The sequence below is a fragment of the Meriones unguiculatus genome, chromosome 4, assembly GCF_030254825.1.
Source record: "Meriones unguiculatus strain TT.TT164.6M chromosome 4, Bangor_MerUng_6.1, whole genome shotgun sequence".
NCBI classification, from domain to species: Eukaryota; Metazoa; Chordata; class Mammalia; order Rodentia; family Muridae; genus Meriones; species Meriones unguiculatus.
Window position 1 is genome coordinate 91,465,532 of NC_083352.1, and position 71,292 is coordinate 91,536,823.

Sequence of the window (71,292 nt, forward strand, 5' to 3'; positions counted from 1 at the left end):
GACCCCCACAGGTAACTGTCTTCATATGCACATACCCAAATAAAAACACATTCATATCTAAATAAAAATAAATCTTAAATGAAAGAGATTGTGGATTAAATAAACTAGTTCATCCTATAAATAATAATAATAATAATGATGATGATGATGATGATGATGATGATGATAATGAAGCTTCCATTGTTAAAAAGGAGTTGAGGGTGTGTGCTGTACCCTCAGCACCTCGCTAATCTCCTGGGTGTGACCCCTGTGGGAGCTGCTTTCTGCTGAGCCCCTGGCACTGGAGCAGGGTGCAAGTCTCTGCACCCAATACCACAGTCAAGGCAGCGGTGGAACACACTAGGAAAACTCTGGGAAAGTGTGGCAGACTTACAGAGGGTTGGAGGCCTCTGGGCAAATGCACGGTCACCAGAGAACAAGTGGGATGCACTGGCAGGTGTAAATCACCGGCTTTCCCACACCTCAAGCTGTGGGCTTTTCTGTTTTTCTTCAGAGATGTGGTACCCCTTTACAACTCAGGCTGACCTTGAACTCAAGTCCTCCCCAGTGCTAGGATTAACACACCTGTTTTTTTTTTTTCTTTCTTTTTTTTTTTTTTTTGTGAGCAACATCAGATTCTTTAGGCAGAAGGTAGGCATCCAAACACATGGCACCCAATGCCACGCTGGGCTGAGATCTCTTCACGGGCAAGACTGTGAGCTTTGGCTCCATAGCTTATCACACCAAAAGTGTTCCACATCAAGAATGAAGAAACTGGAGCTGAGAACGTGACTCAGTTGGTCAACCACCTGCCTAGCATGTGTGAAGCCTGGGGTTTAAAGCACTGTTGCATAAACCAGGCATGGTGGCAGACATAACTCCAGCTACTCTGGAGGCCGAGGCAAGAAAATCACAAGCTTGAGGCTGGCTTTGGCTATGTGGGAAGCCTCTTTCTCCAAATAAAAAAGCAGAAAGAGGTTTGGGGATGTAACACAATGGTGGAACACTTTCCTAGCATGTGCAAAACCCTGGGTTCAATTCCCAGTGTACACACACACACACACACACACACACACACACACACACACCTCCCTTAAAAAAGTTATTTTTGCCAACCTTTGATCCACCAAGCCAAGGTCTTTTGGCCAAATGTTGGAGTTGGCAGATCTAATGAAATGTAGTCCATGGAGCTCAGAGGCTGAAACCCTGGAAGGCACCCCTCATGAATGGGTGCTGGGTGAAGGTGGCAGTAGGGAATGGAGGCCTGATGGACGTCTATCTCTCTTGGTCCATTTGGTGCCAACTTCCGGCTCTCTTTTTGATGTAGGATGTGGGTTACTCCAGAAGACAAAGAGTCTTGTTATCCACTCTTTCACTGCTCTTGGAAATACTCAGAATGCTTGGCCCTCCACTCAAGCCCCAGCTCAGAGCCCAAAAGCTAAATCCAGATATGTCATATATTTATCCAAGGCAGCCATTGGCCAGGAAATGACTATAAAACACACATTTTGAATAAAACGGGAGATTTATGGTGCTTTCGTGAATCTGAGCCATATCTCTCTGCCTCCCCCAGGCCAAGATCCCCTTAATCACTAACATACCCCCAGCTTGGACGCTCAGTGGGCACAGAATTGCTTCCTTCTGGTCCTGTCCCAGCAAAGGATGTGATGGGGATGGCCCTAGTTTAGCTGACAATCCGCAAATGTATCGCTGGTTCATTTGGAGCTCTGGTGGGGGCTGTTTTTTCTTTTTCTTTTTCTTTCTTTCTTTAGAGGACACAAAAAAGAGAGGGGAGCTTTTATATAGATCTTTGATCAGGCAAGACTTGAAAAATTATTTTCCTAGGAGTTTCTCTATCCTTAATGTCACAGGGGTGGGTGCGGAATAGAGTGGGAGTAGGGGTTACTTGTTACTTGTCAAGAACAGCCTCTATGTGTCAGAAATTAGAACATGGCAGGAGCTGCTCCCTTGCCTTCAGCACTGTCCCCCACACCAATCTGCCTCATCTCCCTCTTTCTTATTCAAGAAAAAGAGAAAGTTGGAGAAAGTTAGTATTCACAGCTAGACTTCCAGATGTTTATTTCAAATGAAACAACAATGCTGGGGAAAAAAAAAAAGACCATCCTATGAGTCTCCAAACCCTACCTATATCTGCCTCCAGCACTGGGACTGCAGGCATGCATCACCATGCGAGGCTGTTATGTGTGCTGGGAATCTGAACTCAGGTCCTCACTTGTGTGTGGCAGGCTTTGGTTTTGTAGCTTGTCATAATAGGCAGTCAATGACTAGAGCCATCCATGTTTCTATAGGTAATTTCAGCAAACTCAGTGGTTTACTAAGCTAGACTTGGAAAGAATCACTGATATTGATGGTGACCAGTCTGGGGTGAGTAGATATGTCACACACACACACACACACACACACACACACACACACACACATGCTCACATGCATACATGCAGGTCATATGACAAAAGATAAATACTATGACAGACTGAACCTTTCCCAAGTGGTAAAATGTATCCTCTAAGGAGCTCACTGATGTGTGAACAAGCAGCTGGGATGCTCCTGCCCCTACAGAGGCCTCCTGGCCTTAGACATCAGCAGTGCTAGAAATGGACCAGCAAAGGGGGTTCTCCAGACTGCCTTGGGGAGGCATGATGGCGGCTGTGATGATCCTAGTGAGGATAGAGATGGAGATGATGATGGTCATGATGATAGGAATGGTGGTGGCGATGGAGGTGATGATGATGGTGACGACAGCAACGGTGATGGTAGCAGAGATGGTGATAATGGTGACAGTGGTGATAGTAACGGTGGTGGTGATTATTATGGTGGTGATGGTGATGGTGGTGGTGGTGACAGTATCAATAATGACAGCGGTGATAGTGGTAACAGTAGCAAGTATGGCATCTTCCTCACCCCCTCCCCCAGCTTAAATCTGCTATGAAACTAATAGAAAAATGTGGGGCAAGTTTCTGAAGAGAAGAAAGACAAGGAAGATAAGAAGGAAAGTAAGAAGCAATAATAGTGGATACCAATTGCTCTTTTCATCAGCTGAGGGTTCCCTGGCACTTCCTCTTTGCCAGGCTTTAGCACTGAGCAGTGCACATTCCTGGTCTCACAGACTCCTCACTACAACCAACGATCTCTTTGATAAATGCCTGGAATATCCATCCCAAGGATGATTAAACAGAAGGTCAAAGAGGTTAAGTGACTTACCCAAAGAACAGCAAGGAGTGGAGTGAATTCAATAGGCCAGGCGGAAAAACAAAGGAAAGTGTGCCCAACACTGCGTGAGGGACTGAGTACGGGAGGGGGTGTGAGTTTGAGTGAGTGTGTGGCTGTGTGTATGAGGGGTGTATGTGTGAGAAAGTGTGGGTATGCTGTTTGTTAACAAGGAAAATATAGCTCAGCCCAGGACAACAGCTTCCCTGCACCAAGAGGACCAAGCCACCGAACCATGAGGTAGAGGTGTGGACATCCTCAGCGACTCATCTCTGAAATAGAGAATTCTGTGATTAACAACTGGCCAGCTGGCACGGGTGCCAGCTCTGTCGCTGATCAGGCAAACGTTGCCACAAGTAAGGATCTCTACCATGCACCATGGTCTTAACGTGTGTCTGTTGATGGAGTAGAGAATGCATCCCGTTGGCATCTACCTTTCCGCCTGAAGTGCTGGTCCTGCCAATTGTTTAACATGGTTCTGGAAAGGTAGCGGAAAGTTCTAATCCAGATCCAAGGGCAGCAAAAGAAGAGAGTGCTTCTGAACCTGGCTTGAGCTTCTGAAACCCCTGAAGCCCACCCCTAGTGACACACTTCCTCCAACAAGGCCACACCTCCTAATCTTTCTCAAGTGGCACCACTCCCTGTAAGCCTATGGAGACCATTTTCATTCAAACCACCACAATACTAAAGACCTTTTTTTTTTTCACTAAGTTATAAGCATTGGGAGTACTGAGTTCCTATCACCTTGTTTGTCCCAATATTCCCAGTACTTCCAGTGAGTCCAGGTCAGAGTGAGCACTCACTAGGTGAGGAATGTAGCAGCATCTGTTGTACCTTTGGTAGCCATGCAGTGAAAAGATGTGAGCATTTGGGGATTACACCCCAGTCCTACTGGTTCAATGAAGAGCTCCATGGTAGCCATGGTTGAAATTCAAAGACAGATTGAGGATCATTGTTTTTCCCAGGTTAACAAAGCTTGTGAATATGCTCTTCACTAAAACTCTTAATGGTTTTAGGATGGTAGTAAGTGTTTGAGGGGTAGAGATAGGGATCAAATCTCTCTGTGTGGGCATCCCTAACCCAAACATCCATCACCCAAAATGTTCCAAAATCCAAAAACATCATGAGAACCAACCTTTGAACCTGAGTAGAAAAGTCTACGCCCGACTTCATGCACTCAGGCATTGGTTAAGGTCCAAGCCAAGTGTGCTGAAAACAGCATACAAAATTACCTACAGGCTGTACCGAAAGTATACATAAAGCATGAATGAATTTCATGTTTGCACCTGGGTTCCCCACACCAAGATACCTCATTATACAAGGCAACTGTTCCCAAAAAACAAATTTACAAATTCTGGTCCCAAGCATTTCCAATAAAGGATAGTCTGCCTGTGTTTGGATGGTCCAGTTGGTTAAATGAGTGAAGAGCTTATCTCTTCAAAGGCAAGCTTTTTCTCAAATTAACTCGTAAGATTAAATACGTATCGCCAGTCAATATTTATTCTGTGTGACCTTCTTAATTCAGACCCTTGGGGAGAGAAAAGCCATTGACCTAGTTTCTCTATTGTATGTAGAAGCAGTAGGATTTTGTGCGTTGTGTCTTCATGATTAATTCACACTTCTTAGGAACTCTGAGCCCAGGAAAGGTCCCCGGTGGACCTGATTAAATGAGTAACGTGTAAACAGACAAGCCAACTGCTCCTTTTTCTGGGTGGGTGAGACAGAAAACACGTGCCTAATATTCATGAGGTCCTGGGTTCCAGCCCCAGCATCAAAAACAAATTATAAAAACAAGGAAATAAAAAAGAAACACTCATTAAAAAAAAAATCATTGTGTGTGCTCATGTTCACGTGTGCCCCTATGCTTGTGGGTGCCTATGGAGGCCAGAGGTCAGCATCAGACATCTTCGTCCATCACTTTCCACCATACTTTTTTGAGGCAGAGGTCCTCACTGAACTTAGAGCTCACTGCTTCCATGGGGAGTAGCCAGCAATCTCCCAGGATCCTCTTGCCTCCACTTCCCACCACTGGGATTACAGGTTTGCACCTCAGACTTGACTTTCACTCTGGATGCTGGCTGGGTGTGGAAGGCAGCTTCTCACATTGTGTAGCAGCCACTCTCTCTGCTGAGACAGCCCCGGGCCCACCTGCCAGCACTTCTGTGGTAGTCTGAATGAAACAATCCCCACAAGCCCATAAGGAGGGGCACTATTAGGAGGTATGGCCTTGTTGGAGGAAGTATGCCACGGGGAGCAGGCTTTAAGGTCTCAGACACTCAAGCCAAGCCCCGTGTCTCTCTTCCTGCTGTCTGCTGATCCCCATGTAGAACTCTCAGTACCTCTCCAGTACCATGTCTGCCTTCCTGCCACCATGCTTCCTGTCATGCAGGCAATGGACCAAACCTCTGAACTAAAGGCCAGCCCTAAGTAAATGCTTTCCTTCGAAAGAGCTGCCACAGGTATGGTGTCTCTTCACAGCAATAAAATCCTAATTAAGACAGCTTCCTAGACAATCTGGTGCTTCATCTGTCTTGTGTGGGTGACAGACGCACAAATCGGAAATTCCTGGTTTTGTTGTTGTTGTTTAAATACTGGTCCACCATGTGGTTGTGGACACCTTTAATCCTAGCAGTCAGGAGGCAGAGGCAAGAGGATCCCTGTGAGTTCAAGGCCAGCATTGTCTACATCACCAGTTCCTGGACAGTCAGAGCTACACAATAAAGAGACCCTGGCTCAAACAAAAAAATACCAGTCCATAAGATATCTGCATGGGGGCTGGAGAGATGGCTCAGAGGTTAAGAGCACTGGCTGTTCTTCCAAAGGTCCTGAGTTCAATTCCCAGCAACTGCATGGTGGCTCACAATCATCTATAATGAGATCTGGTGGCCTCTTCTGGTGTGCTGGTATACGTGCAGGCAGAATACATATACATAATAAATAAATCTTAAAAAAAAAAAATCTGCATGGAGAACCCCTCAACGCATCTGATCTAAAAATAGTTCAGGAAAAAACGTCTCAGAAAAACTAGGCCTACGGTACGATAGAACCCACTTTTAGACTACTGTTTATGAAACACTAGCCACAGGCTTGTTTTGAGACCTGGGTTTCTGGTGGGTTTCCTATCCTGATGGGCTGTAGGAAAGGATGGGGCGGGACTAGCTGGAGGAAGTAGACCACGAGGGGGCGGGCCTTGAGTTATACAGGGTGCCCAGGCCTCTCCCCTCTCTGCCTTCCTGTGTGCCTCTCCATCCAAGACTCCCATACCCGTGACATTCTGCTCCACACACGCATGGACAGAGCCTTCCAGAACCCTGGGCGGAAACCAACCCCTTCCTCCCTTAATAAGTTTCCGTCAGGCAACCAGGAAGACAGGCAGGATTCCTGATGGACTTTGATATTAATGCCCACATAAATTCAGTTTAAAGACTTTGCAACCCAAGGTTCTAATCCTAGGGATAATCTCTTCCTGCTCCACCCTGCTCTAGAGAGGTGGGTCTGAAATACCACTGAGGGTCAGCAGGACAGAACGGACAGCAGGCAAAAGTCAGCCAGCCACAGGCCTCCCTGTTCCCTCTTCCCATAGCCATCCTCTCTCTTCAATCAGCAAAAAAAGAGAAACAAACAAACAAGCAAGGGTATCCGTGTCTCATGTACTCTTTTAAACACATGGTATTTATTAGGCATTAATGGGCACACAAATGTAATAAACGAGTACTTGATTCTCACCCACCCCCCCTTTAGCGACATAAAAAGACAAAACCGCATAGGACACTCGCATGCAAACACTCACTCGCTCACAGGCTCCCATATTCTCAGCCACACAGATTACCCTGTTCTGCTTATTAGGGTCAGTTAAAAAAAAAAAAAAAAAAAAAAAAAAGGAAGGAAGGAAGGAAAGGAAGGAGAAAGAAAAACACAAAAACCTCTTTAAAAAAAAATCAAGAAAAGTAAGCACATTCAAGAGAGAGCGAGGACACAAACGCAGTTTTGAGTACCAATAAAATTAAAAGGTCTTGGTCAGCTCCCAGGCTGGGTTTCATGTTACTACTTAATTAGAATTCCTATTTATAAATAAATAGTACCAGTAAAATATTACATCTGAGAAACCCTACAACAATGTAGTACTTACACACTATTTTTTTTTTTTTAACACTGTCTTTCTGCTTTCGATGCGTGTGGTTTTGTGTCCCAAGTAATCGGCGCTGGGGGGATTTCTTCGCAGCGGAGGAGGACGCTCTGGTAACGTGGCTTCCTCTCCTTGAGGCACCTGGAGCTGTTTTGCTGTGGATCCCGATTTGGGATCACAGAGGAGGTCTGAGCCAGCCTGGCGCTGACGTCATTGTTCTTTTCTAAGGTGAAGTATATTTATTTTCACTTTCTTTTTCTCCCCTACAACTTGCAAGCCGGGGAGCTCGGGCCCCTCCTCCGCATCACAGTTCTGTTCCCCTGTGTCTCCCTGGGCTCTTTCAGTTTGTCGAGGCAAGAGTTCTGGCTGAGGAGTTAACAGGCCACAGACGGCTGGAGAGACCGGGAGCTGGGGTGAAATGGTGCTGAGGATGCCACACAGAGCCCGACATCCTAACTCTATCCGCTCAGTAGAAGGCAACTCTGAATGCCATGGTGCTGAGGAAGGCAAAACGAAGCAAAAGGAAAAAAGCAAAACCCAATCCGAAAACTAGCAGGTGCTCTGGGACTTTCGTAGACATCTCACATGACGGAGGTAGGTATTTTTGTTAGAGGAGGGTGGCAGATGTACATCTTAACTCATTTATTGGAGGGAAGGCCCGGAAGTACATGTTTTGAGACGTATTTGTCTCTGCTCTCCCTCCATTTAAGGGACTGGGTCCCCAGTAAGAAAATTCAAAGGAAAAAAAATATATTATTATTTATTATATAACAAAGTCAGCTTTCACACCGAGACACAGAATGCCTCTCACCGTGCACCAGGGCCAAACACTCATGGAGGAAGTATGTTCTAGAACCCAAAAGAAACAATCGGGGAACATGTCCGGGGCACTGTGAGCGTGCCCGGTTGATGACAGCGGAGTGATCACGCAGGGTGGGACTCCTTTTTTCCGTTTGTTTTGTAGGTTTTGAGACAAAACGAGAGTCACGGCTTTGGAATGGCGGCTTCAGGCCCCTGATCTGATCAGTGGCCCTGGGAGCCCCGGGTAGAGGTGAGGACAGATGATATGAGTGTCTCATCTACGGAGTTCTCATTGCTACTGTCCCTCATCTTTCTCTCCTCTCCTCTCTCTCCCACCTCTCTTTCTCTGGCAAGGGTTTTTGCCTTTAGCTATTCTCGCTCCACTCTGGCACCATGCTGACCCCGTGTACTGAGTGATACTGGTGTGGGGACAGGGTCCTGGGCACGCCGTGAGAGTACAGGAACTCTGGGGGCTGGAGACCACCTGGAGACTGAAGGCCAGTCTGAGGCCCACATTGCCTGACCACAGGCTGATGGGCCACTGAGGTCTGGTGCTGGAACATCCCTTCGCCAAGCTGAGGAGAGCTGTGGTTGGCCATGCCAGCCAGCCGAGGGACCAGGGGCCCCGAGGTGAAGTGAGCAGAGAAGTGCTGGTAGGGTAGGCGGTCCATGGGCTGCACGGTGGTGACTGTGCAGCTGCTGTAGGAGGGCATGCTGGCCCACGTGTTACAGCTGATGTCCTCCAGGCTGGGCACAGGCTCGCTGGGTGGCACGGAGCTGGCGTACATGCAGGCCTGCCGCTGGGCCGACTCTGTCCTGTACGAGGTACTCAGGCCTTGCTGCTGGGGGTAGCCTGCGCGGTAGAAGGCGTCCTCCTCACTGGGGGAGGTCTCCATGTACGGCTTCTTGTAGGGGTGCTCGGTGCTGGAACATTCTTCATCTGCAAAGACAGGAAAGAGATTAGTCACCCCACGCCACAGCCAGGATCAGAGAAAGGCACTGGGCCTGACAAAATGGAGGTTCCAACCTCCATTCTGATAAAACAAAGGAAAACAAAACAGTGTCATGGTCACACCCTTGGGCTATGAGCCAAAATCTCGACCTTTAACTTTCTCCATCTATAAAATGTGACAAAGCCCTCTATTAGGAGCATTGAGAACTGAATGAGAAAATGTGCCCACTAACCAATTAATCCAGAGCCTGGTACAAAAAAAAAAAAAAAAGCATGCCATAAAACATTATCATCATCATTGTCACCATCATTACCATCATCACCACCACTACCATCAAAACCGTCATGACCATTATCATTCCCATCATCACCATCACTGCCACTACCACCACAACCATCATCACGGTCCTCATCACCATCATTCCCATCACCACAACCACCACCACCATCATCATGGTCATCATCATCATCATTACCATCATCACCATCATCACCATCACCACCACACCACCACCACCACCACCAAGTTTTTGTGTAGCCCAGGGTAGCTTTAAAGTTCCTATATAGCTGAGGAGGACCTTGAACGTCTCACCTCATGCTTCCCCTTCTCCTGAGCCAGGATTAGAATCACTCACCACCATACCTGGTTTTATATAGTTCTGAGATTCGAATCCAGGACTTTTGTATAAACTAGGCAAGCGCTCTACCAACTGCACTACTTTCCAGCCTTAGTACTCATGATAGTAATTAGTAGTGGTATCACTGTTTCGCCCATTGTGTATGACATCTCATCCATCCATCTATCATCTCAAACCTGGCATAGATGCAGCAGTGATATAAATGGAGCTGATGGCGCCTGGCTGTGTTCTTACTACCTCCCACAAAGTGACCCATTCAGTCCTCATGGCAACTGTATGAAGCGGGTTAGTCCCGTTTTATACACGAGGGAAAAGGAACACAGAGGTTAAGAAGCTTGTCCACAGACTCACACGGTGGCTGGAAATGGTGGATCTGTGACTAGCGACCCTCCTGTCTCACTGTGAAGTTTCTGCTCATCAGTGTCATAACACATGAAGCAAGCATTAAGTTTGCATGCAATGGAATGGTGGGCTGAAAGGTGGGCTGGTGGGTGGATGGGTAGATGGATGATGGATAGGTGAATGGGCGGTTGGGTGAACAGCTAGGTAGATGGTGGGTGGGTGGAGAAATGTAGGGTAGTTGGATAAGTGAGTGGGTGGATGATGGACGGATGGGTGGGTGAATAGCTGCATGCATGGAGGGATGCAGGAATGCTGCCTGGGAATTGGATGCTGCCTGGGTAATGTATAGATGGGAGACGAATGGATGGATAGCTAAATGGATGCATGGATGAATGGTTGTTGACTGGATGGATGATAGGTGGCAGGATAATGGATGGATAGATGAATGGGTGCAACTTGGAGCAAATCCTCTTTTATTCGTTGTTGAGTCAATGCCATTCCGTGTGTTCCTTGTGAACTGGAGCATGCCCCTCCTCCGCACTAGTCTGAGTACAGGGTAATAGAGATAACGTCATCCCCAGAAGAGTCTCCTTTAGGTACTCTGGGGCTATTGTCCCTCTTGGGGGCTAGCCAGTGTGCTGGGGTGAGTCATTTCCTGGATGAATTTCCTGAAATAGGATGCTTTGAAAACCGTAGGCACACACAGTTTCCTACAACTTTCAGGTAGGGAGGGGGCAAAAACTTCCTAAGACCCAGCACGCAGGCTAAGAGCCCTGGACACACTTGGACAGAAACCTGATTCTTCCGCTAGTGTGTTGCAAGTGGGGAATCCACCCCACAAAGATCAAATCATCACTTCTGATGCAGGTTAGTGATGTGGACCTCACTCTGTGATAAGATTAAATTAAGAAGAGATTTGGTCATTAAAATCGAGGAGTGTATTTGGTCAAAACGCATCACGTGTATGCACTCTAAAACTCAGCAGAAAAAGAAGAAAGATTGATGTCGAAAGTCCCCTGATAATCTAAAGAGCGTCCCTCGCTGCTGGGACAACACTCAGCACATCATCCTCATGGAAGACCTGGTCTCTAACTGCTTCCTTCAGGGAGGCCATACTTAGATGTGTCTGCCAAAGCGTTATCTCTAACACACCCATTTCTCAGGAGGGATTTGATCTTCCTGAGCAACTGGAGACTATTTTTTCTCATATTCTGATCTCTTTCTAGTCAACACATGTTGACAAATTACGTATGGATCTGGGATACAGCCCGATGGCAGAGTTCTTGCTCTGATTTGATCCTGTGTGTGTGTGTGTGTGTGTGTGTGTGTAAGAAATAAGGGGGGAGGTGGTAAGAAAGGTGAGGAGTCAAAGGGCCTGTGTCAAGAAAAGAAACTCCTGGTATCCCCTTCTGGGAGCCAGAACAACCAAAGTTAACATGTGGTTGAGTTTAGTTTATCTGAAAATGGGTTTGTTTCTGTGTGTTTTGACACAGGTCTCACTCTGCAGCCCAGGCTGGCCCAGAACTTGCAATCCTCCTGCCTCAGCCTCCTGAGAGAGTAACCTCCCTGGGTTTCTCACTTTGTAATGGGGACAGGTGTCCCAGAGCACTTGATGCACCTAGCAGGCTGCAGCTATCCCAGAGAGGCAGCACGTTATCAGTGTGGATACTGATCCCCTAGAGGATGTGAAGAGACAGCTGCTTTGAGGCACACACAGGGTGTAGAGAGCTCTCACCCCACCTTCTTCAGCGTCAGACACCAGGGGTGCGGCTCACCTTTGCGAGTTGGGAGTGTTTTGTCAACATGGGCTAGTTACTCAGCTCTATCTCCCCTCTCTCACACACACTTTTAAAGTGAGACTGTGCTTCAGGCTAACAGTGGGAGTGTTTGGGGGTCTTGGTGTGAAGGCGCAGTCTCATGCTTTTGCTGTTGCTTGCCCAGGGCGGGCTCAGTCAGTGGCAATTGTTTTGTTCCAGAAGATCTAAAAAGGAGGAAGGAGGGGGGAGAGAAGAAAGGATGGAAGGAAGGAGGAGAAAGGGAAGGAAAAGGGTGAGAAAGGTGAGGAGGGGAGGGAATAATGGCTATCTTTGAGAAGGATAAATTAAAAATGAAGCGTAGTCTCTTCCATGCATCTTGCTTGCATGGTCAATAGTCATGAAGTTGGATGTTAGACTAAACATGAGGAATAAACTACTTACTGAACACCTCTGATTTAACCCCACTCCATCTTACAGTAACCCCTCGAAGTGTCTGTCCTTGCTTCCCATTTCTCAGAAGCAGGAAGTGAATCTCAGAGATGTGACAAGATCTAACTGCCTGGGCCCCTGATGCCAGCTTTCCAGTGTCTAGTGGCACTCACCTGGCTACCCAATTGCTATTTCCTGAGTTCTGTCGAGGGCCGGGCAGCGTGCCGCGTGCTTTGGATGGAGCTGTGAGCCAGACAGACATATGCACCCCCCGCCCCCAGCCCCATTCTATCCAAGCCGGGGAAATGAGTGAAGAAAACTGTCTTGTCACTCAGGGAAGGTAATGGAACATAAAGCTTTGGGTAAGCATCCACAAGGCCAGTGAAGCCTTTGGGTTGGTTTATAAAACAGCCCCTCAACTGCACAGATAGGTGTAGATCTGGCTTCTGCCACACAGCGCCACAGGTGACAGCAGTGGGCAGCTCAGAAGGTTCCCCACACAGTGGGGGGGGGTGCTTGTCTAAGAGCATGCAAGCAAATTTTTAGCTAGGCATTCTGCAATACATCTGGGAACCATAAGGTGCCCAAACATTTACACCGAAAAAAGAAAAAAAAATCAAAACACATTCTCACAAGAAAACTGCAGTCACTCTTGCAGGTGTCCTGTGTACACAATGCCAACCACACAGATGTTTGAAGATGTCCAGATGTTTTTTTCAGTGTTTACTATTTTTTTTTTTACCTTTCAACTTGCTAGGGTTTTCGGACTCTTAACATCGCCACCCTCAGCTCATTTCTATGCCTGCCACCTCATCTCTTGATTCCTTCCTTCTAATCTTCTGCCCACCAAACCTTAAACCCAAAGAGCTCACTGTTGCTGGGCTCGCAGCTTTGAATTTTATTATTATTATTATTATTATTAACGAGGGCGTTCCCCTTTTCAATAACAGAAAGTACAGCTGCAGGGTACCCTTGGCAAGAGAAAAAAAAAAGGCAAAAAGAAACTTTTTTCTTTTTTTAGTTTCTGATCCCTTCCAGATTCATTACAAGTTTAAACGGGGAGTCAGGAGGAAGAATAATAAGAAAAAGGTCGGGACACAGTTTGGAAATTTGTAAAATTATACATTCCAGTCTGTAATACCCAGAGAGATCTGGTGCAGAAGGCGCAGAAAAACTCCGAGCTGGCTTCCTGATGAAAGCAGGCCTGAGGGTTCTCAAATTCCTCTCGGGTTTCATCACACTGTAGGGGAATTCTACCACAGGGTCTTCGGCTTCGGTCAGGCATGATCAGTGCCTCGCATATAGTCTCTGAGTTTGTCTGGGGGAGGACCTAATTTTATTCTTTTAATTGTCCAGGTCAAGTTTAGCTTCCCTGTTTGTTCAGAGAACCATAACCAGGTGTTAAATGTTCTGATGGGTCTAGCCAGAGATGTGAGGATTCTGCGTGTGTAGGAAAAGTGGTCAGTGGCACTTGCAATTCTGGAGCAACAGGGAAGTTCTTCCTGCATCTGACCGTCTAATCACAGAATAGAAACACTGCTCCCTTGGAGTTTTCTATAAGTTTGGTTTTTTACTTGTTTGTTTGTTTGTTTGTTTGTTTAATTCTGGATAAAATCATTTTAATGATGAACTCAGAATATTGACTTCAAGGCACAGCATCATGGTTCCAATGCTTGTGTTCCCAGTAGCCATGGATGAAGGCCTGAACTGCTCACACAGCCCTGACGGCACATGGGGACAATCTCCAAACTCCTCATTGGGTTTAATTAAGGAAATACCAAGTTCAGTCTTCTGTCTGTCTGCCTTGCCCAGTGAGTCTGCTCAGCGCTTTGAAATCTCTTCAAATCTTATCTTTCCGCATAAACCCCGTCTACTCCCAGTTTTCTCTCTTAGCAGACTAGGCAGATGGCTCTCTGAAGGTCAGCCAGTGCTCAGAGGTATTTGGGTGGATTCCAGAGCTGGAAGTTTCCCAAAGCCACTTTTCATGTCACTGATCCCACTGAGCAAATATGGTCACATTTCCCAAGTGGGTCATACCCCTTGACGGCTGAGTTCATGCAGGGAAATGTTAAGGCATCTTCACAGACAGAGACTTTGGAACCTAGAGTATGGAACTCTCAGCTAAGGGTGCTGCAGGCAGTCATGAGATGGCTGTAATTCAGACCTTCTGAGTCACAAAACAGTGATGACAGGTGGCCCTGGACTTTCGGCTGTTAATATAACTCAACAGGCTCAGTCAACATGGAGAGTTGTAACACTTGACACAGTTGGATAGACGGATCGATGAATAAAAAGTGGATGGATAAATGGATAGGCAGATAGATAAATGGATGGAGAAGTGGATGGATGGATGGATGGATGGATGGATGGATAATGGGTGAGTGGATGATAAATGGGTGGATCAGGGTTGGGTGGACACAAGAATTAATAGGTTGGTGGGTGGATGGGTGGACAAATGAAGGGGTGGATGGATGAATGGATGGATGAACAAATAGATGGGTGGATGGATGATGGATGGTTGGATAGAGAGATAAATGAATGGATGAGAAATTTTGAATACATATGCTCAAACTCTCAGAACTCAGGTTAAAATGCAAACACTGGAATGGTATCTTGGGATGATCTCGAGTAAAAATGAAAGCACCCCGGCTCATACCCTATGACCACTACGAGTTTATCCACTGGCTTCATAGCTGTCTCATGAGAATACGTGACTCATGAGAGCAGCACTCTCTCCATCTTGCTTCCTACTTACAGGGCCCACTGTGTACTAAGTGCTCAGTAAGTATTTGATAACTTCACCCCTGCTCTGCCACTCAACACTCACTGGTCTTCTAACCTTAGAACCTGATATTAGTGCATAGTACACCATTTTCCCTGAGAGAAGAGGACCGGGCATTCCTTCAGCTCAGGCTGCCCTCAACAATTCCGTTAAGGGAAGACCTTAAAGTTGCTTTTAGAGACACAGTGTCAGGTCTGTGCGATGGCTCAGCTGGGAAAGGCGCCTGCTGATAAACCAGGCAACCTGAGTTCGAGCCCTGAAACTCTCATGGTTGTGGAAGGCTGGAACTGACTCCCACAAGTCATCCTCTGAACTCTACACGCTTACCAACACACATGTGTTCCCACACACCTACACATACACACAAGTGTACAAAAAATAAAGTACTTAAACCTCACAGCATGGGAAAACAAGCACTCCATGGGGCCATTTCCAGTATCCCCTCCCCCCTCGTTGCTGACTTCCCTTTGATAGCCAGTGCCGTAAAGATGTCTTTGCTGCATCTTTATTTGGGTCAGTTTGGTTGCTAATGAAAGAGCACTGAGGGCACAAGTGCTCTCTCGGTTCCTCGGGTCCTGGGATCCTGGATTTGATTGAGTGGCATTGATAAAAGACCTTCCCAGCTTTTTTTTTTTTTTTTTTTTTTTTTTTTTACTCCATCCAGAGGGAGAGATAGGCTGGAGACAGCCATGTTCCAAACATGAGAAGAGGCCGCTGGCCTGCTGGGCCCTTTGACATTGCATGGGGCCTGGCTCCTGGGCTGGCTGGAAAGCAGACAGACAATGAAGGGAAGTCTGATAGCGGGGCCAGGCTGGGGCCAGGCTGGGGCCAGGGGGGAAACCACCCACGGAGTTATCACTCCTAGGGAGTCCCAAACTGGAAGGAAGCCTCCTGATTCGTTATCTCCTCACACTGTGGGGACTGATGATGAATTGCCTCTGACCCCATTGGCTTCCCTGTCACCCAAGCTCACTTTGGGGCTAGGAGTGTGGAAGGTGGTGAGGAGGGCAGAGGTTTCTGGGAAGACAAGACCCTTTCTTCAGAGTATATACCCACCCCAAAAAACCCTCCCATACCCTAAGTCCAGTGGCTTTACTGGGGATCTCTGGCCAGTCCACTTACTAGGTAGAGGACTTTGGGGGGAAATTCCTCCATCTGTCTGAGCTCTAGCGCCCAATCTGAAGGGACAGAGGGGACATCTTATCTCCAGCCAGTCCCACAGTTCTGGTTCCACTCATTTCTCAAGCCCCGAGCCACCATGGCAGGCTTCACAACCTACAGTCACCTCTCAACAGGTGTCTGGTGTCATTCCTGTCCCCTCCTATCAGAGCAAAGTGACGCTGCTAAACACAACAACTAGCTGTGACACCTGCAGGCTGCTGACCCCTGATGGCCTCCCACCAGCGTTCAGATAACGCTTGGGGCTGTAATGGAAATGGCCGGGGCCCTGCCTTTCTCTGCGGTCTTCCCTCTCCACCCTTTGCCCTTTGCTCTGGGTACTTACATCCTAACCCTTCTCCAGAAAGGGTAGACACCCACCCTCCCCCTTACCCTCCCACTGTTCCTGATTCTAAATCTTCTCTGTCCTTCCATGTTCGGTCTCTGTGTGTGCATGCGCATCCCTGTTTGCAGGTATGTGTGTGCCTGTACATGGAGGCCAGGGGACAGCCTGGGTCGTTACTCCTCCGGTGCTATCCATCTTGGTTTTTTAAGACAGGGTCCTTCATAAACCTGGAACTTGCCGCCTGGGCTAGGCTGGCTGGCCAGCAAACCCCATCACCTCCCCAGCAACGGGATCATAAGTGGGTACCAACACACCTGGCTCTTTTTATACTTGAGTTCAGGGGAATCATGCTCAGAGCCTCATGCCTGTGAGAACATTTGCTAGCTGAGCTCTCTAATTTCTCTCACTGACTGAGCAATTTTAATTAAATAATTATATGATCGCTTACACAATATTCAGCCTGCTTTGGGAGTTTGGGGGGGGGGGGGCTGGTGTGCTGCTCGGGACAGCGTGTCCTCTGTAAAGGACAGAAAAGGGGTCACGGATGTTTTAGGAGCCCTCAGTCATGCCAGTAACAGACCAGGCACTTTCCATCCGTTCTTTCATCTCATCTCTTCAACGTTAACAGGTAGGGTTTACCGTTATCTTCCACCTGTATTAGAGGTACTCAAAGCCCAGAAGGGTGAAGCAATTTCCCAGGGTCACCCAGCTGCAAATTACCTGGGGTTGTAACCCTTTCTGCAGCAGGCAGACCCCCTCTCCAGCCCTGCTTCGTTGATTTTTAAGTCTATCCAAGGTCGACTCGCTTGGCATTTGCAGCCTTCCCGCCACATCCGTACAGAGGGCGTGGCCGAGGACTGCGGAGGGCGTGGCCGAGGACGTACAGAGGGCGTGGCCGAGGACGCTGCGGCTGTGACTATTGACCCTGAACGGGCTTTGATTCTTTTCAACTCTTTCCTACCCTCTCTTTTCTTTTGGTCTGGCATTAATTTAATCGACAGAGCTCCTTAATGCGAACCTGCTGAGCTCTTTATGGCCATGTATGACCGGTCTCCACGGCAGTCTCCCTCAGGAGATGACATTTTAAGAGGGTAGTTGGAGAGTGCCGCGCTAAGACACTCAGGGCATCTGTGCGACCCGGGCTTTTGGTTTTAAATTCCACCTTCATGAACCACTGGCCAAACAGATGTGGTGTATGCCTGCAACCTCAGTACTTGGGAAGCTGAGGCAGACAACTAGGAGTTCAAAGCCATCCTGGTCTATGTAATGAGTCTGAGGCCAGCCTGGACTACAGAGTGAGTTTCAGACCAGCTTGGGCTACATGGAAAGTCTAAAGCCAGCCTGAGATAAATGGTAAGACCCTGCCTTAGAAGAAAAAAACCGGTAAGCCGTTTTCTGTGCCTCAGTTTACCACCTGTAAGGAGAGTTCCTCACATACCTACATTAGGAGAAAACTTACTCAGAGACCAGGCCAAGCAAGGACCCCTTTAGCTGTCACATTAGGCAGGATATCTGAACAGGAACTCCTCCTGGGATACTCTTCCCCTCTCTGAGAGTTGAGGAAACAAACACGCTTGCCGCATCTGGTATCCAGCCCACCCGGCGGCGGATGTGTGGGGAGCCGAGCTGGGGGGTGTTGGGGTGACATTGCTCAGACCTTGGAGATGCAAGGAGTTTGAATGGGTTTGGGTCCATCTGGAAGTCAGGCATCATTCCCAGGCGAGGACCAATGCCAGCATGTCTCTCCTTCCAAACACAAGGATGGGGTAGTCTGGGCTAGTCAGTCAAAACGTGTTTCCTTCCTCTAGGAAGCCCAGCTCCTGAGAATTCTACTACAGCAGCTTTGCCAGGGGTGCCTGCTGGCTTAACAAAGGTCCAGAAGCAGGCTACTGGACTTCTGAAGGCTCAGAACCAGCGCTGAGCCTGGAGTGAGCGGCAACAGACCAGACTATGACTTAGGTGTTTGAGGACCGAGAGTTGCCACTGACTGAGGCCACCCGGAGAAGCTCACGGTATATGCATAAGCCTGTACCTTCACTCCAAGCCCACCCTGAGCCAGAAGGACGGTCTCATGTAAGACAGAGACAGGAGACAGAGGTTAAGTAACAGCCCATATTCACACACATACACACACACACACAAAAATCAGAACTCCCAAAGCATGTGGGCTAAAGCTCTCTAAACCCTGCGTGTGCCTCACATCAACTGTCTCTTCACATCTTCCAGGGCCTCAGTATCTGCAGTGACTACGTGCCACATATCTGTGATAGCTGCAGCCTGGTGGGTCTATCAGGTACTCTAGGACACCTGTCCCCATTACAAAGTGAGAAACCCAAGGAGAATATTCACTCAGGAGGAGGAGGAAGCAGGAAGATTGCAAGTTCTGGGCCAGCCTGGGCCCAGAGTGAGACCTTGTGTCAAAACACACAGAAACAAACAACTGTACAGATAAGCTAAACCCAACCACACTGCAGACGTTAACCATGGTACTTCTAGCTCCCAGAAGGGCCTGACGGAAGCTTCTTTGGTTCATGCTACTTAGGGAAAAGTCACTGATTTCTCATTTGATAAAGGAGTGTGTCCTGTGTGTATAGCATGTGTGTGTTATGTATGTGTCATGTGTATGATGTGTGTGTCTCTGTGTGTATGTGTGTGTTACGTGTATGTATTTGTGCATTGTATATGTGTGTATATATGTGTGTGTGTACCTACATGTATGTGCATGTATGTATGCATGTGCTTTATGAATGAGAAAAGTAGATCTGGGCATTTCACGTCTTCCCCAAGGTAAGGCTGAATTGAGAGACATGCTAAATGAACCTCTTAATTTTACCTGCAGGGTTTGAATTTCCTATCACCTCTATATTTCTATATTACTTACTTAAAATAAATGAATAAATGCCATTGTGCACGCTTCCCAAAAAAGGGATGCTGTAAGGGAGCAGGCACTGACAGGCCTGTCACACTTACCTTTCCTCTTGGTGCAGTGGTAAATCTGGCTGTGCTCCTGGGCCAGTGGGTATGGGTTAGGTGGGGGCAGAAGGTCCTGGGAGGGGCCCGAGACACCGTTCTCACACTGGTACTGGGATCCTAAATTGGATGAGGTGGAGAGGGCTCGGGTTTCACTGCTGAAGGGGCTGTGGTTGGAGGCCACTTTGTGCCTGACTGTACTCCTGGGAACCACGGGATACTCTTTACTGAAAATAAAAAGACAAAAAAAAAATTATGTCCACTAGTTCTCTAATGTACATTCACCTCCTTTCTGAGACACGTATCAACGAGTCCACAGGAAAAGTCAACAAATGAGAAACTAGAGGGTCTTTGATGACCAAGGTGGCCCAGTGACTCCTGGCAGCCCATGACATGAATCACTCACTTCTCACGTCTTGCACATCAGGCGAGTGGGTGTGATACAGTCCTGTTATAGACAGACAAGCAAAGGCACCCCTAAGACTCCCTCTCTGCCATCAGGGCATTTGGAACATTTTCAGCTCATCCAAATCTCTTTGAACTATGCAATTCGAAAGCCTACACATTTAGTCTTAACCTCTGAAGGTTTGCTTATTTATTTTTTGAAAAGGCCATGTCTTTGCCCAAGTGGAACAGACCACCCCAGATAGTCATGTGCAGCCTTAGGTCATTCTCATACAGACAGGTTCCTGATGGTTACCTCTAATTACTTTTAAGTTGCTATCTTTGCCACACTGCTGTATCTAACTGCTCTGTGGCTTAGTTTTTCCCATCTGCAAGTTGAAGGAAATAAACATGCCTAGTTCATGGGCAGGCAAGATGGCTCAGTGGGTAAGGGACTTGCTGCACAGGCATAGAGACAAGAGTTCAATCCCCGGAACCCATGCAGAAGTGAAAGGAGAGAAGCAATGCCACAAAGTTGTGCTCTGACCTCCACATACACACTGTGGTTTGTGCATGCCCCAAATATATATCACGGGTACATAGGTGCAGATGGACACACACACACACACACACACACACACACACACACACACACACGATAATGATTAAAAAAAGAAATCCTCAGGGGCTGGGGAGATGGCTCAGTAGTTAATTTTGGTTCCCAGCATCCACATCACAACCAACAGTCACTCCAGCTCTAGAGAAGCCTACATCCTCTTGTGGAGTTTGTAGGTACCTACACTCATATGCACACAATCCCCCTCCCACATAGACATACACACAACTTAAAATTATATATATAATTACATATGTAATATGTAATATATATACATGATATTATATATACACGATATATATTCATGATGCTATAAGTGAAAGTGCCCCACTTTTAAAAGTTCCCAGTTCAAAGAGTTGTTGAGTGACGGACTGGGGAGACTGGCACAGCAAGCGCCAACCACTGTTGCTGTTGTCTTAAGTAGAGAGAAGAGAGAAAGGGGAAGGAGATGGGAGGACAGCGAAGATGGAAACCACAGAATGAGATGAGGCAGAACCAGTTGCAGGGCCCCCTTGTGTCGTTCACACACGCCGCTGAGCCTCAGAATTCATAGCGTGGCTTCCTGCTCAGCATCCTTCCGGCTTCCTATAACCTGGTCCCTCCAGAGCTGAGGATGTAACCCAGTTGGGAGAGTGCTTGCCTGGTATGCATGGAGCCCTGCATTTGATCCTCAGCACCAAAGAAACCTGGCATAGTGGAGCACCCATGGCGAAGGCAGGAGGATCAGGTGTCCAACATAATAAAGATAAACACAATGATAAAACAATGTCAACATGATTAGTCTCCTATCTAAAGTGTGTGTTCGGTGGACTTAATCATGACACTCTGAGAAACAGCCAGAGACCCCTGGCACTAGACAGGCTGACCCGAGGCACATATGGATCAGAAAATGCCAAATGTCAGGGATTTTTTTGTTTTGTTTTATTTTGTTTTGTTTGCCATGACCTGGAATCAAATATCCCTTCAGGCATTTTTGATCCCAATAGGTTTGCTCTCCGTAGGAGCAATCAATCACATGTGTGAGAGAATGCTTCTCTCACACAACTAAAAGAAGTGTTTATTTGTGGAAATTAAAGTGTGCTCCTGGAACTAGAGGTATAGCTCACAGGTAGAGCACTCACATGATGTGCATGAGGCCCTCAGTTCAATTCCAAGCACAAAGATAGATAGATAGATAGATAGATAGATAGATAGATAGATAGATTATAGATAGATTGATAGATAGATTATAAATAGGTAGGTAGGTAGATAGATAGATAGATGGATGGATGGATGTAGCTCAGTAGTATAGTACTTGCCTTGCAAGTTTGAGGCTCTGGGTTCAATTCCCAGCACCACAACTTCTTAATTAGTTAATTAATAACAGGCTAGGGCTGTAGCTCAGAGGCAGAGTATTCACGTGGGACATATAAAGTTCTGAATTTTAATACCTGAACTGCAAAAAGACAGTAGAAATAAAATATACAAAGCACACATTATACAGGTACCTTATGCACCAAGGGTTCTGGGCCCATGGCATCTTTCCCATGATGCTGTGATGAGGTTATGTTTATTGTGCCTGTTTTACAGATTAGGAAACTGAAGCCCAGAGAGATGAGAAACTTGTCCAAGGACCCAGAACTGATTAAAAGACAACCAGAAAAAAATTCTAGCCCACCCATTCCCTAAACACTTCTTTCAATGTCTAAAGCAGAGGCCTGGGATCAAGGACCCCTTCTATGATAGCTTTCTTTACTCTCTATCCCTCCCTCTGTCCGTTATGAGGAAATACATCACAGTGGCCAGGCAAGGGACATGCTTGGGCTGCCAAGTTTCCATGACACTACACACCCACCACTCATGACACCCAAGAGTCTCTTGGCTGCACTTCCGGGGGAGGAGGGACTGTGCCATCTCGGATCCCAGCTGGGATTCTGAACAAGGCCACAAGTCAGCCAGGAGGCCAGACGGAATGGCATTAGCTTGAGAGCTCTGGCTTTGTGGCTCAAACCATGTAATGGAAAAAAACAAGAGGAATAAAAGAAAAGGCATAATAATAAAACACTACAAAAGCCATCAAATCTTACCGGTAATTCAGCCTGGGTCTGCTGAGGTCAAGTGCCGGGCTGTCAGCACTCCAGGAGGAAGGGAGAAATCGTTTGGGGTTTTATATGTTTAACGGGGATGGTTATTTTTTTTTAATTAAAGAAAATAAGCCTCCAAAAATATTGGCTGAGGGAATTTACAAGGGAGCACACCAGTGTGCTCTGAGGAATTCTCCCATCCAGCCTTGCCAAGCTGCAGAATTGCTCACCCTGAGAAAGGCCAAACCCTGTTTTATAAACACTTCCAGAAGTGGAAAAGTGATATTATCCTCCATCACCACGTGTCCCTCACAGCTTGTTTCCCTCTGAGGAGCCTCAAACAGCCTCCCCAGCGTGTATCAAGAACATCTCGTTTGGTGCCTGAGGTTCTGTATCCCGAGGCCATCTGACAGGTGTCAGGCTGTGGGCAAGAGAAGGTGGTGTGCCTCCTCCATCCAGTGAGAGGAAAGAGGCACAGGGAAGGAAATGTCCGAAGTAAACCACAGCCCCTGGAGCTCCTCAGTGGCCCAGTCAAAGGCTCCATCTGTCAGAGGAAATGTTAGTGTCTCTCTGATGTCATCACCGTGGCACCTGGCATGGGGAGGTGAGTTGCTTTCATCTGCAGCTTAAAAACATCCACGAAGAAGCCAGAGCATCGCAGACTTAGAGTGAAGGTTGAAAAGGTTGTGTATGTGTGTGTGTGTGTGTGTGTGTGTGTGTACAGTAGCCATGGAAAGCCGATGTTCACCGTAATTACCACTAGCGCCATCATCATACTCATCACCATCACTAACATCACTACCGTCATCACCACCATCAGCAGCACCATCCCCACCACAGTCATTACCGCTCTGTAAGCGCCTCCTCACCCTTGTTCCAGCCTCAGTCCCGACCATCTTCAACGCCTTCCCTCACATGAGTCTAGATCATTCCTCATTTCAGACAAATACTTAAGAGTTACCATAAAGATAAGAAGATTCAAGTTCAGAGAGGCTAAGGCAGAAATAGCCAACAGTGGGTTTCCTTCCAAACTCTATTCTATTCCTAAACTCTCGCAGATAAACGTGGACGTGATGGTGGGGAGCTCTACGGGCACGTGCGCCTTTCTACAGAACAGGCTGATGGCGACAGAGTTGGGGACTGGCTACAGTATGGCAGGGTTGAGGTCACAGGGCAAGTCCCGCTTCATGACAACCTGCTGCCCCTATCATCCACCAGTCCCCCACCGCTCATGCTGCCAACCAGCTCTGATCAGAGGCACCAGACTCAAGCCAGATCTTGAGTTCCTCAGCTCTCCCTGGGTGCCATTACCCACAGACCAGACCCTCCCTGACTCAGGCTTCCTAACATTCTGTTCCCTGTGAGTGGGTGAGTGTAGTGAATGACGCCATTGTCACTGGGTCTGGGTTGTAAAATGTTACAAGGGAATATTGAAACCCGAGGGCCAAACTGCACCATCAGCCCGCTGCTGGCTAATGAACCCGTTTTCCACTGCACGGCAGCGGATTGAATTGGCCTTTTCAGGAAGGCAGGTGGCAGGGGGCTGGTCCGGCGGGGCTTTTGTTCAGTTTTGTTTTCTCTAGGAGATACTTTGCCCAATTTCTGGCAGAGTTTTTAAACAACCAGAGTGGGGTGAGGGCTGTGAAAGCCCTGTTCTTGTGGGGTAAATTCCTCTACGTGCTCCCCATTTTCATCTGACACCCAAAATAAAATGGGCCAGGCAAATCCAGCCCCTAAGGAGCTTTCCTGGTATGTTCACCTAATCCACTGGGGGAAGTTATTTTGATCTGACGTGTGTGGGGACCACGAGAACCAGGAGGGCACACCTCAGGTGGCACACACCCCAGGTGACACACAGATAACAAATCCATCTTGTTCTCAGCTTTCAAGGCAGAGGGGCAGGGAACTATCTCACTATGGAAAACAGGCCCAAATACTTTACATAAATTTCCTAGTAGGGCTGTGTGGTTGTGAGGGATCAAGACTCTCCCAAGGGCTTCTTCCCCCCTGGTAACAGCTCTTGCTTTGCAGCTTTGGGGCCATGTGGTTATACATCTCTAGAAAGTAATAGCAGCAACTGACTCCTGGTTCTGATGCTGGCCTGGCTGTGTGTGGATGCCCTGTACTCAAGCACCCAGCCACAAACATGGTGACAGGCTGGCTGGATTCTCCTTTCCTCCGTGCTTCAGTCTCTGCCTGTAAAATGGGATCCTAATGGCAGCTGGCTCTGTGGGTTGTGAGATGGTAAACTAGGCTTATGTGAGGAGACATATAGCTCTGTAAAGGAGATGGGAAAAGGGGGAGGTAGCCCAGGCTGTCCTCAAACTCAATATATAGCCAAGGATGGTCTTCAACGTTCGTTTGTTCTAATGTGTATGGGTGTTTTGCATAAATGCATGTCTGTGTACCATGTGTATGTGCCTGGTCTCCACTGAGGCCAAAAAAGGGCATTGGATCCCCTAGGAACTGGAGTTATATATAGTTTTAAGCCACTCTATGGGTTCTGGGAATTAAACCCAGGTCCGCTGAAAGAGCAGCAAGTGCTCTTAACCACTGAGTCATCGTCTCTCCAGTCCCTTTTCATTCTTTAAATTTATATTTTAAAAAATTAGATCTATTTATTTTATTTTATGTGCATGAGAGATCTTCTTGCATGTGTGTCTGTGCACCACATGTGTTCCTGGTGTCCAAGTTGTTCAGAAGAGGGCACTGGATCTCCTGGAACTGGAGTTACAGACAGTGTGAACCGACATGTAGGTGTTAGGAACTAAACCCAGGTCCTCTGGAAGAGCAAGCCAGTGCACTTAGCGGCGGAGCCATCCCCTCCACCTCAGCTGATCCTCTTCCCTCTATTTCCAAGTGCTGGCATGAGAGACATGCCCACCCGGCTGGGTAATGTAGTCCTGGGCTGAAGCCAGAGCTTTGTGAACGCTAGGCCAGAACTCTACCAACTGAGCTACATTCTCAGTCTCACTGTTTTATGAGTGGGGAGCTGTAGAGGATCCCCTGCCTCAGCCTTCTGAGGGCTAGGAAGACAGGCATACATCACTCTATCCTGCACAATACATTGTGAGCCAGCACCTGGCCCCCAGCAGGGGCTCTGAATGGGCTCTGAACTGCCTCCCCAGCTCAAAGAGCAAGTACTTCAGGCTTGTCAGTTTTCCTGGGAGAAGAATGTACTTGCACCCACCACCTGAAAGGGGTCTGACATTCCAAAAAAGGTCTTCACAAAGGCTACCGAGACAGCTCAGAAACATGGGGGAACCTGGGCCCCCACAAGATGGCTTCCTTTGTCTCCTTTTGTCCCTCTGTCTCATTTCTTCTGTTTACAGATAAGGAAGATGGTGGCCTACCCCGCAGGACATCTGGGAGTCACAAGAAAGAACCTCATGGAAAGCATGGATGAGGGCTTAGATGAGGCCTTAGTGAGCTCAGACTGCCCATTAAGCAATCCAACCTAGTGTCTGACACACTGCACTGCACAGAAGAGGCTTGTAGTCAATTCTCAAAAACTGACAAGCTTGCCAGCAGGAGACACGACTCAGTGGGCACCCACTTGCTGAACAAGCTTGAGGACCGCTTGATTTGGACTCCCATCATCCTCATAGTGTTGAGTGAGTGTGGCATCCCGGTGTGAGGGATGCAGAGATCGGGGATCCCAGGAGCAAACTGTGTGACCATACTAGAGGGATCAGTAAGCTCTGAGTTCAAGCAAGGGACCCCATCCTTATCAATACATAAGGTGACAAGTGAGTGAGGAAAACACCTGACAATAACCTTGAGGCTACACACACACACACACACATACACACACACACATACTTATATATGCTAAAAAGAATAAGGGGATTTTCTAGTATGGTCTCGACAGGGGGTTAGGTTTCTTTGTACATTTGTCAAGAAGTGAAAAGGTAAACCTACAATGTGTACCTCTCATTCTGGGAATCTAAGGAAGAAGAACTGTGAACAAAACTTCAATCTTAGTCAATGATGCACACACTGAAGTGTTCTGGGTAAAATGGCTCACTTCTGTGGTTAAATTTTGTCTGTTAAAATAAGATGATAGATAGATTGGATAGGTAGATGGTTGTGTGGATAGACCAGGTAGATGGCCTGGAAGAAGGGACAGATGGATAGATGGATAAGTATGTGACAGAGCAGACGTATAAGCAGAATGTTTGGTCTAATTCTTATGTTTTATGCATATCTAAACTGTTTAATGATAAAACATTGGTCAGGGCTTGTGGGTGACTTTCATGCTTAGCCAGAGCTGGGCACAAAATAAAGAGGCCATCTTTTCTATAGAAAACCCACACAGAGCCTCAGTCTTCAGAACATGGGGTTATACTTCTACCTGTCTGCTTAAGGTCAAGAAATAAGGCAGGTATTGCCAATGAAAGCCTCCCTTGGTCATTTGAAAGAACTTGTCCCAAGGAAGCTTTTGTTCCATCCCACAGCCACAGACTGTCAGGGATGTGTAAATATCTACTTTCTAACAAGAGCCACTGCAAGTATAATAAATATTGCTGGAAAAAAAAAACAAAACCAAACACAGATGAGAAAAACATACACATGGTGATGGTGATGGTGATGGTGGTGATGATTATGATAGAAATGTGGGAGCACTGAGATCAACCACCAGCACCCCAAAATAATTAGCTAAGTAAAAATATAAATGGAGTGAATGATCCAAGCAGAGATATAAATTGCGTGAAGGATCTAAACAGAGAATTCTCCAAAGAAGGCACACGGGAATGGCAACAAGTCAATGAGGAAAGAGGAATCAACTTCACTTTCTGGGGAAATGCATGGCAATCTCACCAAGGGCTGTCACCTCACACCTGGTAGGATGGCTGTTATCGAAATGACATGAGATAACAGGTGTTGGCGAGGAGGTGGAGAAAAGGGAACCCTTTCCACCGCTGGTGGGGATACAGTTTGGCACAGTCATCATAGGAAACATTGCAGAGTTCCTTCAAAAGCTAAAAATAGAAGCACTGTGTGATCCAGCAGTCCCTTCCTGGGTCTACATCTAAAAAAGAATGGAATTGGTGGCTGGATTCTCATGCCCATCGCTGTCCTGGTCACCAGAGCCAAAATATTGAAACAACCTAAGCTGGTGGGTGAATGGATAAAGAGAATCTGGCGTGCACATGCAGTAGGATACTCTTTATCCTTCAAAAGGGCAGAAATCCTCTCATTTGAGACACTACGAGTGAACCTGGAGGGTGTTATGCTAAAGGAAAGAAGCCAGACACAGGAAGATAAGCTACAGGACATCACTTCCTGGGTCTATCTTCTAAAATGGTCTATCTTCCAGCAGAGAGAGTAGAGTGGCAGCTGCCATGGGCTGGAGGGAGAGACATGGAGAGATGTTGGTCAATGAATAGAGTTCTAGGCACACAAGAGAATTAAGCTCTAGAAAGAGACCAGACAACAGAGTATATCGCTGATAGTGCCACATGGAGTGATGGAGATAGACAAAGGGGTAAGGACTAGCTATTCCCAGGGAAGGAGGGGGGGTGTGGAGGGACACGGAAAGCAAACAGAGAGGTGAAAAGAGGGGAAGGGAGGAAAAAAGAAGAGGGAAAGGGGGAGGGAAAGAAAGCAAAGGGAAAGGGGAGAGGGAAGGTGAGATGAGAGCAAAGGCTAGGAGAAAAGAGAAAGAAGGAAAAGGGGAAGAAAGAAAAGAAAAAGAGATAAGAAAATAGTAGTTATACTAGGTGATGGATTAACTTTTATTGGACTATTTCACATTCTGTATATAAAAGCTTTGTTACACACTTTTATATATAAACATTCTGTCAACTACACCTCAGTAAAAATGGTGAAAGTGTGGGTGAACGAATGAATGGCCCACAGCAGCCTCTCTAGAAGGCGAGTGTCCTGAGGCAGGGGCAGGGAGGTGGGGGGGTGATTATTCAGGTCAGAAAGTAGGAAACTACCCAACTATCCCACCTGCTCCCTGGCATCCCAGACAGAGTGTCTGAGGACAAACTTCGCTTTCAGCATTACTCATGGCTCAGCATCCCAGTCACAACCTAGCTCTTGTTTAAGGTAAACATGCTTCCCCCAGGGAAGCCAGAATCACAGGAGGGTGGGGAGTCTGGGCTCCTGGCACAGAGAAGTCTCAAGTCACTTCTCTAGAACTGGGCATTCAGCTGGCCTTTAGCCTCAAGCAAGAGAAAGCAAGAGGGCTAAGCCTTCACGTACAAAAGCCAGAGGCTGAAAACTGATTTACAAACAAATGTTTGGAGTAGGCGTTTCTCTTGATTTTCAATTGTTGATTATTGTAGCAGTAACTGTTGGTTATTGTATCAGTGAGCTAAATGCTGGGAGAAGTTTGGTACTGTCATTTCTGTGGCACATCACCAGGTTTTCTAATTGTAAATGCTTGTCCTTCCACACCTGCTCAAAAGGTGAATGAAAGCCAGGCAACCCTCAGGGCCTTGCAGCAACCAAAGAGATGGATCTGGCATTGTCTTGCTTCTGATTGTCTCCAATAAATTGCTGACAGCCAATAGCTGGGGCAGGAAATGGGAGGATGGGATTCCAGCAGGTTTGGAGACTCAGGAAGACCACAAGCAGAAGGGAGGAAAGGGGAGACCAGAATGGAGCAGCTCAAAATCTAGAAATGTACACCTTAGGGACCACTTCTCAATAAAAGGGCAAAGAAACACAGATAATGCTACTCCTCACATCTGCTGTCTAAGGCCATCACAACCCCACCCCCACCCCCAAGCGTGTCGACCCACACAATTGGCTAGCACCTGGTAAGATTCCATCAACACAGCCAGGGAATCCTGGGACACGAGGGCTCTGCACCTCAGTCATCTGTGTGACCCTGACAGGTCCGCCTGCCATATTGCCTCATGAAGATATGCACCTGGCTCATCACCCAGCACAGCCAATGTGAGACATCACCGTGCGTCAGTGCTGTGCAGTGTCTTCCTGTCTGAGCCTGGCAGTTTTAAACCTCAATATGTTCCCTTGTCACCCTGTCTAGGCCATTAAGAATTTCCCACTATAGACAGAGCCCTTGTCTCCCACTATAGACAGAGCTGTGTCCAGGTGCTCCAGTGCACAAGCAGTGAGGAGCTGGCAGAAAGCTGGCAACATCAAACACAAATCCTAGGCATGTACACTCTGGGAGCCTGCCTTTCCTTCCTTCGGCCTCAGGCCTCAGCCGCAAGCCCTGGCCAGATCTGACCTGGGAATCACAGGCAGTGAATTGAGTGATCTGTCTTTGCCACCGTCCATTGCAAATAAGGAGCCTTAGACGGGTTTCTCTGAACTGTATGATACTGGGGGTTCTTCAATGGCCTTGGGGTCCTCTGTGGAAGAACCGAGGCCACCCTGCACTCTTTACTCCTTTATGCAGGCTACAGATGCGTTTTGGGGAACCTGGGGTTACCCTATGTTCCACATTAGCCGGCTTGGATTGCCACATATAAAGAACAGATGGGAAAAGCTAGGGACCAGCCCGGCCAGTCTGGGAACAGTTTGGGATTCATTTGTTTGACAGCAAGAGTTATTGTTTAGATAAGTCTCTCCCACAGACCCTCGGATTGAAGACTTGGGAGGGACCTAGAGCTGGAGAGATGGCTCTGCAGCTAAGAGCCCTGGCTGCTCTTCCAGGTGATCTGGATTCCATTGTCAGCATCCACGTGGCAGCTCACAACCATCACAACTGTCACTTCAGTTCCGATGACCTTTTCTGGGTTCTGTGGGCATTGTACATCTGTGGTACACGGATATATACACAGGCACACGTTCATACACATAAAATAAAATACACGAATGTCTCTAGGAAACAGAAGGTGGGACCTAGCAAGGCTTCTGAGGTCTGCCCTTCGTGGGGGTCCTGGGACCCACCTCCATCCTCACCCCCTTCCCCGTTTGCTACGAGGTGAGCCACTGTCTCTGCTGCACTTGCCTGCCCTGGGGTTCTGCCTAGTCACAGGCCCAAACTGAAGGTGTTAACTGACTGTGCATTGAAACTTCTGAAACCGTGGACCCAAGATAATCTTTCCTCTTTTTAAGGTGATTGTGTCGGGTGTTTCGTTGCAATGCCAGAAAGCTGCGTTACAACATTTCATTGTTGCCCTGACCCTGGTTGTCTGTAATTATCCTCCCTTTCACAGGTGAGACAAGTATTCAGTGAGTTAGGGGAGCCACAAAACTACCCAGTTTCAGTATCTATTGTCTATACTGGAGCCCTGTTTCCTCTGTGTATTGTCTCATCTTTGCATAACCCCAGTGCCTGGTGTACAGTGAGCATTTCATAAAGATGAAAGCTAAATAAATCAACAGATCAAAACCTTTACAGAAAGAGCCCCTGGACCTCAATTTTCTCTTTTGCAGTTGGGGCTGGGAGTTCATGCGCGGGATGCCGTCCTGAGCTGTCTCTATCTCACTATCCAGGCTCCAGGAGCAGTTCTCATGATGTCACCCTGTCCTTGCTCCTCTCCAGCCTCCCCTCTGAGCCCTTCAGAACCTATACCCTACTCTTCAAGCCCCTGCTCACTGTCTCCCCACCCCCACCAGAAAACCCTCCTTCTCAGCACATTTAACCCCTATCCTTCCAGCAGCTACTTTGGACCCTCTGATTCCCAGGAGTTCTCAAGCTGTCTGAATACTCCATAGACACCAAAGCCAAGTTCAAGGCAGGAAGGTCAGTGAAAAGCAGGACATAGGGTTGTCTCCGGCAGCAATGGAGTCCTTAACCCTTCCTAGGGGGCTGGGCTGGCATGCGCAGGTGCGGAATGTCTGCGGTCTGCAGAGTTGATCTCCACAGCATCACCACTTCTGAAAGCTGACCAGGTCATCTTCCTTCAGTCACCTGGGAGTTAACCAGCTTTCCTGATTGCTAACTTTCTTCCTCCCTCCCTTCCTTTCTCCTTTTCTTCCTTCGTTCCTTCCCTCCTTCCTTCCTTCCTCCCTGCTATTAACTTAGTCTCATTTTCTATTCAATAACAATCTCTAAGATCACAGCACCGACACATTCTCCAAAATCAACTCCCCCATCGCTCACCTCTTAGGACTTGAGGAGAACTGGCTGTGAGAAGCTGGGGTTTTATGGCAGCCCCCGACTTTTCTAAATAACCTGGGAGTGCGCATGTGCACTGTCAAAGGAAGCTGAAAACGGCTGTTTCGGTGGCTTTTTCTTTTTTTTTTCTCAGATCTCCCGTGTTTATTATAAGCAGTGATGGCTCCTGTAACTGGACACCATAAATGAGTACTGGAGAATAACTAAGTCACTCTTGTGTTTTCCCAAACACAGGATCAGAAGAGAGAGAGCAAAGCGTTTTGAGTGTCCAGGCCTTGGGCAAGGCGGTCCAGAAGCCATCTCCGTGGAAGAACCATGCAGCCCTCCAGAACCCTGCCTCTCTCTCCCTTCTTCCAGATTTCATCCCTCCTCCTCCTCCTCCTCCTCCTCCTCCTCCTCCTCCTCCTCCTCCTCCTCCTCCTCCTAGAGTCAGCTGTCACCGGGTGTGTGGAGGACAGGAAACAGAATTACAAGATTAACAGCGAGCCGCCCTTTATCACAGCTGACTCCAAGAGCCACAGTCCTTGCTTGTCACTACCTATGGCAACCCTGGGGGCTGGGACAACAGCCCAAAATAAATTCTGAACAAACTTAGAACTGACAGTCCCAGGGAGATTTCCTCCAGATCATGGACAGTGTCCTGAGAATGGACTAGGATCCAGATTCACTGCCTGCATTTTCTCAAGTAATTTTTGCAAGACCCCTAAAATATGTAGGCTATATTTCTTTGTACCCATTTCACAGGTGGGAATATCGAGTCTCTGCCCGGTTAACTCACTTTCCCAGAGTCACACAGTGACTGACACAGAGCCAGGAATAACCCAAGCTTTGTCTGACCTTGAAGCTGTTACTTCAGCCACTTTGCTTCCTCCATCACTGTCCCTAAAGTCACCTGCAAAAGAACTGCATAGCAGCACACTCTGTTTAACAGCCCGCCCCCCCAAGGTCTAGCCTTCTCTGGGTTTCCCAAAACAACCCCTCATGTGGTCACAGAAACCTGTGGCTCTTGGGCTGAGAGACTGGTTTCAACATAAGAAGCAGTGGTGACCAGCTCTTTCCTTCCCTTGCTCCCTCCCTTTCTTCCTTTCCCTCCTCACCCTCTCTCTTTTCCTCCTCTACCGCTCCCTTTGCCTCTTTCCCGTGTGACACCTGGACGGACAGAGACCCGGTAAAAACTGGAATGGGGTGGTGGGGAGGACTGGTTAGGACATCCTAGCTCTCAAACACCTGTCCTTTCCCATCTGATTCCTGTCCCTAGGAGCTTCCAAAGAGCAGGGTCGCGCAGGAGATTCTTAAAGGAAGGAAGAGGCACAAGAAACTCACTGATGTTGAGAGCTGGCCCGTGGATGAAAGGGAATCATCACGGGCAAACTGAACAAGAAAAAGCAAACAGGTCCAAACGGACAGAGCCAGGGGGCAGCAGGGCCTGATGGGAAGGGTGTGGTCGGTCAGCCGTAAAAGGTCTGGATCTCCCTCCCTTGATAAGAACCTGGAGAGTTTCCAATTGTCCGGTGATCTTATCTTTGTCTTTTCTGAGGTTCTCTGCGGGAGGAGAAGGGGCCCCCCCCGCAGTCGGTGTGAGTCAAGAGGCTGTTGTCCAGGAGGATGCGTTGAGAAGAATTGGGCCAGCAGGGAGCTCAGCAGTAGAGCATGGGCTTATCTTGTGCAAGAACCTGAGTTCGGTCCTTAGCACAGAAAGAGACCCACTCTGCAGGCCTGGTGGAGCTGGGGAGGGAGTGCCGCCTGACCTCTCCAATCCACCGTGCCCTTGTAGAAAGGATGGGAGAGGTGGGCGATGCTAAGACCCTTTGGTGACCTGTGCTTCTACAAAGTAGTCCAGGCTGGACCTTCCCCTGTAGCTCCCAGACAAGGCTTCAGCAATGGCTGTAGCAGCAAAGTCACCATCAGCATGGGGTGTGACTCTGAACTTGGGTCACTGGGGTCTCAGACAGATATATCCGTCTCTGCTGAGATAGGATTTTTGTCGGCACAGACTCCTCTGGCCCTAGAACTACGGCAAGTATGGATTTCAAAGTGCATTTTGAAAATACTAAGTTTAAATATTCCTGGGGCTGGAGAGAGAACTCAGACCTGAACTTGATTGTCAGCACCCACAAATCGGCTCACAACCGTTTGTAACTCCAGTTCCTGGGGTTCTGATGTCCTCTTCCAGCCTCCATGACACTGAACATACATAGTACACAGACTTACTTGTGGGCAAAAGACTCATGCAAATAAAATAATAATATATTTAATTAAATTAATCTCACAGCACACAGTTCTCAGTGCAATGTTAGACTCCAAGCCTATGAGGCTTCTGTCTCTTTGTCTCTTGTTGGTCCCTTACCCTTCTTTGAATGACTGTGTCCTGTTATCTAACTGACTCTCCCTTTTTCTCTCTTCCAGACAGTCATCAGTGGTTTAATTTTATTTGGAATCACTAAACCCAGAGAGAAAGAGAGAGAGCGCATGCGTGCCCATGTACGTGTGTGTTCATGAGTATGCATGGGTATCTGTGTGCATGTGTGTGTACCTGTATGTGTGCTTGTGTGTGTATGGATATGTGTGTGTGCCTGCAGTTGTGTGTACCTGTGTGTGCATGTATGTGTGCCTGTGTGTATGTTTGTGTGCCTGTGTTTGTGTGTACCTACGTGTGTGTGTTTGTATGTGTGTGTACTTGTGTTTGTGTATACCTGTTTGTGTACCTGTGCGTGTGCATGTAGTGTGCTCATGCACTTGGTCAAAAGGACTGAGATGGGATTTCTAACTCTCCTGCCATGTAGTGAGTTGAACTGGAAGTTGGGAAAACAATTGACAACTGACTGTGCTCATTCGATCCTTTCAATCAGACCCAATTCCTTCTCTTGTGCATTTGTTCCAACCACCTCTATTTGTCATATCAGCGACTGCGACCACAGGATATGTAAAACTAGCAAATGAATTTTAGCACTGGCTTCCGACCAGCACCCCCACCCCTCAGGGTGCCCTGGACACCACCTGGTATCAACCTGGTCTGTGTTTTACCCCCAGGAAATGGAGCTGTTAACTTCTCTCTCGTTTATGCAGAGCTGTTGTCGAAAGAACAGCCTTCATCAGCTGAGATGGATGGGAAGGAGAAGGGAAGGGGGCTCAGGAGGAGGGGTGGCATACAACAAAGGAAGAGGAGGCATGGAGCTTCGGGCCCCTGGCGGCCGGATTCCACAGTCCCCCACACAGGCATCCACACCACAGGCTGCCTGAAAGCACCCATCCGGTTCATAAGGGCTATCAGAAAAGGGGTTGGGGCATGGGAAGATGACTCACTCCAGAAAGTGCCAGCTGCACATGCATGAGGATCTGAGTTCAAATCCCCAGAACCCATGGCAAAATCCAGGCATGGTGAGGCTTGCCTGCAATCTCAGTTGTGGGGGGAGGCAGACACAGGAGGATCCCTAGAGGTCAGGGGCCAGCCTGGCTGAATCAGGGATCCCAGTGGAGGACTGTCTTAAAAAATAAAATGGACAAGTGATTGAGAGACAGAGACAGAGAGAGAGACAGATGAGAATGAGAGATCTCTTTCTCTGTTGGATGGCAAGAGTGCTGACGGGGGGGGGATTTGTAGGGGTGCATTTCATCCCAGTTTCTTACCTTTGCATCCGAGACATCCTGTGCAGTTCCATGTCATCGCTGCCCCGGAAGCCTTTGGCGAAGGGGTTATTCTCAATTTTCAGCTGCGTGATCTGAGAGGAGGAGGGAGAGCAGCTTGGGTCACACTTGGTTACCACAAGAGGACCTTGGGACAAGGGTGCATAACAAGTGTCATGGAGAGAGACCCCGAACAGCCCACGGGACACAATGCAGTCCATCACAGTGACAGGACTCATCGCTGGAGCTGAGGCTTTGAAAAATGTCTCAGATCAGACCATGGTTAAAAGGAAGGGGAAATCCTGGATTTGGTTTACTCATTAATTGAAGTCATATTCTACCTCATCATCAGTGTGTGTGTGTGTGTGTGTGTGTGTGTGTGTATGTGTGTGTTGGGCATTTTGCATTTCAAAGAAAATGGAAGCCTCAGCATTTGACCCCTCTTCCTTAGAAAGCTCAACTTCTAAGTGTTGAAGCAGCGACTGCACATCCCACACAATGTGGTAATCTCGGGATCGCAGGAAACACATCTTGATCGTAGCTTTCAAAGATCCGGTCACGCCCCATTTCACCATTTTGCAGACAGCACTGACTGGCCCAGGTGTAAAACGCTGCCCAGTACAATAAACACCGACATCTGAGGCTCCCACAGATGGTAGCCCTGCCGTGGCTCTGACCCTCTGTGGTTTTCCAGGCACGGAAGTGGGAACTCTGTCTTTAAAAATCTGTGACAACCCCACAGCAGAACTGTGTGTTTTGTTTTTTGTTTTTTTTTTCATGTTTTGGTTCGAGGCCCAGCACTTTAATTTAAGCCGTCAACATGTAATATAGTAGCGTCAACCTGATAGTGGATCCAGGTGGCAGGCCGCATCCCCATGCAATCTGCTAGAGGGGTTTCCTCAAAGTTGTGTGTGAGCTCAACCGTCACACGTGGCATCGCACGACGGACAGCAGGGCATCATGACTGCCATCATCGGCTCGGGATTCCCCGTCAGGGCCACTGTCACATCCGAGAGCCTGTGTGTGCTTCTTTGATTAAGTTGCCGTCTGTTTTGTTTTGTGTTACACGTATGTGTGTGTGTGTACCTGCCTATGGGCGTGCATGCTCACATGTTTAAGAGTGTGCTTGTGGAGGGATCAGCTGTCCTCCTGGGTCTTTCTCCACCTTATATGCTGTGGCAGGATCTCTCCCGAGAGCCCAGAGCTCGCAGACTCAACTACTCAAGCTGTCTAGCTCCCCTGAGGCTCCTCTCTCCAGCTTGTGAGCAATGTGGTTTTTTGGGGGGTCCCCCACTATGCCAGTTCAGCATTGTGTGGGTGCTAGTGATCCAAACTCCGGACCTCAGGTTTTTGCAGCTCGTACTTTGTCCCTTTTAAGATTTTGTTTTTCAAATTGCTTTTGTTTTTTGGAGACAGGGTCTCACTGTAGAGTCCAGGCTGGCCTCGGGCTGAAATGACTCTAAAGTGCTAGGATTGCAGGTGTGAGTCCCCATGCTCTGCCACAATTTCTATTTAAAACAACTCCCTTTTTATTCAAAATTATTTTACCCAGAAATATTGTTTATAACTCTATATGACAAAGGAGAAACGAAGTGTGACAGAGTCGCTTGGCACTCAATAAAAAGATGACAAACTCCCTCTCTCGGTATCCACAGGAAGTTCGGAAACCAAAGCCTGCCTTCTGGTTGGGAGGAGAAAGTTGAACAGCCATCAGAGAAGGCTCTAGCACAAGCTGGTCCTGACCTAAAACTCTCTTGCTAGAAAACTAGAGGGGTCGTGGATCAGATTGAGTTTCTCTCTGTCTCAGCCTCCCAGGTGCTGGCATCATAGGCCTGCATGGCTATGCCTGTTGCTTTCTGATTTTGTCTGGACTCTTCAGCATGAGTCAGACTATAAGTCAGTTCAGAAAGCTATCTATGAAACATGTGCTTCTGAATTCAGAGGTCTGCCTGTCTGTCTGAGATTTTGTCATAAAACACAATCCAATGAAAGACAAATCAGTTTTTAAAGAATGAATTTGCAAAAATAAACTGGAAAGTAGATCACATAAAGCCATGTATGCTGGCTGGCACATACCTGTCATCTCAGCCATTCTGAAGACTGAGGCAGGAGGATCAAGAGTTTGGGGTCAGCCTGGGCTACATAGCAAGACCCTGTAATAATTATAATAAATAATTTGGACTGGGTATGCAGCTTTGTTGATAGAGAGCCTGCCTAGCATGCAGGAAAACCCTGGGTTCAGTTGCAGAAGCAGAAGATAGGAATGATAACACACACCTGTAATCCCAGCACTCAGGCAGTGGAGGCAGAAGGATTAAAAATTCAAGGCCATTGACTATATACTGAGTTAAGAGACAGCCCGGGCTGCATGAGACCCTATTATAAGTAAACCAAATAATAATAATTAGATCATTTAAACAGGGTGGAAGAAGTCCTCTGTCCTTCAACCCCTCCCCTACCTCAGCTACTGAAACTGACCCCTGCCAGTCCCTGCAATACCGAGGATAAATGACCATGTGAACCTAGGCCCAGCCTAGAGCTTCACTGTCTTTTTAAGAACTTAGGACCCTAAGTTAGTCCAAGGAAAAGTGAAAACAAACAACAACAAAAAACAAACAAACAAACAAACAAACATGGGTTTTATTTTGTCTTAAAAAAAAAGTTTGGGTTTTTGTTTGTTTGTTTTTTGTTTTTTGTTTTTCCTGAGGCGGGAAAAATGGCTCAGCAATTATGAGCACAGGCTGCTCTTCCAGAGGACCCAGAACCCACATGGTAGTTTACAGTTGTATGTAACTCCTGTTCCAGGGTATCTAACCCCTTATTCTGGACTCTGTAGGCACCAGGCAAACACGTATGCACAGACACACATGTAGGCAAAACACTCAAACACATTTTTTAAAAAGTTGAAAGTGACCCAAACACACAAAAATAGCCTCTCGCTCACATTCTTTCTGTGTCACTTCAGCTCGCTCACAGGTTTACACACCAAACCATGGTGAAAGCCAGGCGCAGAGGTTCACGCCCATAATCCCACCACGCTCAAGACAGAAGCAGCAGGATCATGAGTTTGCTAACTGGCTCTGTTTCAGACAAAAACCCACTGCACAGAATAAAAAGTGACTAGTTATGGCTTCACTTCAGCATACTGACTTTACATATCTCCTTCTGGGCAGCATTGGAAACAGAAGCCAGTGCTGCGCACACGACAGCAGGGCTCAGATCTGCACCACACCCCAGCTTCACATCTTTCGGGGACTGCTCAGACAGGTCCCGGGGAGGGCTGGGGTGATGGCTCAGAAGGTAAGGTGCTCACAGACAGCACAGACAAGAAGACCTGAGTTCAGGCCCCATGGAATGCTGGTTCTGGGGCGCAGAGACAGGAGGATCCCCAGGCACCGGCTGGCCAGCCAATCTAGCCAATTGGTGAGCTCTGGGTTCAGTGAGAGATCCCGTCTCAAAGATAGGGTGGGTACAGTGAGATGGTACAGCTACTAAAGGTGTTTGCCGGCCAATCTGGCAACCTGAGCTTCATCCCCGGGACCCACAGGAGGAAAGGAGAAAACTGACTCCCTCAAGTCGTCATCTGACCTCTACTTGTGGGCATGGTATAAAAGTGTATGCACATAAACACACATACACACAGAGAGAATCATCCTTGAGAAATCCTTCTAGACAGGCTCGTCTGCTGTTGAAGCACAGCCTATTTTGCACACTGCCTTGTGCACTGTAGAGCACTCTCTAACAGCTCCCTCCTTGTAGGCTGCATGTCAGCTTATGAGCCCCCAAATCTGCACACCTGGAAGCCCTGAGCCTACCAAAAAGCTCCAGGGAAACCTATTTCTATTTACCATGCAAATGCACCCCCTTCCAAAATCAGCATAAAACCGGATATCCGGTGGAGGGATGGTGGGGGGAACCAAATATAAATGCCGGCTCCAACCAGTGAGACAGCGGTTGTAAAAATTAATGAAAATAATTGTTGCAAATTCTTGCTTTTGGGGGGGAAAAAAAAACAACTCATGAGGGCCAAAAAAATCTTAATTATGTCTCTCTATTAGGGGCTTCATTTCCTGGTCCCAACCAGAGAGCTAGTACCTCATAAATATGAACTCCATACACAGGGATTTGAAACTGGAGCAAAGCTCTTTAGGATGGAAAAGTCAGTCAGCACTGAGGGGTGTTCGTGCCTGCATACACAGCCATTGTAGCAAGAGGCGGGAAATGAAATGCCCCAGTGACTTGTGTTAAACACCTACATATTTCTAGGCACTGTGCTGGGAGCTGCTGACAACTGCTGTGAAAACGCAAACAAAACCGTGTTTCCTGAGTGAACTGGGGAAGACTCGAGTTTTTAAATATCTTTTTTTTTCCCCCTTCGGGCTGTCAAACATCTGGGGAAATAACTCCCAAATCCAGCTTAGGGTCACAGCTGGGCTGAGGAAATTCAGCTCGTCATTAAGGGTCCTGTGTATGTGCCTTATAAGCCTAAGCAAGGAATGCTGCCACATCCTCACCCCTACCTGGCACCTCAGCTCCCATGGAGAAAGCATCCTTCGTTCTTTAAACCCCTCCCCAAACTGGGGTGCATTCCCAGGTATCCCTGGCTGTTCACTCACCCAGAGTATTTTCCCCAGACTCATTCATCCAAACCAAAACAAGTTTAGTTCTCGATTGACAACGAACCAAGGAAACCACAGAGACCAGTATTTGTAGTTATTTTTCAACCACAAAAATAAGACCTAGTTTTAAAACGTCAGTCATTCAGATTTTAATGTAATCAAGGAGTGCTGCTGAGCAGGCAAAGAGTTCTCCAAAAACACCAAGGTTTTGAACAGAGCTGGCCTGTGAGCAAACGGACCAGTGGCCAGAGCCACACCACGGCTTTGCCACCTCCGCCATCTAGCAAGGACCCGATGAAATGGCTGCTGGGATTCCCATTTTACAGATGGGAAACCGAGTTAGAGCTTTCCTTTGAATCTGAGAACTCAGCCTCCCCACCCCTTAATCCACATGGTGTTAACATCTCAGCCGGCTTGCCCATGCCCTCAGCCGTCTCAACACCCATCCCAGCTGGGACAATAAAACGAGAGACGCTGTCCACAAATCGTAAGAAACCATGGCCCACTTATTGAAGTCACACGTCGTATATCCGCGTGAGGAATGTTTTCGAGTCTTGAACTTGACTGGGAAGCGTATCTGTTTGGGTGCTTCATGCACAAAATTAACGACTTTGGGGCTCGACAGGGAGACTGGGTGGCAGAAACTTGTCTCCTGGAAGCCCTCTTGAGCATGTCCAGGATCTGCCCACCTGAATAAAAAAGTCTTCATGTGCTCTTGAACTAGACCCAACTAATACAGAAAGCTATTCCTGTGGAGCTTCTATGCAGTCAATAAACACACCCAAATGGGTGGCTGGAGACCCACGCTGGCAGATCTGTGAATGTTTAGACCCACAGTCCAAAGGACTGTGCTCCACACTCATACATGGTCCAGTAAAATGGCTCAGCAGCTAAGGGTACTATTGCCGCCAAGCCTTAAGTTTATTCTCCAGACTCACAAGAAGGGAGAGAGAAAGAACCAACAAGTTGTCCTCTGGCCTTGACAAGCATACTATAGCAGCACATGTATGACTCCACCCCCCACACACACACGGTAAACATACAACAAAGAATATGACATCGTTGGGCGGTGTGTCCACATGTCACACACACACACACACACACACACACACACACACACACACCATAGAGTAGACGTCAAGAGGCCAGAAAGCAGCTGAGTGGATGTATGCTTAGCAATGCCTGAAGCTGTGAGTTCAAACGCAGTACACTCAAAACAAACAAACAAACAAGCAAACAAACAAACAAACAAAAAGAAATAAGCAATAAAGTGCTTACTGTACAAAGCTAAAAAAAAATAACCAAGAGAGAGGAGGAGAGGGGACAGGGAATGTCCGCTCCACTGTGCAAAACACTATCATGACACAGGACTCAGACCATGCCAAGGGTCTGGGGATCCACATTTTTAAAGGTTCACACACACACACCCCCACCCTTCCTCTATGAACCTGGGCTTGCCTGAGTGGGAGGTGGATGAGGTATTTGTGGCTCTTGTGTCCTCTCTGGGAGCCTTTAAGGAGTGGCGTGGCCACAGTTAAACAAGAAAGCCAATTTCTAGGAGTGCCAGTCATAGTTTCGATAAATCATAGCAGCTGACCTCACCATTTTGCCCTTGCTGGGGTCAACCCTGTTTCTTCCCTTCAAAAAAAAAAAAAAAAAAAGTAATTGTGTTGGGGAGGGGGCAGGGTTTCTTCTGGGGCAAGGGAAGGAAGCGCTCCTTAGATCTGGAAGGGACCATCCATCACAGTTCCGGAGACTGCCCACAGCGGGTTCTAACAGAGGATCAGTTGAGGCAATATCTACCACCCAGCCGGAACCAGAATGACCTCCACTGGATGACCCGGAACTAAACCTGCCTGGGACCCTCCTCTGCCTTCTCCGTCAGCCCGACAGCCTTTACAGCAAACTGCATCCAGACGAGGGGGAGGGGACAGTCTCCGCTAAGCTCACGCGGAGCTCTCCCCTCCCCCAAGTATCCTCCGCTTTGACACCTGCCCCAAGGCCGCTTGAGGTGCCTCTAAAGAGCAGAACATTGTCCTCAACCGGAAAGGCAATCCTCACCAAGGATAGCACTAAACCACCCATGCCAGCACCCTTTTTCCGTAGACCCTCACCAATGGTACCAAGTGCAAGACAAGTCTGACTCTAACTAGAAAAAGGTGGGTGAGAGAGATCCTCCCCCACCGGGAATATAATGCAAACAGCTCCAACTCGGCCCGCCTCCCAGCCCCCTGGAGGAGAACAGCAGTTGAGGCTGCAGGACTGTGGACCCACGGCGCAGCTTCTAAGCACCGCGTTCCGGCGAGGACCCAGCGCATGCGTCCACCGAAAAGCAGCAGGCGGCCCCGGGTGCAGGCGGCGGCTAGAGCTCCGGGCTTACCTTGTGGTTCTGGTACGAAGTCACGGCGATAAACGCGGTCTCCGGAAAGACGTGGGTGCAGAACGCAGTATTCTTTGAACCGAATCCATTATTTTCGTCTGCTTTCACGATGTGTAATCGGGGCTGGTATTTGTGCATGGAGTTCAGGATAATCTAAAAATAACAGAGAAAATGAGATTGTCAGAAAAAGAGAAAAAAAATCAAAACTCCCTTTGTTTCCAGCTGGGTCCTTGCTCCTCCCCCATCTGCACTGCCAATTAGCTTTATTATATGGGCTCTCAGAAAGAAAAAAAAAAAATTGTCTTTTTTTTTTTCTTCTGTTTTGAAAAGGGGCCAGTGATTTCATTTAAAAGAAACATTTCAAAAATGACAATTTCCACATAAGAAAGTCAAGGTAATATTCCAGGAACCTACCCAAAGCACACAGGGCAGTAAATCAGAATTCTTAATAAAGTTTGCTTAATAAATTAACTCTGTGTATAAAGGCACTTCCCGCCCCCAACGGGAGCCTGGCAAGTCTGGAGGCAGGAACCAGCCAGGACTGGGAAAACTGGACAGCAATGTGGCCGCCGGGACAGGAAGGACATATATGCGTACATACAATAGTCCCGGCATACACTCCTCCTCAAACACCTTCTGAGGAAGGCCAAGGGCTGACCTAGACAATGGGGCAGAGCAGTTTGGGATTTTCTGAGGCTTGGTGGCTCTGATAGACCTCAAACCTCGGCCCTTTGTTTTGCAACATGAAAAGGAGGAGTCAATGAGAGAGAGACAGAGACACAGAGACAGACAGGCAGAGACAGGAGTGGGGGGTGGGCTGCTGGTACAGGAGAGCTGGCTCTGGTTTCCTAGGACTGTGAGGTGGAAAGGGTACCCTGCTGACACCCCCGCTGAGGCAGGGACCGGCTGACAGGAGGTTTCCTTTCTCTGAGGATCAGCATTTGGGACTCAAAGATGGATCTCTCCATCTGTTGGAAAAGAGGTTTTGCTCTTCTCCCTTCTTGGGGTACTCCGGATGGGGCTTCCCCCTGCTGCTCTTGGCTATGGCTATGACCACATTATTATAATAAGGAGAAGAAGGGGAAAGGGAAACGAGGCAGACCCCTGGCTGTATATTCTGGCCGGCAAGCAGGACTCCTGCATAAGCATTCATAGTAACAAAACTGAGTTTACTCTGTGTGAGAGAGAGAGAGAGAGAGAGAGAGAGAGAGAGAGAGAGAGACTGTTTAATAGTCACCTAAAACTCTCTAATGCAACGGGCCACATTTACCCATTCTCCAAACCTGGCCTGCTTTTCCCCACACGATTCAAAGCCCCAGCAGCAGGGTTCGGCTCGGTGTCTCTGATTATCTGCATTGCTGACTGCAGGCTTGCAGAATACCCAACCCAACCCTGGAGCAAGGCCTCTTAGTTCCTGCCTGGGGTCGTCCAGCTCTAAACACACACACACACACACACACACACACACACATACGGCCACCTCCCAGGCTTATAATGACGCTGGTGAGCAGCGGTGTGGCGACAGAGAGACGCACTGGGGCCCCCGGCTTGACTGTGCAGCCCCTGGGCCAGCACAGCCGTCCTTTCGGCTTAGCCAAATTGCTTTGACAGCTGGGGACAGTGTGGAGACTTCAGAATGAGGGTGATCTAATGGCCCCTAATTCCATCAGGGTGACTCTAGATTCAAAGTCGGGGTAGAGTACTTCTCTCCTTTTCCATGGGTTGCTGAAAGGGAACTGACACCCCATCCCCGCTAAGTGGCTCATTTCTGTTTATAGAGCCCAGGACCTTTCCTGGCTGTCTACCCCCGGAGTGACCCCAAAAAGCACTGTCAGAAAAACAGAGGGGCAGCTTAGAGCTGAAATGATACTGGGAGATGGACTCAGTTGTCAGCTGCAGGTTCCACAGAAGCCCCCACTCAAGGGTCCCAGCACTCATGCAGAGGGAGCCAGAGGAAGGAAATGGGCAGGTCCTCCAAGACCTTGACCATAACATATCTGGTTAGTAACCATAGGAATACCCCAAGCTTTCTAATCCTGTACCAAGCCATTTCTGCACTGGAATCGCTAGGTATCTAGTGATTTGTAAGACATGCTCAGGATAGAACTTTCCACCAGCTACCCAGCCTTCTCCTCTCCCACATGCAGAACCTCCGGTGGACCATCCTGATACCCTGTACTCTCTCCGGATCTCAGGTTAGTCACCATCACCCAGAAAGAGCAGATTCCTCATTTGAACTTATTCCCAAGTCCATCCAGTCCAGTTCATCATTTCTCTAAGCTGGAGACTGTGTGCCCCCCTTGGTGAAACCCCTTTCCCCAAACAAACTATATGAACGTGGGCACATCCTCTTCTCTCCCTTAGACTTCCCTTTGCAAAAGCATCCTTGAGTACCAGTTGTCCAAAGATGAGCAGGGTCCAACCTTCTAGAAAAGGGTTCTAAATGGAGAATCCAAAACCAAAGCAATCTATTTGGGGTTATTTCTCCAAAAGCAAATGTTTTGTTGTTCTTTGGCAAAAGAAGGCCAAGGCTGGGCTGAGAACCCACTGAAAGCTCTGCGTCACCTGGGAGAGGGGACCATGCCCACTCACATCATTCCGCATGTGTAGGGAATTCATTGGGTCCCTCTCTTAAAGCCAAAGAGACTCCAGGTTTCGGATTCTGGTTGCCTTCTCTAAGCATGGAAAAGGAGAAAGGAGACTGGATATAGTGAGATAAAATAAAATCGGCTGGGGGCACTGAGCCTAAGGGGGGGGACTGAAAGGGGGTCCCCTTTACCACCTGTGAAAGAGGAAGCATGAGACCTTCGCTCTCCTTACCTGGGAGAGTACGACTATAAAGCAGAACTTGGAAACTGGGAAGCCTGAAGCTCTATCTATCTCCAGCACCCAGGGAAGAGGAAAGAGAGATCCTGGGATAGCAGAGAGAGGAGAGAGTGTCCTCTCAGCTGGAGCTGGAGCATGGTGGAGCCAGAAGAAACAGTAAAGAGGGAAGAGAAGGCTGGGTACCCGTTCGATTGAGAAAGTTTCTCAAAGAGGTTTCTGAGGGGGGGGGGTGTGAAACAGCACTGCCCACATTGGAAAGATAAAAGAACGGGGTGTGGTGGCTCTTGCTGAACATCCTATCCTGAGGATGGGTCCTAACTAGTTTCCTGACAGCTTAGGGCTATGTAAATGGGATCTTGGAGTGGGAGGGTAAAGAAGGGGGAGGAAGAGACAGAAGATGGAGACCCTGAGAGAAGGAAACAGGGTGCATGGGGGGGAGGCTTGTCCCACACACTGATAGAGGCTGGGATACTTACATGCCCAAATGGGTCCAGGTGGTTGTTGGTGAGCTTGAGTTTCTGGAAGGAGACAAGTTGCCGCATCCAGTGTGCTCCGGTCGCTGGGGAGTCTGGGTGCACATACAGGCGGCCCGGCATGGCGGGCTCGGCTTTGCCAGTTACAGACCTAAAAGGAGGAGATGAGAGTTTACAGGGCTTTCCACGGCCCAGAGGCAGCTGGCCTGAAGAGGAGCTGCTGTGAGGGGAATGTTCTAGTCTCCTTCAATTCTTTACAGTCTCTGCTGCCCTAAAGCACCCCACATTGTATCCAAGAAAGGCCCTGGCCTGCTTGGCTCTTTCTCCTTCCCCAGCCCGGTGCCAGGAGTGTGTGGGGCCTCAAAGCCTCTGCTGCCCACAAAATATTGGTGGTATCTGAAAATACACACATGCAAAACTCTCGAAAACTCCTTAAGAGCTTTTAAAGGAGCCATTCTCTTCCAGCTCCTGAGCTGTGTGCTGCTGGCTGCCTGAGGAGCAATAGAGCCCAGGAATAGTTTTTGTTGTTGTTTTTTTTTTTTTCCTCTGCTGACTGCTTCACCAGTGAAGCCATTGGCCAGTTTTGCAGTTTCATAAAAGCAGTCATGTTCAAAGCAGGTAACTCATAAAAAAAATAACTGTAAATGGTTTTATGCCCCCCAGAAATATATCCAGTACTCAGTAACAATACCTATTTAAAATAAAATAAAAAGGGCAGACTATGTGGTTGTAGAAGTAGGCAGGGTCCCCTCACTTCCTGTTGGCCTCAGTTTTCAGGTCTATGAAATGGGAGCTCTTTTTCTGTGCATCAGAAGAGGCACGCAAGCCTTGAGCTTTAGTAGGAGCTTAATAACAACAACAACGACAATAAGGCATTTGCTGACTCCGTTGCTGGGGATGGGAAAGGCATCACACTTTCCTCCCGGCCCTCCCTGTCCTTTGGAAATCTGCAACCTACCATTTATTGTCTGCAAATTTATATCTGTGGTCGTCTGCTGGAACAATATCCATGAGAAGAATATACTTCGTTTTAGGATTAAGGCCAGTCACCTTCACTTTGTAACTAGGAAACATCCGCCTGGGAGGGAGGGTGGAGGGAAATGAAGAGGGGAACACACAGATAAAAAGAAGGGGCGTTAATGCCAATACTCTGGTGAGTGGGTCCCTGATCTTTAGCAATTCCTGGAGAAACAAAGAGCATTGGCCCCACTCCATCCTCGGTGAGATCCATGCCGGGTTTCCCCTGATGTTACGGGGAGGGGGGAAAAGGGCGCAGAGAGAAGGGAAGCAGCCGAAGCAACTGCAGACACCTTGGGAGAAAAGTAGAACCCGGGGACTGCCGCCTACAGATTAGTGTGTTTAAAGAGACTGACTTTCCAGGAGTGTCCTAGCATCTGGCTAAGGCGGAGGCCCACTCGGTACAAAGCTAGCCACTTTTTCACTCAAAGCCCCCACCCCACCTCGAGGCTGCCAGCCAAGGTGGCACCCTAGAGACGCATCGCGGTGGAGACTAAGTTTAGTCCTCTGCCCTTGGAGGCACAGGTTAACTGTAGCTAGCAGTTAACTTGGAAGCTAGAGCGGCTTCCAAGTTCGCTGGGTTAGTGACCAGGCCCACGTCGTCGCCAGCGTGCGGTTACTCATATATGATCTGCAACTTCTCCACAGCGCTTGGCAGGTTTCCCTGGGGAGCTTAAACTCCCAGGCACTCGGGAAAGAAATTTCAAACCCTTCCAGAAATCCGTTTTAGAGCGAGCCGAAGCCTGAACTAGAAAGCTGATGGCACACGACTGGCGCAGAAGTCGTATTGCTGGGGCTCCCCCATGCCCGGCCCCAGTAGAATGCTTTTCTTAAGCTCTGGTGAGAACCGCGCTCCAGAAGGCAGGGGATCCGGCTGGATTTGCGCCCCAGGACGAGTCGTTGGACCTGGGTTGGTGCAACAGGAGAAGAGGCGAGAGAAGGCCTCTCCACCTCAGGCCGGCAGCCCGCACCGCTTCGTGTTTATCTGCCCCACAGGCAGAGGCACAAGAGACTTTGCAGGCCTTTTATAGTTAAATCCTCTCGGCTCCAGCGAGGGGGGGAAAAGGCAGCCGGCTGGGACTTTCCCTCCTGCGCAGGATGGGAAAGGGGACCTCAGATGTCTGATATAAACAGACCCACCGCCTTCTAGTTCACTAGGGCCTTGGGCTGAGCGGGGGAGCGGACATTGTTTAATTTCAAGAAATAATAAACGTCACCGTTGTCAGTTTATTGAGGGCGGCTTGGGCTGGGGAACCCGCAGAATCTGGAAAAATCAACTCCACCCTTTGCCTTTACACACCCGGCAGCTTGGGTCTACTGGCCTGGCCCCTGTCTCTTCGCACCAGACTCATGGCCTCCTAGATGGCGGAGGCACACATAGCGTCCACCAGCTGCAGGGGTAGGTTTCCCCAGGCTCCGTCGCACAACGGCACTCAGGAGACCCAGAGCTAGCACTGCTCTGCCCCCCCCCCCCCCCAGGCCCTAGCCTTTCTAGCTCAAACTCCTGCCGGCCTTGAAGAGCAGTTTTGGGCCCAGCGCGATGGCTGTTTATCCCTGTCCGTATGCAGAGCTCTGAGTAGCTTCTCACTAGGTTTCAAGGGCTTCTTAGGCCTGTTCTCTGTAAACAATGAAAGAAGTAGCGAATGAATACGTTCAACGATTCAGGGTTTGGCAATCCTCGGGTGGGACCCTGGAACCATTCCAAGGTCAGAGAAGGTGGGAATAGGGGTGGGGGCAAGGGATCAAGTCCAAATCTGACTACCATTCTCTCTCTCTCTCTCTCTCTCTCTCTCTCTGTGTGTGTGTGTGTGTGTGTGTGTGTATCCTAGATAACCTGTCCAGATAGTTCAGGTCCCTGTGCACTTTAATCTTCCTGTAAGACGGGGAGAGAATATCCTACCCAGAGGTAAGAATCTAGGAGGTCCCCATGCTGCTGAGGACTCTTTTGCCAGAATGGACTAAATATTGTCTCTCCTGTTTTGACTCCCTTCCTCTTCTCCCTTTTTCTCTTTCCTCCAATGGCTGCCCTCCTTCCAAGTGCCCAGAGCCAGCTCACCTCCCAGCCTTCGTGATGATCATCTCTGTGCCCACTTCATGGAACTTCAGCCACAGTTCTCTTTCATGAAGAAACACCTTGATTCCTTCCATGCCCTGGTAGTGAGAGGGGTTTTGGTGAAAAATCTTAGGGGGTAATCCTTTCTCAAGCTTCCCCTGTAGGCAGAGGCTGCTTAGGTTCCAAAGCCCCGTGGGTTCAAAAAAAAAGGGAGAGTCTGACTTGTGCAGAGTGATAAGAACTCTAGGGCAGCCCATAGCAGCTGCCCAAGGTTCCCTCGGCAGACTGGAGCCTTCCTCCAGCAGCCACAGCAGCCACCCTGCTCTTAGCTGTCCCCTCCAGCAGCCCCAGTCCTGGGAATCATCTCCCACCACTGTGCTCTTCTCTAAAAAACCAGGCCAGCTCATTTTGATTCATTTTTATCTGCGATCTAGAAATCTCCGCTAAGATATTCTTGGAGAGAACACCCAGCTATGCAAATACATTACTGTCAATCATCACTGGATAGTGAATATGAACACAAAAAAATTCTTCTGTTAATATTTATTATTATTATTATTATTATTTACAAGGTCTCAGTCTGCAGTCTCGGCAGGCCTGGGATTCACTCCACAGCACATGTACTTGTAGCAAACTCTTGGCAATCCTCCTGCCTCACCCTCCTAAGTGCTAAGGTTCCAGAACATGTGAGCCATTACGTGGAAATTTTCAATTTTAAATGTTTTTGCACCTGAAGGACACAAACGAAAATTAATTCCCAGTGTCTATATTGAGGGTCCTTCCAGGACCCTCGCCGTTTCGAGAACGACTGCCCAGGCTTTCTTTGACTTGGGGCAGCCACCGAAGCCTTTTAACATTTTCCCTTTCAACTGGAAGTTATTTTTAAAAACCAAATACCAAAACAGTCAGACACAAATTCTTCACTTTGAAACAATTTTAACCAACTCAAAAGTGGACTTGTTTTCCCTTTAAAAAAAAAAAATTCTGTACATTCCCCCAACTATTCTTAATCCTCTCTGCTTTTATCACAAATATACAAGAAGCGAAGGAAAGAGCCTGAGAAGGCATCGAACATCCAAGGACAGATTTCCGCGTCAAACCCGTCCCTCTGGACAAGCCTTTCTGAGCAGTGCCCCATGACTCCTGGTTTTAAAAACCCACCGGGAGCACCCAAAGCGCTGGGTCCCCACAGTGCAGAGCACAGGGCGAGGCCCCCTCCCTCCCCTCGGCACCAGCTTCCAGCCCGGCAGAGCTCGGGGTCCCGGAGCCCCTGCTCTCCTCCAGGCCCAGGAGCAAGATGAATGGTACTGCGTGAGGGGCGAGGTGGGCTGTGCGGAGCAGGCGGTCCGAGGCGAAGGCTAAGAAAGATCTAAGGAGGGTCAGGCCATCGCTCATGCTGGTCTGAAGCGGCCGCTGACCCGACCCTTAATAAGGCAGCTGGGAGAGAATTATCTGGGCCATTGTTAGCTGACCCCAAATAGTCGGATAATTGAGAGCTCTCCAATAATGTAAATAGGTTTCGAAAATACGCAGGCCATAAAGATAAACGCCTCGATAAAGTGGATTGGAGTAGAGTGCAATTGGGGGAGGCTGGGAGAGGCTAGCCAGGAAGCGCTACCCGGCCCTGCCCGCCCCCTGCACGGCCAGTGGGGAGCGCGGGGAAGCGGGGCTCGGGCCCCCCTCCGGGTGCCTGGCCGGCTTTCCTTACCTGCTGGGTGAAGGCGGCCTGCGGGGAGGCCGGCGACTTGCTGGGCGCTCCCAGAGCACTCTCGGCCTTTGAATCGCAGGACCTGTCTTTGGAATCCGGCTCGAGAGGCGTGTGGGCCAGGCCGAAGCCCTCATCTGCCTCGGCCATGGTGCGCCCTGGGTCCCGTGCCCGCGCGAGGTTCTATTCTGAGGACAAGAGAGAGAGAGTTGGCGTGTGTCTAGCGACTTAGGGGACAGCAGCTTGACCCTCCACTGCCAGCTGAAGGAGGCTGCGGAAAGTCTTTTTTTTTATTATTGTACTTTCCGACCACGCACCACCGCTTGCGAAATACCCGCTTCAGACAGGGAGGAGGCGGCAAGGCCCCCCGCATCTCCCCTGCACAGGCTCTGGGCGATAAGAGAGCTGTCCGTCAAATTTGTCTGAACTCCTGGAAGAGCCAATAAAGATAAGGCGTCGGTATTTTTGGAAGCCATCGGGTAGGAACCCAAAACAAAACAGAAAACAAAAACCCAGTGCCCCTTTGAGAAATGGTCTTTGTCAAATTCAGGAGGTCATGCCAGCAATTTTTTTTTAATGAAGCCTCCTAAGAGACATTATTTTTGCACAATAGGCAAAAGGCCCAGAATAACCCGCGTCTTGCAAAAATTAAAACAAAACAAAACAAAACAAAAACAGGGCAGAAAGGACTTGAAGAGAGATACACCAGGAGGATAGAGAATAGTAGAACTCTCATCAACTGTTGAAGGCCTTTACATGAAACAGCCTTTGAAATTAAATCTTTCCCTCTTCCTAACCTTAGCAAAGCCGATATTTATTTAAAAAATGTAGCCACACTGAAGGCGGGAGGACAGGAGAAGGGGCCTGGGGCCCCGGTGTTGGCTCTCTGCTGCGAGCGAGCGAGCGGAGCCGGCGTGTTGAACCCTCTTTGCTCTTTCAGAGGGCTCGCCGGGAGGCAGGGGTGAGGGGCGGGCAGGCGTTCTGTGAAGTAGCGAGGCTGAAGGGAACTTCTTCGGGCTTCAGTCAGGCTGGCTCACTCAAACTGCAGGCCTGGCTCCGGGCTGGAGAGCCTAAAACCGGGCCCAGATAAACCCTGGGCTGCGAGCATTGAATGGACTGCTAGGAGCGGTAGGGCGGCCCGGGGGGTGCAGCCGAGGAAGACGGGAAACGATAGAAGCTCTTTCAGTCTCCTTCCTCGAGTAAGGATTTCTACCTCGCCTCCACCCTCAAAACGCTAAGAGACTTCATGAAATGGACACCCCCCTCCCCCAATTTTTGCAGCTTTTTAGGCAAGAAAGACCGGATCCCAGCCTGGTTTGTAGCGGTGTGAGACTTAAATCGGGCCACGGATAGCTTCTGAGGCCCAGTCCTCCCGCATCTTTCTTCCTCTGGACTTAGGAGCTCGGGGGAGACTGCCACGGGAGCCCCATAATCTTCTCAAAACAAAGAAAAACAGGGCTGGCGCCCCACACTCTCTCTCGTTCACAGCCAGCCATCGGGAGAAGCCCACCCGGAGCCCTTGCTAGGATCCCAGCAAGCTCAGGGGCTGGCGGAGGCGAGCAAGATGTGGTTTGACAGAACCAGGCCGTGTGCCCTGCAAGTCTCAGCGCTGCTCCCCCAGTCTCCGCAGCCTCCCGGCTCCCCCTTGCCTTGAAAGGTTCAGGCCGGGATAAAAAAACCTCCGCAAGCCAGGCTGCAGAATGCAAGACGGGGCTGGAGTCCGCCATTCTCCGCTTCCCCAGCCGACTGCGGCTGCCTGCCCCCTCCCGAGCCTCCCCGGCCATCTGGTAGTACCGTTACCTCGCCGTGCGCAGCCGGATGCATTCACCACCACCCCATAGCAGGCATGGTGACGCTGGAGTTCGTCCTGGGGTCTGCTTGCCCAAGCTAGCTGCTACTGTTGCTAAGGAGAAGTACCCACCGCTGGAGCCTCCCAGCGACTGCCCACCTCAGGCACACACCTCCTCCTCGGCTCGCTGGCTGTTCGCTAGCCCTGAATACTTTCCCGCTGTCAGGCTCCGGCAGGGTTCAGAAGAACGCAAAACTGAACGGCGGATCCCCGGAGCACCCCCAAACCATACAATCTCAGTGTCCTGCCCACCCTTGCACACCCCCCACCCCAGAGAAGAAAAGTTGGGGGGCCTGAGAGAGCATCGGGAATCCGCGCACGCAGCTGTTTTCAGAGAGAGACGCTTTCCAGAGTTAAAGTTCCAGAATTTGAGGTATGAGTCTCTCTCTCTCTCTCTCTCTCTCTCTCTCTCTCTCTCTCTCTCTCTCTCTCTCTCCCCTTTCTCCCCTCTCTCCCTCCTAGACAATCTAACTCAGCTGGGATGCGGATGCTTTCAAAGTATAGAAATTGCTTCTCCAACTCCTCTACTCTTCTCTCTCTCTCTCTCTCTCTCTCTCTCTCTCTCTCTCCTCCCTCCCTCCCTCTCTCCTTCCACCGCCTTTTCCAGTTTTTCACTAGATACCCCTACAAACGCCTGAATCACAACGGGACTCTCTGCTCTAGACATGATTCCCCACCCCCACTCCCTTTCCATCCTCCTTCCATCTCAGTTGGCTGCACCGAGCCAGCGGCTGCCGGGAGGAAAGAAAGAGAGAAAGGAAAAAAGTAAAGGAAGGAAGGAAGGAGGGAAGGAAGGAAGGAAGGAAGGAAGGAAGGAAGGAAGGAGGGAGGGAAGGAAGGAAAGCTATGGGAATCAGGGCAGAGCTAGTCAGTTTCTCTCAGGGAAGCTCAGCAATTTCAGCAATTTCAATGACCCGGCTCTGCAGAGAACCAAGATTGGGTGCATTCGGCGTGTGCACACCCACGGGGCCTCAGCAGCCTCTCCCAATTTCTCTCTAGTGCTGACCTCAGACAGAGAGCGAGCGGTGTGACCCTGGCTGGCCCCATGCAGAGCCAGGACTAGCTGCCTTGACAACTCTCCTCCACCCAGACTCATCACGCTCCCCCCCCACCCCAAGCTCTCTAAAACTTGGGGGAGAAGGTGCCCTGGGATGGGAGACCAAAATCAAAGATGTCAAGACACCATTGTGTGCCCCCCCCACACACACTGGGCTGCACACAGGACAGTGCCCAGTTTTATTAAAATAATCAGTCACTGCAGGCTGGCTAGGGATTTCAGCTCCGAGTGCTCCTTGGCCTGCCCTTCTCCTCTCTGAAGTCTGCTGTTCAGAGGTTGAATGAAAGCAGTCCACAGCGGAGACACTGACAGCAGGTCTTGGTGTAAGCAGAACGGGGCTAGGATGACACAGTGCTGCCTGATCAAATGCCAGTGTTCCCATTCTGTTACCCACTCCAGCCCCCTTACGTCCTCTCAGCCTGCTTCTTTTCTGGGACTCTAATTAGAGACTACATTCTTAGAGCCAGGAACTGGAAAGAGAGAGAGAGAAAAAATGCCCTGGACTGGACCCCGGCAACACCATAGCCTCTGTGGCTGCAAAATGTACAGGCTGCCCCTGCAAGATTTCTCCAGCGGACTTTTCATTTGTAAATGTGGGGCAGCTAGGGAGAAACCCCACCCTCTACCTTCTAGTTCTGTTTCCACGCAGACCTTGGCCAAAGCCCGCTATTTATTTGTGCAAACACCTTCACTCTTCGAAAAGTCCGCTCGGGGGCCTTTGGGGTTGAACGGCTTCAACCTCAACCTCCGGTGGAGGACTGAAAGCCAACCTGACCTCGGGATGAGAGCCTGCATCTCTGGTTGAAGGAAGGGGAAATCCAGACAGACCTCTCCAATCCCTTTACATTCGAGGAGATTTGAGGATAAAATTAATCCCCATAAATAATCAGCAGGCCCTTCCCGAGAGGGAAAATCTGGCCTTCCCCAAGCAACCACCCAGCCAGATCTGCTTCCTTCTCGGAGCTTAGATGGTGCACAGCGCCAGCCATCGCACAATGCTGTTTTGAGTATCTTCCTTGTAACCTGGCGCAAGAGATCTGTTCTTGCAGGTTGACAGAAGATAAAATGCAAGGCCGTAGATGGCTCTGCAGTAGCATTTGGGGGGTGGGAGGTGTTGGCCAGGCCCAGGTAGGGTGGGAAGTTCCGGGGAAAATAAAGAAGGCCACCCTGTAGACATCCCTCCCTCCCTTTAGTTGTCCCCAACAAGACTCACCTCCAATAATCTCACGCCTCTTTCAACCCAGAAGCCAAAAGGGTTTTTTTTGCTCACTGAGGCAAGGTAGCTCACGAGGAGTTTTGAAAGGACATCCCCAGGAAAAAAAAAAGACCCCCCCCTTTTAAAACGAAGACTTCTTCCAGCGTCTGTCAAGAAAAGCAAGTACCTCCCAGCTCGTCGTTGGCTTGTGGTCTCCAACAAATTAAATATTACTGTTTATTGCCAGGCATACCCCAATAAAATAAAGAGGCAACCGGGCGATAGAGACTATCTCACCAGCCCCTGCTCCTATAGGGCTCAGAGACGTCATAAGTCACGCAACCAGCCCGCGCCTTGTCACGCTTGGCTGGGGGGCAGTGGCGGGAGGCTGGGTTCTCTCCTCTTCATCTATCAAGGTCTACCGTAAGACACAAATCTAGGATGCCTGAACCCCCGGGGGAAATAAGAAGACAGAAAAACACAGGGCCCTCTGCAGAAGTAGGGGTGATAAGATGGAGACACGAGTATGATCAAGAGCGATTCTCTTAGAGAGGAAAAGAGAAGTGAGAACCCTAGCCCACCTTAGCCCCCATTTGTTAGGGAAACCTGTGTTTCCCAAGGTTCACTGCAAAGGGTAAAGGCTTCTTACTTACACGATTTTATTTTTCTGACGAGGAGGCCTTTTTAGCTGGGTACATTTGGGGTCCCCAGGTCCGTTCCTGCACTGAAATAATCACTACAGGCTATGTTAGTGGATATCAGATATCTTAGATATCCGCCAAGACTCCTTGCAGAGAGAAAGGCCATTCGGTTATGCTGCTCCTTCAGTGAGGAGAGGCAATGGGTCCCGGAGTGGCCAGACGGGGGCGGGATGCGAGTGTGCGGTGGGGCGGGGTGGGAGAAGTGATAGAGAGGGGTGCACTGTGTTGACGGGGGGAAAAACAGCGCCTGGTCCTGCAGAAGGGAGACGCGCTCTATTTTATTTTGTGGAAATCGGCAATTATTTCTAGTTGGATCAATGGGCATAATTCCCAAGTGGTTGGGTGGCTCTGCGCAAGATTCTGCGTGCTTTTGGAAACCCATTCCGCTTTGAGTTACGAAACGAACCGCGTAGACTTTCCCCGACCCCGGCGGCGCCCAGCAATACGCTAGGCCTGCCCTACACGGAGCCAGCGAGCGTCAGGCCCTCCCCGAGGGTAAGTTTTCCCCGCGAGTGGCCCCAGGGGAGCCAGACTTTTAATCTGGACTTGTCTCCACTTCGCAGGTCTACCCTGGGATTTTGCGCCCCTCGAAACCTTAGGATTCTAGGAAACAAGGCCCGGTTTTAGTCGCGGTCCACAGGGGACTGGAGCGGCAGTGACACGGGCGGCCCAGCAGCTGCAGAGCCAAGGTCAGGCCCCAGGGGGTTGCGGGCAGCGGCCTGCAGCCCGGACACGGGACCCCAGCGCATCCCTGCCCTCCTCCCCAAGAATCCAGGCTGCCGGGCCTGCTGCTCCAGCTTCCCTTTCGTTTCCCCAAGCGCATGGCTCTGACCCCAAATCGGCGTTTTCTCCTAGCCGCCAAGAATGCAATCCGAAATTCTTGTCCCCCTGTTCGACCTGTAGGGCCGGGGTGGGCGGGAAACACAGACCAAGGGTGAGTTGCTGAGTAGGCCGAGTTCCTTTCGCTTTCCCCCGTGCTCGGCAACTACCTGGACCAAACCTCACGAGTTCCACCAGCCCAGCCTCACAGACTCTCCCGGTGCTCTGGAGAAAGCAACTACTGCAGAAACACAGTACAGCCTCAAACTGGATCTTAGCAGCTCTCCTCCTCCCTCTCGTCCTCTGTCTGTAGATTCTCCAGAGGGCGGCGGCACACCTCCCCCCCCCCTTCTTTCCAAGAGTCTCGCTTCCCTTGCCCTGCTCCGGCTGGCTTTTCTTCCCCCGCGTGGACTTCCTTCCCTTTGCAAAAATTTCCGCCTTGATTTTAAATACCTAGAAATACAGAAAGACCCAGAATCCTATTAAAATAGAACAAAACAAAATAAAGTTGCCATTATTATTGTTATCGTTATTAATATTACTCACATTTCCCCTTCCATTTTCAAGTAAGTCACACCCAGAGCTCAGAAGAGAACACTCGGGAACACACTCAGTTCGGTTCCCTCCCCACTGGCCCTGGCCCTGCCTCATTTCGGTCTCCTCTGGGGTCAGAAAGTAGAGAGGAGTGCATACAGGCCTGGGAAAGTTAATAAGAATCCTAACGACAATAGAAATGATGAGAAAGCTAAACTTTGGCCAACTTAGATCCCAAAATGAAGGCTCCTGGGGAGGGTGGGAAGGTTTTTTTTTCTCAGGAGGTCACTTTCCCTCTTGCCTAGTGAAATCTGACTTTATTATATATATTTTTTCCAGGACCTCAGGAGTGGTCTTTCCAGTGTTGTATTCAGCTCTCAGCCTCCCAGCTTTGGGCCTTCAGGGAAGAGTGTTGGCTGTGTTTATTATTATTCAATATTCGATATGCCTTTCTAATATTCCACTGGTTACGATTATTGCTCGTGATTATGTGGGTGGATGGGTTGTTTTGTTTTTCAAATCAATGATAATGAGATTTAAAAAAATGGAAGCGTTTCTCCGTACAACCAGCTGTTAGGGCAGTCACTCCCTCAAAGTCGCAGGAAGGTGACGGTAGAACTAGAGGCAGATGAGCCTCTGTCCAAATCCCCTCGAGTTTTGGTGGTCACCAGTCCCAAAGGGTGGAGGTGCGGGGTCTGAACTGAGATGGCTTGGAGCCCCTACGGGCTGGGCTGGACCTGGGAATGGGAATTTGAATCCTCTTTGCAACCCCCGAAGTTGCATGAAAGTCCTGCCCGTATAGGCACTGCATCTACACTATCAGCGGCCCCAAAATGTGTTTGTGGTGACCTCGCCATCGGAGACTTGGGCTAATAATTCCAGATCTGAGGGTCTCCCTTGAGGGGAAAGGAACCTGTGTGGACACACACACCCTAAAGGGTGCCGTGGAAACTTGGGAGTGCACCGTTCTCTGGGGCTCTGGAAAAGACAAATTTTCTTTGGCAGAAAGAATGGTGTCGCGCTGTCGACACGAAAGACTATTTTTCTTGTTCCCTTTGGAGAGGGGGAGAAGGCAAGAAAAAAAAAAAGGAAAATTAAATCCACACTTGTTGAGCTTGCTCAAAGGGCCAGGTTCAAAACCAGAGATGAAACTACACCCCTGTCAGAAGCTGGCGGCCTCCGACGGGTGGGGGGACAACGGGGCTTCCCAGCCAGCCTGCCCAAAGAAGAAAGGAGTCCCACCAGAGAGAATCGGACCCCGGTTTCCTGAAGGGCTATGCATAAAGGGGAGTGGAGGCGATGCGGCACCCTGGGCGGAGGAAACAAAGAGATTGGGAATGGCTACTTCTGTACAACATCTTGGTGGTATGATACCTCCAAGCTCAGTTCACGTTCATGCAGAGGCCACAGTGGGCCAGGCCTGAGGTTTGGGAAATTCTGAAGGTCACATTAGACTTTTGAACTTGTGTCTACGCGGTCAAGAAACATCCTTTTATCCACACTGATGCAGCCACCTCAGTATTCAAGGATAAGCAAGTGTGGCTCTCACTTGTTTCTTTTCTTTTGTTTTCTTTCTTTTTTTCTCCCCTGAGGGAAATTTGCAAGACCCGGGTCTGGGAGTATATGCGGTTCTCAGTTGGGGCCCGCCCGCTGAGGAGGCAGGAAGTAAAGGGTTGACACTCCTGCCTGGAGCTGTGAGTGAAAACTTTGGTAATGACTTTAGATAGGTGAAGGGAGGTGGGGGTGCAGGTGAAGGTGAGGAAGGTAACCCCAAAGTGGAAGGATCCGTCACCAAGGCGATCGCTTGGTTGAGACCTCTAATTTTTCTTCCCCATCAGCATGGGCTGCAAGCTTCCCCCAGTCCATGCCTTCCAGCCTCACACAGCCCTGCTAAAAGGCTCTGGAAGCAGAAACATACCATCCCTCTGTCCCAGTCACAACTGGAAGAACACTGGCGAGTGGGGAAGTGGACAGAACTGGACTGGATGAGAGAGCCATGCTTCCCGGAGGACTCTGGGTTTCCTGATCACTATAGCAACCAGGAGTCACACAGCAATGGAAATGGAGGGACAGTCCAGCCCCATGCCCCTCATTGCCCTGAGGCCTGAAGATCCTTTCACTGGTATCCTTGGCTTTCCCGAGAAAGGTGACATTTAGTATCAGCCTAACCGAGGACCCCTTAGAGTGACAGCCTTGGAACTACCTCCAGGTCCTACATTCTATTCTCCCTAGTTCCTTCAGTGGTTCCACAGCCACCCTAGCCATCCCTTCACCAGCCTGGAGCAACCCCTTAAGAAGAAGATGCAGACTAGACCTGTTGACACTAATGGAAAATGCCACCCTGCTTTCATTTGGTAACAACGACAAAAGGAGGTTGATTGTGAATGTGATGGAGGAAATATTAAAGGAATATTCTGGTTGAATTGTTCCTTAAGTTTGCAGTGAGAGGAGAGGAAATGTTCTCCGGGGGTGGGGTAGACAATGGACAGCGAGCCTAAATTTCTTGTGTCCATGTGATAAGCAACAAGCTTTGAAAAAAAAATGGGGTACTGCCCCTCCCACTGTTGACAGTGGGGAGAGAGGTCTAGACCCAGTGGTGTCCACAGAGGTCACGGAGCTGAGGGATGATAGTTTGTTTCATGCTGTGGATAGATCCTATCACCCTCAGAGCTGGCCATGGAAGGTGAATAATTGTTCATCTCAGAAGGTGGATAAGTGTTCACCTGGGCAACTGATGTCTGCAAAGCTCCTAGCCACCTGTGGGGCCTGCCCAGTCTCTCTGGTGTCAGCCTGGTGAGGCAGGTAGGGGTGGAGACAGCTTACAGTGTCCTTCCTCCATTTATCCAGGTCTCACCTGTTTTCCCTCAGTTCTTTTTTGGAGATGGGTCTCAGGTAGACCAGGCTGGCTCCAATTCCCTATGTTTGTTCAGGATGATCTTGAACATCTGGTTTTCCTATTTCCACCTCTCCAAGGCTGGGATGGTAGGCATGGGGGTGGGGGTGGGGCAGATGGTTATTGAGGGCTGAACCCTAAGTGTGTTCCCCTTCCCATTCCCAGTGTTTTTGTGTCCTTGTTTTCTCAAAAGTCCCACTGGTGTTCACACACACACACACACACACACACACACACACAGAGAGAGAGAGAGAGAGAGAGAGAGAGAGAGAGATTTTAAGCTCATGAATCTGCCAGCACTTAAGGTTGAAGGCTAATGTACTTCTCCAGCAAAGTACAAGCTGCCTGGACATGAGGCCCTTGGCTCACTCAGCTCCATACAGTCTTGCCAGAAAGAAACATTCACGTGTGTCCCCAACTTTGCAGAAGCAGTTTCTGGGGACACTGACCTGGGTCACAGTCAAGTCTCTTCCTACAGAGCCCCCTCCCCGGCACCTTCATCGTTAGGTCCCCTGGCTTCTCTACAGGACCTGGGGAGGGCTCCCGAAGAGATCTGTTGGGCTGGGTAAGTTCAAAGGCCACCTCATTGGCCTCAGACACCCCTCCAGCCTGTGAGAGAAGTTCAGACCTCTTCAGGTGCCTGATTTCTCTCTACCACTACCATCGACACCCAGAAAACCAGTGGAGGACCCTGGTTTCCTGCCTTTAGCAGCAGCTGAGGTCCAAGATGGAAGATGGTAGAATCCTGCTTTCCAAACCTCAGGGTTGTGTTCTTGTATCCTGGCCAGTACACACTGTGCCCTAGAGGCAAGGTAGAGGGTCATATTTAGGCGTAGGGAATGTGAAGAAAGCCCCTGTAGTAAAACCTCACATCTACACTCTAGTATCTGGCACCCTAGGTAGGACCTAAAAGGGAACCCCAGTACAGGCAAAGCTTTCCCCCAGGATGCTGTCCGTTTGTGGCCTAGCCTGCTGAGGGAGCCACTGGGGCAGGGCTGGGAGGACCATAAGGCCTACTGTTCTTATGTTCCTGTCACTCTATTTTCAGGGGAGAGTCAGGTCACCATTGACCTCTCTGCTGTGTTGACTTCCTGGGACCCAAGGAAGGGTCAGAGCAGGGCCCTAGACTTGCGCTCAAGTCTGTGCCTTGACTACCTGAGTCCAGGAGTGAAGGACTTCCTTAAAAGGTATATTGAGAGTTTAGTCCAGCTCAGTGCCTGGGATGAAAACTCTGGGGTCCCCACTCTCCAGTCCTGCCCCTCTGCTCCCTCTGCCCCGGCTGCCTTACCACCCTACCTCCCTGGGGAGACTTCTAAATCTCCAGGATTGGGGCCTCCATATGTTTCCACCTCTGTTTCCAGAGTCTTGGGATTGTTGACATTGCCAGCACACCTCTTTCATGCTGTGCCGGACATGAAACACAAGGCATTATGCACGCAAGGCAAGCTTTCTACTGACCCAGGCACATCCCCATGGCTCTTTTGGTTTGTTTGTTTGTCTTGACACAGGGCCTCACTATGTAGACCAGGCTGGCCTCCCACTCAGAGATCTGCCTGCCTCTGCCTTGCTAGTGCTGAGATTAAAGGTGTGAGCCATCACACCCAGCCAATCATCGAACATCATGAATGCCTGTGTATCACTTGGCAAGGGATTTTGTGTCACTGTGTGGGCTTTCTTGAGGCATTCAAATATACTCATTTAAATATGTGTCGATTTTAGAGTTGTTCAGATGTATCATTGTGTAAGCTTCCTTGGAGTATTAAAACATACATCCATTTGCGATATGCGTATAGACATTCGAATACATGCTTATTCATTTCTATGTACCTCCTTACACGAAAACACCTGTGAACTACAGTGTACAGGGGCATGAGGCACATGTGGAAGGGCCATGTATGTAATGCATGTATTGTGAAAGTGGGATGGAAAGTAGGTATGAATGTGAGAGTGTGCACGCTTATGTATGTGTGTGAGCATCAGGAGTCACTTCTCTTCTTTTAGCATGTGGTCCTTGGGGGCTGAACTCGGATCATCACATTTGTTCCTTTTACCCTCGACTCACACCCTCATCTCTCCATTTTTATCATCTGCCTTTATGATTATTGTTTTCAGGTGTGGGCCTGAAGCTGGCCTCTGGCAGTCAGTTCTCCTAAGGCATGGCCTTCCAGAGGCCAGAAGGGATGTCTACAGACAGCCAGGGGCCACCCCTGTCTATATTTGGAAACAAATTCCACAGCCACTTCCTGGGAACTGGGCAAAAGGTGCCTGAGAATAAAGGGGGAAGCATAGCTGAGCTTGCCTCTTTCTGTCCCCCAACATGTGGGAAGATCCCCCACTCTGGGCAGGCTGGCAGGACAAGGTGTAAGGTGCACACAGGAGTGTGATGTGAGCAGTGCAGAGCGCACAATGGCTGTGACAGGAGGCGCGGTGACTTCCTCTCCAGATGCACACACAGCACCTCAATCCTTCATAGCCTTCCAGGCTTCCTGGTCCCAGGACCAGGGAGTTTCCTCCAAGCCTTACCCCTGGCCATGTCCTCCTGGCTAGTCCCAGGCAGCCTTATTCCCCGTGAGCAGACCTGGGGGCTCTCAGGGGCAAGAAGCTGCTTGTGGCAAACCACTGTTTCACAGTGTCTCTGGCATGGCCCTCCTCTGTTCCATGGCATTAGAAGGAAGCTGGTTCCCTCGCTCCTACTAGCCAGGACCCCCTTTGCCACCATCTGGCACTTGCTTAGGGAAAGAATCAAGCAACAAAACCCCCAAGTCCCTGCCATGCAGGGTCGGGTCGCTTTGCGCACACACAGCACATGTAGTGAGTGAAGCTTTTCTCATGAAATTGTAACACAACGCATGACAATGTAGATGAGGCCATGATCACTCCCAGCCATCCACAGACTCAAACCTCCGAGTCTGTGGACAGAAATGATTCAGACACATGCACACTCATCAGGACTTCTCCTCACCTGACGTCAGCTCCCTCACACTCCAGCACACAGCACAACCATGACACAGGCTCACTCTCCATCACTCACGCATTTTGTTTGGGTGGCTGATTGTTTGTTTGTTTGTTTTGAAAGAGGGTCGCAGGTAGTTCAGGCTAGCCTTAAACTCACTATGCAGATAATGAAACTGGCTTTGAATGTCTGACTTCTTTTCTTCATCTTACAGGTGTTTGCCTCCATGCTCTGTAACCTGAAGTTGGTGGTGTGCAAGCCCTGTGTATAGTCTCCTGTCTGTCTGTCTGTCACATGTGCGCGCACGTGTGTGCGCGCACACACACACACACACACACCGAGAGAGAGTCACAAATTAGCCACTGGCCATATTAAATGTCCACAAGAACATAGTGCAACATAAGTGTGCCCACACACCCAGAGTCCCATTCATACCCATTCGTTCATGATTTAGAACACATCTATGTCTGCCATGCGTGGACCTAATCTCTTCCCTCACATACACAGCCTCCCTTTATGGGCACGGCCAGGCCTGATGAATCCATCTTAAGAGAATCTGTTGACTCAATAGATCCTGTCCAGCCTGGGAGCCACCCATGGGGAGGAAAAAGGATGTGTGGGCAGGGAGCAGACAGAATGAGCCCATTTCTGTCTGCACTTAGACCCTCCGCCCACCTTCCCTGTCTCCTGCCAGCCTCACGGAGGCCCCAGGGCCTTGAGGCAAATCAACCCATCCCAAACCTGGAAACCACGTGGGCTCGGCAACCACTGGTCAGACAGACTCCTTAATTCTGTTCAGGGAGGAATGTTGAGAGAACCAGGTTTTAAGAAGCCAGATGAGGTGGAGACCAGCATCCTCTGCGTCCTGCACAAAGCACAGCACAACTACCTGACCCTGCTCCTCCACTCATCACCCTTGCTTGCATCAGTTACCCGCTCAACACGCCTAGGGATCTCTGAGCTGAACAAACAGGAGACACCATACGATAGCCATCTTCCTGCACATGTCCCTGCAAAGGGCATCTGAAGGTCTTTGATAAAATCCCACCTCCACAAACCAGAAAGGCTGTGCCACCCTGCTCCCTTTCTGCCTCCACACCCCTGCCCCGGCCCCTCAGCTAAGCCACCTTTGTTCCTTCTCAGGGGCCTGATGATTGTCCCATTGTTTGTTGTCATCATCCCCTCAGTTTGTGTTTATTTATTTACCAAACTTTTCACATAATGGGCGCTAGACAGATATGCGTGCGATCAAATATACGATGCTCTACGTGGTGGGTGTACTCAGGCCAGAGGATGTGGGACACGCTCAGATCACACATCATGAAACAGTAAAATGTGCAGGGTGGTAGCCCTCTCCTCTTCCTTACAACAAAAAGAACAGCAGTCAGAACGGTGAGAGGTTTGGAGGAAAAATAAAAATAAACATCCTTGATAAATATATGTAGAGAAGGGGGACGCCCCAAGACCCCTCTTCCCATCCCTCTGTTTATCCCTCTCCAGTCTGTCCTCTGTCCCCTTCCCTTTCTCATCCCTGGCCCCTTTCTTCTATGCTCTGTCTCTTCCCAGGAGAGGAAGGCAGCTGATAGGTGAAAGTGGTATTTTTATAAGCTGATAAACCCCTTCCTTATCTAGAAAGTTCTGTCTCATGCCCACCCCCTAAGTATCCCTACTTGACTGTTTATTCACCAGAGGTTCAGGCATCCTGGGAAGGGTGACCCGTGCCACGTCCCTGTGAGTCCTCAGCTCACTTTGGCTCAGTCCCCTAATGTTCCCCCCACGGAGGACTACCCTGCCCCCAAACCTCTCAGTAAGGTGGCAGGTGACAGGAGATGGGGAGAGAGACAAGGGCCAGAGAGGGCCTACATGTCCCCACGGGGGACACTTTTTCTTTAATGACACCAGCTATATTAAATTCTGTACTCCGAAGTCTCTTAAATCCATTTACGGCCCATACTGGACCCTGAGCCATAATAACAATAAAATAAAATCAAGCATTTATACATCCAGGGTGTTGCCCGTAGCTGGCAGAAAACATTGTGCTTCTAGCTGCTTTTGCTGGCCTGTCACCCATGCTCTGACCTTTCGGTCTCACTGGGTGGGGGCTTGAAGCAGTAAAAGGAGAACTGGTCTCCCGCAGAGCACAGAGATTTAGAAGTTGGGGGGCAAAGGTTTTTATTTTCTGGGCTCAGCTCAAACTCCAGCCTGGCTCTCTTTAAACCACAGTGGACCTGGGAGAGATTCCTGGGGTGGGAAGGCAGGCTGCAGAGCAAAGCTCTTGGACATGGCTGTGGGTTCAAACCTCCACCCTGCCATTTCCTCATTGTGCAGGCCCAGCAAATGTTTTTCATTTTCCTTGGCCTTAGTTCCTCACTCTGTGCAATGAGTCTCATTCCCCAATGGGTGGTTGTGAAAGAAAAAATAAATAAGGTGATCATATGCGTGTAAGATACGTGACCTGTCCATAAAAAGGGCTCAATGCGTGTTGTCGAAGATCTTAGAACCTCAGAGACAAATGGAGGCAGGAGGAGGACTCTGCAGGCCAGTGTGACCATGGTCCCCTGGGGGAAGAAAGGAGTGCCACTTACTAAATTTGCAAGGAGAAGCTGAGAGAGTCCTCTGACACAGGAGATGCTGTTAAAGGCAGAAGGAGGAGGCCAGAGATGCTCAAGGCCCCAGACACCCTGGCCCCAGCTCCAAAGTGGAGGCAAGGGGTGGCTGGTCTTGTGCTACTTTATTATCAGTGGCCCAGCTGCCCTAGGCTGCTGCAGCCTTTGCCCCTATCTCCAATCAGCACTTAACTGCCTAAACTAACCACGGACTCTCAGGCTCTCTCCCTATGGGGACAGCCCTTTGGAGGCAGACACTATGGATTTGTCTTTCAGATCCTAGACTATCAAATTCTCATGGCGGACTCAGGGGTGTCCATCCTTCTTGGCAGAGTGTTTGCCTAGTAGCTTAGAGGCCCTGGGTTCTGGCCCCAACCCTGCACTGAAGAAGGAAGGGAGAGGGAGAGTGAAGAAAAGAAGGTTAAAGACTCACCCATAATCCCAGCACTCAAGAGGCTGAGGAAAGAGAATTACTGTGAGATTGAGGCTAGCCAAGGCTTCACAGTGAATGCTTAGCCAGTCTGGGCTAAGGGCTGAGACAAATAGTCAAAACACAAGCAAATAAACAAGATGGCCCCGGGTGGGAGCTCAGGCTTTCGGTCCTGGGATCCAGTGTTACTGGGACATCATGTGGCCAAGGGGCAGTGACATCATTTCTGCCATTCCTTCTTTGCTTCTCACGTCCTGATTACTCCTCATCGGGTCAACACAAAGGACACCACCACATAGGCTCTGAGAGATTGAGAGGGCTGGCTTGACCCTCCCCATCCTCCACATGACACATAATCCCACCTAGCATCAGCAAAGCCACCTGGTCCATCAGCAGCCTTGCTGTACACACCCGGGTGAGTGCAGTGGTCAGTCCCATGGAGCTTGCTACTCACAGACCCACAAGCAAAACTACGCCTTGGGTGGTGGTTGTTATGAGGCCTTATTTCACCAAAGATGGCTGATACAAAGCCTTAAGCTCAATGCAGCCCCGACTAGCCGCATATCCCAGGTTGGGAAAGGAGTCTAAGCTTCCCATTAAGGGCCAAACTTCAGCCGTTCTCTTGAATGTCTAAGAGTATCAGAAGCAGCAGAAGTGGTCAATGGCTCTGTGGTTGAGAGCTCAGGCTGCTCTTCCAAACGGGGCAGGCTTGACTCCATCAGCCCTTCCCTGTGATGGGCTGTGTAGAGTAGATTTGGAACGAGCCACCCCCACTCCCTACAGACGACCACCCACACAAACCACCTTCCCTGGCCTCTGTCTCTTCTTCAGGGCTGTCTGGACCTCCTGGGGCTGGTATGGCTGAATGGCTCAAATGAGAAAAATGCTTCCTCCCATCTTCCCTGGAGGGAGAATCTGACATTCGACTCTCAGCTGACCATTTCTTTCTGTGTGGTAGAGAGCTGCCCTTCCTTCTACCTGGCAATCATGACCGCTCTTGGCATTCCTTATCTGGCAGATGCGTGACCCTCCTCTCTGCTTCCACCTCGATGTGGCATTCTCTCATGAGCCTACATACCCTTCCTCTTTTACAAGGGTTCCAGTCAAATGGGGTGGGGGAGGGAGGGCCCATCCTAATGACTTCATTTTAATTTAATTACCTCTATAAAGCCCTTATTCCCCCATGAGGTCACATTCCAACAGATGGGTTTGGGCGATGATGCCATTCAGTTGCTAACAAGAGGGTCCTGTCATCTACACTGGCTCACAGAAAGGATCCAGACATGTGGGCCCATTTCCAAGGTCTGGATAGTTGACATCCACAGCCACAGGCCGGAGCCACCTCACAATGGTGGGGCTGAGAGAAAAAGACTTTTTTAAAAAAATGATTTATTTATTTTTATTTTATGTGCCTTGGTGTTTTGCCTGCATGTATGTGTGCGTGAGGGTGTCAGATCTCCAGGAACTGGAATTACAAACAGATGTGAGCTGCCATGTGGGTGCTGGGAATTAAACCCAGGTTCTTTGGAAGAGCAGCCAGTGCTCTTAACTGCTGAGCCATCTCTCCAGCCCCCAAAGAGTATTTTGTTAAAGACAATATCTCATATAGCCCAGGCTGGTTTTGAACTCAGTATGTAGCCAATATTGACTTCCAGCCTTTCATCTTCCTGCCCCCTTACCTGGGTGCTAGGGTTACAAGGATGCACCACCACACAATGGACAGTGTCACATGGCGCTGGGAATCAAACCCAGGGCTTGGTGTGTGCCAGAGAGCCCTCTACTGACAAAGCTACCGCACTAGACCCCGTGACAGGGTTTTTAAACAGCAGGCAACTGATGCCCTCAACCTGACTGTCATTTTCTCCTTGTGGATCTTGGATGCCAGTTCTCTTTCAGCTTCAATTGTAAGGGCAGCTTGGTGGAAGAAGGAGGGAGTTTCATCAATTCAGGGTGCAGCCGGTAGATGCATTTTCACGTAGGTCTGATGACATGAATTCTATCCCCTGATCCACCGAGGTGTAGAAGGGAACTAAGTCCTTAGAGCTGTCTTCTGACCTATGCACTCACATATACTCATCACATACACACACCACCTACGCACATGTAGCACACACACCTACACTAGCACACACAAACATTTTTAAAAGTATAATTAAATAAAGATAGGGGAAATATGGGTACCCGGTCATGAGCAAGATAGAGTGAGGAATGTCCAGCATTCTGGGTTCAAATCCCAGCACTGACAATTGCATACATAGCCTGTGGTCTTGTCAGTTTACAAGCTGCTTGGGCTTCAGTTTTATCTCTAAAGCCAAGATAACCGCTATCTGTTAGGGATGTGCTCAGGTGACAGGAAGGGCGCTGAGCTTTCCGTGAATGGTACTGACGTTCCCTCTTTACTCTTCCTCTGGATATTTATTTTGATCCTAACTGTCTTGTTTTGTGAGTCTCGCCACAAAGCTGAGGCTGATCTTGAACTCACCATCCTCTTTCTCCCATGTGTTGACCCTACAGGCATGTGCCACTATGCTCAACTCTTCAACTCCAATTTTTTTTTATTTTATTTATTTTAAAGTGTATGTGTGCATGAGTGTGTGAGTGTGCGAGCGTGTGCATGTGTCTTGGGAGACCAGAGGCATCAGATGTCCTGGAGCTGGACTTACAGATAGCTGTGAGCTTCCTGATGTGGGTGTAGGAACCAAACTCCCATAGTAGGAAAGAGTAAGTGCTGTTGACCCCTGAGGCATCTCTCTGGTCCTTTGATTTCAATTTTAAGGACCAACAAGGTATGACTTTGTTTAAGGGTAGGTCTTCAGAGCAGGGTCTTAATTAAGCGGGGGGGGGGGGGGAGGAATCAACTGCATTTATTTCTGCCATAGATGACCCTCTGCCCATGTCCGGTGGTCAGGGAATAGAAACATTTCCTGGAGAAAGGAAATTTCCCAAGGAGACACCAGCTTGTGCAGTGTTCTGTTTCCAAGCCCTGCCAGTGAGGTAGCTGAGAATGACGCCTGGACTGGAAAATGGCTTGTCAGCTGAAGGCAGGCTTGCTGGTTAAACACATGGAGGTGCTTGGGGAGTACCTGATGACAAGTCCTTTGACCTTCCCAGTTGGATTTCTCCCCATCCCACAGGTCATGATGAAGCCACGCCTGGATGTTTACCAAGCCACGGTGAATAGACACACCCAACTCATCTCTTTTGCGTGTCCACACTCCACCAACATTTCCATCTATGGTGACGTTAGCACGTGGACCCCAGGAACACCAGTCCCTTCCATCTCTGCTCATTCATGTCAATGTCTTTCCCTTCCCTCGCCCTTAACAAGAAAACCCAACTGTGCAAGGAGACAATGCATCCAGACTATTAGACAATGACAGAAGTTGGTCCTACTCAAAGATGACCTTCACCCTCTTCTGATGAGTGAAGGAGGGAATGCAAGAGGTTGTCCAAGCTCAAAGGCTTGGGAAGTCTACAAAGGAGCTTTCAAGTCTGTTCACGTGGGGTCTGGAAGTGTTGCTCTGGGTAGCAGAGGAGTGAACTTATTCCAGCTCATGTGAAACACTCAACACACCCCTGGCAGGGGTGGGGTTGCTGCTTGTTTTTATGTGACCCATGAGTGAAATAAGAAAACCTAACTCACAGGAGAAGAATCTTTAGGCAGGGAGGGAAAAGAGCCAGACCTGATCTAGTCAGTGTGTGCAACTGTATCAGAAAGAGTGAAGCTGTGAACACCCATCACTTACAACCTTTGCAGACGAGGAGGGTTCCTGACAGATTGGCACCTTGGAGGATCCCACTCACTGGACCTGCTGGGCAACTTCATCACGAGAGGAAAAGCCAACTAGAAACCTCAGGACTGGATGTGCTCAGCTTAGCTCACACGGTTCCCTAGAACCATTCTCAGCACAAACGATGTTAGCTCATGCCCACTGCTGTGTGATTGACAATAAAATTAAATTAAATTAAATTAAAATGTTAACAAATGCAGTGGGATACAGAGACAGCATGGTCAGGCAAGGGCTTGTGGCACAGCCATGAGGACCTGAGTTTAACACACCTGCACGTAAGAGCAGTGTGGGACATGTTTGTAATCCTAGTGCTGAGGAGGTAGAGACAGGCAGATTTGGGGGACTCACTGGCTGGCCAGCCTTGACCACTTGGTGAGTCCCAGGCCATCGAGAAAGATCCAGTCTCAATAAAAGAGGAGGCGGACAGCACCTGAGGAGGTACACACACATGTATGCTTGCACAGACACATATCCATGAGCACACATGCATATACACGCACATACATGCACACACACGAATACACACATGCACAAGAAATTTAGTGGATGTGGATCTGAACTATAAACAGGGAATTAATTTAATGCCCTGATCGAATCTTATTCCAAAATCAGCCTCCAAGCTACCTACCAATCAGGGATATACAGTTTAATTCAATACTGACCTCTGGATACTGAAGTTAGAGCAGGGACTGAGCAAATGACTAGCTCTGGGTCAGCAAACCTGTATTCCACGAGCTCAGTTTCTCTCTGAGCACACAGTCAGCATGCGTGTGGCTCTGTGTTCAGTCCTCAGCACTGACCAAGAGAAAAGTAAAATTTAAAAGCAGCTTATGTGAAAAAGTTGAAACTGGCTGTGCGGAGTCAAGAGTTTATACATATGTGTAGCCAGGTGGTTGTGGTGCATATCTTTAAGCATTTGGGAGGAGGAAGTAGGTGGGTCTCTAAGGTTGATACCAGCCTGGTCTACAGAGTAAGTTTCAGGACAGCCAGACCTACACAGAGAAACCCAGCTCAAAAAGCAAAGAAAGAATAAGAATATACACGTCATATATGTTCACACATGTGTACGTGTGTGTGTGTGTGTGTGTGTGTGTGTGTGTGTGTGTGTGTGTGAATAGTTGAGGTACAGACCTCTCAGGGCTCCAGCAAGCACTTTACCAAATCCCTACCTTACTTGAACCCAAATTTAAACTCACTCTGTCATTGATCTCTCATTCATAAGTGGAAATGCTGGAAGCTAGGCAGATAAAACTGGCTTCGTAGTTCTTTTTAGGTTTCTTTTTGTTATGTTTTATTTATGTATACTTCTACATGTCTGTACATATGGTTGGAGGTGCCCTTGGAGAGCAGAGGCATCAGATCCCCCTGGAGCTGGAGGTACAGGTGGTTGTGATCCACCCAGCACGGGTCCTCTGGAATCGCAGCATGCCCCCGGTTAGATAAAGGATCGATTCAGAGTTCACAGTGTGGGTTGGGTCTCAGGTGAGCAAAAGACCAAGTACTGAAATATCTTTAGGTCAGTCTCACTCTGGAACACTGGGCATGGTGGAGGAAGAGCAGCACATCTTTGCTTCTTGCAGGAAAGCTACTTTCCTAAACACATCCTTCCAAGTGACCCAAATCTGGAAGCAGACTCTTAAAAATACACTTTGCTGGAGAGAACTCAAGTGAACCCGACGAGTTCACCCTGCGGAGGCAGGAGGATCACATGAATGAAAGCCAGACTGGGGTGGCTATGTAACGTGGCCCTGTCTCAATAAATAGATAGATAGATAGATAGATAGATAGATAGATAGATAGATAGATAGATAGATAGACAGACAGACAGATACAAATTCACATTGCACAAACTCAAATCTCTATGTATTTTCCAGTACAGTTAAACTGTATTCTTTTAAATTACCAAAGCCAGGGAGACCATCTCCATCAGAGTGGTAATGAAATGTGAACTATAGTTTCCACAAAAGGCAGAAGACAGGAAGATGTCTGACCAGAAGACTGTGGTGTGATTCTGGAAGACGCCATCCTAGTTCTCAGGAAATAGTAGCTCTTGTCTTTAGAGAGGAGAGAAACAATGTCTTTAATTTATGTGGTTCATTAAAAACTGTGTCTGGCCCTGGAGAGCTGGCTCAGCAGTTAAGAGCACT

The 71,292-nt window shown here is 49.0% G+C and overlaps 1 protein-coding gene across 3 annotated transcripts; it reads right to left on the reverse strand.

Moving 5' to 3' along the window:
• Positions 1–6,851: 6,851 nt before the first annotated feature.
• Positions 6,852–55,207, reverse strand: Tbx5 (T-box transcription factor 5). Of its 3 annotated transcripts, none has more exons than XM_060382520.1 (9): positions 55,072–55,207; positions 50,321–50,505; positions 48,616–48,710; positions 46,501–46,620; positions 45,546–45,693; positions 42,244–42,396; positions 35,248–35,339; positions 19,509–19,735; positions 6,852–9,074 (listed from the first exon to the last, which is right to left on the reverse strand). In XM_060382520.1, exons 2-9 carry the CDS (start codon positions 50,465–50,467, stop codon positions 8,500–8,502), a joined length of 1,557 nt encoding a protein of 518 aa, XP_060238503.1. In that variant the 5' UTR covers positions 50,468–50,505; positions 55,072–55,207; the 3' UTR covers positions 6,852–8,499. The 3 variants fall into 3 exon arrangements, with proteins under 3 accessions (XP_060238503.1, XP_021498555.1, XP_060238502.1); XM_021642880.2 differs by lacking the exon at positions 55,072–55,207 and adding an exon at positions 54,437–54,786; XM_060382519.1 differs by lacking the exon at positions 55,072–55,207 and adding an exon at positions 52,118–52,578.
• Positions 55,208–71,292: the final 16,085 nt, after the last annotated feature.

Excerpts from the sequence above, each read along its gene's own strand:
- Tbx5 (XM_060382520.1), bottom strand. The coding sequence starts at position 50,467 with ATGGCCGAGGCAGATGAGGGCTTCGGCCTGGCCCACACGCCTCTCGAG. Across the intron at positions 48,711-50,320 it reads AGGCCGCCTTCACCCAGCAG|GGCATGGAAGGAATCAAGGT; the intron begins GTAAGGAAAGCC and ends TCTCACTACCAG. Across the intron at positions 19,736-35,247 it reads AGGATGTCTCGGATGCAAAG|TAAAGAGTATCCCGTGGTTC; the intron begins GTAAGAAACTGG and ends TTTTATTTTCAG.